The sequence below is a fragment of the Sorex araneus genome, chromosome 6 (assembly GCF_027595985.1).
Source record: "Sorex araneus isolate mSorAra2 chromosome 6, mSorAra2.pri, whole genome shotgun sequence".
NCBI lineage: Eukaryota > Metazoa > Chordata > Mammalia > Eulipotyphla > Soricidae > Sorex > Sorex araneus.
The window spans coordinates 163,808,598-163,873,298 of NC_073307.1; the positions used below are offsets into that span (position 1 = coordinate 163,808,598).

The 64,701-nt window shown below is 56.1% G+C and overlaps 2 protein-coding genes across 3 annotated transcripts; both read left to right on the forward strand.

The window, feature by feature from the left end:
- The first annotated feature begins 5,535 nt into the window (after positions 1–5,535).
- On the forward strand, positions 5,536–27,956 carry CAPN1 (calpain 1). Of its 2 annotated transcripts, none has more exons than XM_055143230.1 (22): positions 5,536–5,960; positions 6,589–6,856; positions 6,994–7,063; positions 7,332–7,450; positions 8,648–8,781; positions 8,863–9,031; positions 9,549–9,632; positions 9,845–9,930; positions 10,226–10,300; positions 10,398–10,558; positions 22,478–22,656; positions 23,175–23,186; positions 23,831–24,039; positions 24,119–24,158; positions 24,465–24,530; positions 24,611–24,668; positions 25,386–25,450; positions 25,881–25,949; positions 26,027–26,105; positions 26,370–26,486; positions 27,119–27,177; positions 27,342–27,956. In XM_055143230.1, the coding sequence occupies exons 2-22, from the start codon at positions 6,590–6,592 to the stop codon at positions 27,366–27,368; spliced, it is 2,145 nt and encodes a 714-aa protein (XP_054999205.1). In that variant the 5' UTR covers positions 5,536–5,960; position 6,589; the 3' UTR covers positions 27,369–27,956. The 2 variants fall into 2 exon arrangements, with proteins under 2 accessions (XP_054999205.1, XP_054999206.1); XM_055143231.1 differs by lacking the exon at positions 5,536–5,960 and adding an exon at positions 5,989–6,233.
- Positions 27,957–30,196: 2,240 nt separating this feature from the next.
- Positions 30,197–49,909, forward strand: LOC101558105 (solute carrier family 22 member 20). The gene is made up of 10 exons (XM_004618411.2): positions 30,197–30,568; positions 30,639–30,742; positions 31,742–31,896; positions 35,743–35,911; positions 36,076–36,199; positions 37,672–37,787; positions 42,404–42,618; positions 44,445–44,553; positions 44,707–44,910; positions 49,533–49,909. The coding sequence occupies exons 1-10, from the start codon at positions 30,197–30,199 to the stop codon at positions 49,627–49,629; spliced, it is 1,665 nt and encodes a 554-aa protein (XP_004618468.1). The 3' UTR covers positions 49,630–49,909.
- Positions 49,910–64,701: the final 14,792 nt, after the last annotated feature.

Below are 64,701 nucleotides of genomic sequence, written 5' to 3' on the forward strand. Positions count from 1 at the left end.
TAGAAGGTCCAGACCCGTGCCAGGCTGTCTTCACAGGGGAACTCAGAGTGGGGAGGGTGAATCTTCCTCCCTGCCCCAACAGAGCCCCTGCAGCTGAAAACCTCCAGCACTCAATTGCTGCCATGCTCACGGCCGCTCTCCACAGGCTTCACTACGCCTCACCTATGAGTGAATCTGCAGAGAAACCCAGGTATGCAGGATCCATGACTAAAATCTCCAAATTCGCTCAGAGTGGGACTGGGTCTCCTCCCCCAAGTTCCCAAATTTACCAAAGCTTGGCAGTCACATCCACAGACTGCCCGGGCGCCGTATAATCTCATCAATGGCCATGACCCAAAGACTCAGAAATAAAACTCCAGGAAGAGAGCAACGTAGGCCTCACCCATAATTGAATCTGCTCTATAATCATATTCTAAATTTTAGAATTCCTGGAGCATGCAACCCCTCATACTCTACATCACTGATGTACCAAGAGTAGCACACAACATTTAATTGGTTTAACAAACATGTTTGTAATCTCTTATACAAGGCTTAGTGGCTCTAGGATGAAATCCAACAATCTGGGCTGGAGCAATAGTATAGCGGGGAGGGTGTTTGCCTTGCTCGCGGCCGACCCGGGTTCAATTCCTGGCATCCCATAGAGTCCCCCAAGCACCGCCAGGAGTAATTCCTCAGTGCAGAGCCAGGAGTAACCTCAGGAGTAACCTCACCTCTCTGGATGTGACCCAAAAAGCAAAAACCAAAAAACAAAACCCCAAAACAAGCAAACAAATTCCACCAGTCTTCACACACTTTCCTCTAAGGAAACTTGATTCGACCATTTTTAGCGGATTATAACAAACAATACGAAATTGTTTCGGTTCTGCTTTGGGGGGCACGGTTTGGATTTGGGGTGGAGACATTTGAAATATGGTTGTGGGAAGGCGCAATGGTGGTTGGATTGGTGTTTGAAAGTTAAATGTAATGAGTTATTGAACGTTATAAAAATCAAATTTAAGGGGCTGGAGCGATAGCACAGCGGGTAGGGCGTTTGCCTTGCACCCGGCCGACCCGGGTTCTAATCCCAGCATCCCATATGGTCCCCTGAGCACCGCCAGGGGTAATTCCTGAGTGAAGAGCCAGGAGTAACCCCTGTGCATCGCCGGGTGTGACCCAAAAACAAAAACAAAAACAAAATCAAATTTAAGGGGCTGGAGTGATAGCATAGCGGGTAGAGCGTTTGCCTTGCACGCGGCCAACCCGGGTTCCCAAATCCCAGCATCCCACATGGTCCCCTGAGCACTGCCAGGAGTAATTCCTAAGTGCAGAGCCAGGAGTAACCCCTGTGCATCGCCAGGTGTGACCCCCCAAAAAAATCAAATTTAAAAAAAGAGAGAGAAAAACATCCTTCAGGCTGTGCAATGTCCCTTCTGTTTACAGGGCCAGGAGAGACAGTATGGTGCTTGAGGTACTTGCTTTGCACCCTGCAGATCCCAATTCTGTCCCCAACCTCGCAATGGTCCCCTAAAGCATCGTACGGGTGGCTCCCCGGCACACAGTCAGAAATAGCCTCAGAGCACCAGTGGGAGTGGCCAAAAACCAAAAAATAAATTCTGAGTTCATCTGGAATTTATTTTACACCAAATTCCCTCCCATTTTTCCTAGTGCATTTTATTGACCTTATTTTCCACAACAGCTTTGAAGCGCTACTTGTATTATATGCTAAATTTCTCTGTGCTTTTGGATCTCTTGTGAAGTTTTCCGAAGTTCCAAAGATCTGAGGGTCTGGGGACCCCTCTTTAGTGCTCCCACCGAGCTGTAGATGGATCATGTTTCTTATCTGGCTCTGAGCCAGCGCTTGTTACTCTGTTCCAGATGTCTCCTGGCTATTATTGTTTCCATTTTTCATGGAAACTGTGTTTCCTTTTTTTGCTACACCCTCCTGTGCTCAGGGCTTTCTCCTGGTTCTGAGTTCAGGGATCACATCTAGCTGAGCCTGGGGACAATAAGGGATGCCAGGGACTAAACTCGAGGTGGTTGCCTGAACTGTACTATCGCTCTGTTTCCAACTTTCTTTATTTCTCTCTCTTGTATTTTTGGGTCACATCGGGTGTTGCTCAGAGGTTACTCCTGGCTCTACACTCAGGGACCACTCCTCGAAGGCTCAGGGGACCATATGGGATACTGGGGATCGAACCCCGGGTCGGTTATGTGAAAGGGAAGCACTTTGCCCACTGTACTATTGCTCTGGCCACACAGCTCTTTTCTTTTCTTTTTTCTTTTCTTTCTTTCCTTCCCTTTCTTTCTTTCTTTCTTTCTTTCTTTCTTTCTTTCCTTTCTTTCTTTCTTTCTTTCTTTCTTTCTTTCTTTCTTTCTTTCTTTCTTTCTTTCTCTCTCTTTCTTTCTTTCATTCTCTCTTTTTTTTTTTAAAATTTATTTATTTATTTATTTATTTATTTTTTTACCACAATTATTTTATTTTATTTTATTTTTTTAATAGTTTATTTTTAATTAGTGAGTCAACGTGAGGGTACAGTTACAGATTTATACATTTTTGTGCTCATGTTTCTCCCTTACAAAGTTTGATAACCCATCCCTTCACCAGTGCCCATTCTCCACCACCAGTAAACCCAACATCCCACCCCCCCTTCCCAGTCCCGTCTCCCCCCACCCCACACTGCCACTATGGCAGGGTATTCCCTTTTGTTCTCTCTCTCTGGTTAGGTGTTGTGGTTTGCAATAAAGGTGTTGAGTGGCCATTGCGTTCAGTCTCTAGTCTATATTTGGCCGGCATCATCTTTCCACCACATCTTTCATTCTCTCTTTCTTTCTCTTTCTTTCTTTCTTTCTTTCTTTCTTTCTTTCTTTCTTTCTTTCTTTCTTTCTTTCTTTCTTTTTTTCTTTCTTTCTTTCTTTCCTTCCTTTCTTTCTCCCTTTCTTTTTTCTTTCTTCCTCCCTCCCTATCTTCCTTCTTTTTTCTCTTTTTTCTTATTGCTACAGCTAAAAAATTTTTTTTTGATGAAAGCTTTAATCAGCTCTTCTCCCTCTCTCTTCTCCCAGAGAAGAACCTAACCCTTTCTTCCTTTTACTGAGAAATCGCCGCAGCTCTGCATTTGTTGTGCTGCAGAATGGCTCAGCATGAAGACACTGACGATGTGACCGGCACAGGAAACTGGCTGTAGGGACAGTCAGAGCGAGGTTATGTTTAGGCTCTGCTGCAGTCTAGTGTGCAATGGAATCTGTCCAATAAAACTCTTTACATCCCTAATTAAAATATACTTTTATTGCTTACAGATTGCTGGCCATCATTTGACGCTTGGTCGAGTCATAATCTTTTGAGTGCTGAAGGGTTCTGTAAAATGAGAATGTCAGGTTGGCATGTGCCTCAAATGGTGGAACATGTACCTTGCATGGGCAAGGCCTTGGGTTTGATCCCTGGCATTCCTGGTGGCCCCCAAGCACCACTGGGCACGGCCCCAGATCCAGTGCGTTATAGGGTGTACTTCCCCAACCCAGAAAACACCCTCATATCTTGGAGGTACAATAAAAGGCCATAAAATCAGGTTAAGGTGAGGTCCAAAAAGCAAAATTATAAATGAAAACTTTGAATGTGGGATTGGGCCCTACGGAGGGGGTCCTCAGGGGCTATTCCTGGCTCTGTGCTCAGAAGTGACTCCTGGTAGTGCTCAGGGAACCTTGAGAGGTGCTGGCATTGGAATCAGGATTGACATTAGGGAGACAAGTATCCGACCTACCGTCCTATCTCTCAGGGCCCTTTGACCCATATATACATATATATATATATTTAATTGAATCAGTGATATATACATGATTGGGTTTCAGTCATACACTCTTCCAATACCTCCCCCTGCAAGGCAAGCACTTGGCACCCAACTGCATTCCCAGCCACTCTCCCTGCATTTTTGTTTTGGTTTTGTTTGGGGTCATACCTGAAGGTGCCCAGTGCAGTGCTCAGGGGACCGGATGTGGTGCCGGGGATTGAGCCTAGGTCAGCTGCTGTCCCATCTCTCTGGCCCTTTCTCGGTCCCTGTGGCCTGCCTCCACCTTCACACTTTCACATCCGCCTTCTGCTTTCTTCCTGCCGTGGGCACCCAGCTCCTCCTCCTTCCCTTCTCCTTGCCCCGAGAACTCACTGCATCCTCTAGTCCCTCCCTGTGCTCAGGCTGTTCCCCGAGCTGTCCCCAGACCCCACTTTGTCTAATTCATGCCCACTCTAAGCTGTGACTAAAGAAGGTTCCAGTAGGTGCCTCCTTCCCAATTAGGGGCTGATCGCTGCTGCCAGCCCACTTCAGCCACCTCTGCCTCTACTGTCCTGCCTGGGTGAGCACTGCACTGGGCACACACAGAATGTGGTCAGTGTGGAACAATCAGGTGTAGACGGCAGGAGTGGCCGGTGTGTGAACAGGATTCTGGGGACTCTGCACACGGGGGAAGAGGTAAGTGCTGGGGTACAAGTGGCCTTGCTCTGCCTGCCCGCTCCCCACCTCCTGCCATCCAGGAACAGACACCCCTGAAGTTCCTCCAGGAAAGGGCGAGCCCCTGTCACAGGACCTTTGCACCTGCCATCTTTCTGCCAGCACGCTCCCCTTGGCACCGCCTGGGTAAATTAACTCTTACTCATCCATCTGGATTCAGCTTCTTAATCGACAACATGGAGCCGGGAGCTGCTCCCACAGGGGCTGCTCTGCCTCCGTCATGGGTGTTGGCGGTGCCAGCCCTGCCAGGGCTGTTGTGGGCACTGGACCCACAGAGGCTGACCCATGACCAGCCATAGTCAGCAGGGCCGGCCCTGACTCACCAGGTGAGGGATCCCCGCCCCACCCTGCCCTGGGGCCTGCGCCCCCCCTTGTGGGGTGGGAGTGGGGTCAGATCACACCAGCGTCTGTGAGCTAGTTTTGGGGGGCCGTGAACTGGAGCCCAGGAAAGCTATGCAGTGTCACCCCACAAAATGCTCCCCTGGATTTCTTCCAGATGCAACCAGTGCTGGGTAGGAAACCCCGAGATCGGTGCCAAGGCCAGATCTGAGGTTCCACTTGGGTCCCCTCCCACTTCTCGCCCCTCAGGAGACAGGACCCCGCCCCGTCTCCCATCTGAGTTGGTCCCGCACAGTCTCTGCCACGCTGAGGGCGGGTGGGGTGCGGGGAGACGAGGCTGAGACCTCAGGTCCAAGAAAGCCCCCAGGTCGGGGGAGGAATCCGGGCCCCCGCGCCGACTCCAACATCCCACACGCTGCGCGGGAGGGGAAACCGAGGCAGGGAGGGGAGGAGACTCTTCCAAGGTCACGCGGCCAGCAGAAATGGGGTATGGGGGGGCCTCTGCCCCACGCCAGCCAGGACGCCTCGAGCCTGCGGCGCCCGGCGCGGGGTTTGCGGGGGCCCGCGGGGTGCTGGGCTGGGTGGGGCCCCGGGGACCGCGTCCGGCCGGGTCCGCTGCCCGCCGCCAGGCCCGGTTCGGGGCAGCTGCCGCAGCCCGAGTAATCTCGGCCGGGCTCTGGGGGCGCTGCGGGGGCAGGGCCGGGCACAGCTGCGCGCGGGGGAGGATCGGAGTGGGGGGGCCCGGGAGCGCCCTCGGGGGCGCCGCCCTGCAACTCGAGCCGAGGCCGCGGGTTAAAAATACCCCCGGCCCGGCGGGCGCGGCCTCCCCGCGGTGCCCTCGCGTCCCCGTCGCGCGCCGCCCCTCCCCGGGGACAGCGCTGCCTCCGGCTAATTTGTCCCCGCTGGAGCTGGCGGCCGGCCCGCCGAGGGAGGGCCGGGGACACTCGGGGAGTCGGAGCAGAGGGTGCCCGAGATAAGGGAGCGCCGAGGAAGCGGCGGCGACGGCAGCGGCGGCGGAGGAGGAGGAGGAGGAGGAGCGCGGGGAGGAGGGCGGGGAGCTGCGCGCTTCCTGGTTGGGCCCTTCCCGGAGCTGCCACCGGGGACGCCAGCGCAGGACGCAGCGGCCCCCCAACACTCCTCCCCCAGGTAAGGATTTGGGTGGCGGCACCCAGGTTCCGGGCCACCTCTCGGGGGCTGCCGGGCTCCGGAGCCCTGTGTGCTGGGATGGGGCTGCCCCCACACCCCGGCCGCCGCCCCGCGCAGGGTCCGCCCCGGCTGGCGCGCCCCTTGGGGCTGGGCTGGCGGAAGGCGGCACGCGAAGGGACCGGGATCCCCGGGGTCCCCAGCAGCTAGCGTGCTGCAGGGACCTGGGGAGAGGGGGACCCCTGTCTGCCGGGAGTTCTGCGTCTCCCAGGAGGGGTGAGGAGCCGGCGCGGAGGCGAGATCCTGGCTAGACCTGGGAGCCCGGAGCAGGCAGGCAAAGAATCCAAGTTCTGCCCCGGGGGTCTGTGACCTCCCCCGGGTCCCTGGGTCACTCTGGCGGTTCCGCCGAGCCCCGCCTAGCTGCTGGCCTGCCGCAGGACAAAGGAGAAGGCTGGAGAAGGCTGGAGCCTGGGGCAGGGGGTGGGGCCCGGGACCCTCCACTCCCTTCTGGGTCCTAGGAGGGGAGCAGAGGGGACAGGGGCGCCCGGGGCCTTAGGACTGCTGTAGCAAGGGGACACCCCAGTTCCAGGTCTGGGCAGCGGGGGTTCCAAGCTGGCCCTTCCGTGTGCAGGATGGCAGAGGAGATCATCCAGCCCGTGTACTGCACGGGGGTGTCGGCGCAAGTGCAGAAGCAGCGGGCCAAGGACCTGGGCCTGGGCCGCCATGAAAACGCCATCAAGTACCTGGGCCAGGATTTCGAGCAGCTGCGGGCCCAGTGCCTGCAGAGCGGGGCCCTCTTCCGAGACGATGCCTTCCCCCCCATAGCCCAGAGCCTGGGCTTCAAGGAGCTGGGCCCCAACTCCTCCAAAACCTATGGCATCCGGTGGAAGCGCCCCACGGTGAGAGTGATGACCTTAGGCAGGGGGGTGGGGGGCCGAGGCAAGCCCATTGCCGGAGCAGGAAGGATCCTCCAGGCTCTGGTCGCGAATGGGGTGTGGGGGGCTGGGTCAAGGACAGATCTCCGGGTGTCTTGCAGGAGATGCTGTCGAACCCACAGTTCATCGTGGATGGAGCCACCCGCACGGACATCTGCCAGGGGGCGCTGGGTAGGCTGGGGGTTCCCAGTCTTCCTTCCCACACTTGTTACCCCGGGGCTCCTTCCTCGGGCTCTGGCCCAGCCCCTCCCTCCTGCAAGCCCAGACAGGCTCTGGCCAGCAGCACTGCGGCTGGTTTGCCCGGATTCCTGGGTCTTTTCTGTAAAGTGAGGGGTACCCCACCCAGGGAACCCCGGCTTTCCCCAGTGGAGGCCCTCCTGAGTGGTGCAGAGCAGATGGGCGAGGTCTTTTGACACTTGTGTCCCCTACCTCCACCCAGGGGACTGCTGGCTCCTGGCTGCCATCGCCTCCCTGACCCTCAATGACACTCTCCTGCACCGGGTGGTCCCGCATGGCCAGAGTTTCCAGGATGGCTATGCTGGAATCTTCCACTTTCAGGTGAGGGGCCTGAGGGCCAGCAGCAGGCCGCCAGGAGCTGGGGCCCCCAGTACCCTGGTCTGAAGTGAGCGGGGTGGGGGAGCGCTCCCTGTGGGAGACCTCTGATCTCCCGATGGCCCCCCAGATTTGTCCTGTGTGAATCAGTCATGCTTCCTGGGTGGCTGCTGGTGCGTGTTGTGGGGGAAAGGGCTGGGGAAAGCAGAAAGATCTGTCATGCCGCTGGGGAGATCCTGGCAGGTCTGCTCCTTCCCTGGGGCTCCATCCCACCCCTGGCGTGATTTCCCACGCCCCCCCCCCAACCCCGCCTGCACTTGGGCCGCGGCCAGAGAGAAGCCTCGGGTGACGTCTCTCGTACTAGCTTGTCCTGCCTGCTTTGCCCACGGCGCCCATTTGTTAGATCACCCTGATGGATTCCCAGCGAGCTGGGGTTGGGAGGGCCGCACCTGGACAGCTCTGGATGAGACCCCCACCCCCGTCCCGGCCCTGGGGACTCCGGGAGCCGCTACCTTCTGCCTCCTTCCGCACCCCCTGGCAAGGAAATGGCCTGCAGGACCAAGGGACCCAGGGGCGACCTACTTTGGCCAAGTGCCGCACCTGCCGCGCCCGCTGGTCCGCAGGGGTGTGGCTTTGCTCTTATCCCCGCCCCCTTGCCGCACTCCTCCAATCCGCTCCTTCCGGGCCTCTGATTGGCCAGTTTAACATGCCCCTTCGACCCCTGGCCCCAGGGCCCACCCCTCCTTCCCTCTTTGTTCTGTGCACCCCCTGCCCCGCCCCACCCCGCTGCCCAATCCCATCCCCCACCTCCACTGGCTCCCTTCTCAGTCTCAACCCTCGTGATTGGGGAGCCCTACCCATCCTGCCGTGGAAGCGCCCATATTTCCCTTCCACTAGCCACTTGCACGTGTGTCCCCGACCCCCAGGCTCAGGATGGAAGAGAAAGTGGGGTGCAGAGCAGGTTTTGGAAACACAGGCCCTGGGCAAGGCCGACTCCTCTGAAGGTCCCAAATGGCCCAGAGTTGCCTTCCAGCTTCACCCCGAGATCCGGTTCCCTCTTCCTGTTTATGGATGGGGAAAACTGAAGCTCCCCGTGGGAGGCAGATCACGTGCTGTGGGATCAGCTTTGTGTCCAGTAAGATGGCCGGGATGCAGTGGCCCTCACTGCTCGCAGGCTGACCAACCCCCCGCTGTCCCCTGCAGCTGTGGCAGTTCGGGGAGTGGGTGGATGTGGTGGTGGATGACCTGCTGCCCACCAAGGACGGGAAGCTCGTGTTCGTGCACTCGGCGCAGGGCAACGAGTTCTGGAGCGCCCTGCTGGAGAAGGCCTATGCCAAGTGAGTGGGCGCCGCGCATGCGCTGGGCTGCGGGGCTGGGCTGCCCGCTCCCCTGGCACTGACCAGCACGCCCTCTCCCAGAGTGAACGGCAGCTACGAGGCCCTGTCGGGGGGCAGCACCTCGGAGGGCTTCGAGGACTTCACCGGGGGCGTGACCGAGTGGTATGAGCTGCGCAAGGCGCCCAGCGACCTCTACCAGATCATCCTCAAGGCCCTGGAGAGAGGCTCCCTGCTGGGCTGCTCCATCGACGTGAGAGCCCCCTGCACCCCAGCCCGGCCTGGCCTACCCAGTGGTGTGGGGGTCACCACCCCAACATGACCTCAGCTCTTCTTCCCTACTGCCAGCACCCCTGGGCCTCCACCCCAGACCCCCCCACCCAGGATCTTGGGCTTCGTGCCCACTAGTTTTGCCCCTCATGACAGCCTTACTGACATTTCGCCTCTTCTCCTGGCCTCTCTGTCCCTCTCTTGAGGCCCTCCTGGCTGGCGGACACGGGGGGGGGGGGCGGGGGGGGGAGGGGGAGTATGAATGGTACCTGTGGCCATGTGTGTGTTCCCAGAGGCCTGGCCAGCTCTGGTCAAAGGCAGTGAGAGTAAAGGGCCTGAGAGGGACATTGGGGTACCTCGGGGCCCCCTTCTCAGGGCTCATGTCTGCATGTGGGGGCGATAGGCTCCATAGGGCCAGGGGCACGGCCTGCCACTCCCAAGCCACAAAGGGGGGTGGGCGGACCCTCTGGGAGGGTCCCCACACTTCCGTCTTTCTGCAGATCTCCAGCGTCCTGGACATGGAGGCCGTCACCTTCAAGAAGCTGGTGAAAGGCCATGCCTACTCAGTGACTGGGGCCAAGCAGGTACCCGCCAGCTCCCGGGACCCCCGCCCCCGTGTCTGCCCCCTGCACTCTCCCAGTGCTAGGGCCTGTCTGGTCCTTCCTGGTTCAGGAACCGCAAGATCAATGCTGCCTCCCGATCAGGCCTCGCCCGGCTTCCCCTTGGCAGCGTGCTGGGCACCCAGAAGGGCGGGGGAAGGGGTGTCACAGGTGTTGATGGGCACCCTTGCCCGCAGGTGAACTACCAGGGCCAGATGGTGAGCCTGATCCGGATGCGGAACCCCTGGGGTGAGGTGGAGTGGACCGGAGCCTGGAGTGACGGGTGAGGGGGGCCTGGCCAGGGAGCCTGGGGTTGGGGGGCTCCTGACCTTGCTGCTAGGGGCTCTGCCAGTAGGGTGGGCTTGGGAGTGAGCTGGGTGGGTGGGAGTTCCCCTGGCCAAGCTCAGGCTGGCAGCCCTTGTGCCCAGCCTGTGCCCATCCTCAGGGCATCTGACTCCATTCTCACAAGACACTCCAAAGCCGAGATTCGCTTTGGCCTTGTAGAGGGCTTCGGGCGGGGGGGTGTGGGTGCGGGGCAGTCCGTATCCCCCGCCCCCCTCAGCGCCCTTTCCCCGCAGCTCCATGGAGTGGAACAATGTGGACCCTTACGAGCGGGACCAGCTCCGGATCAAGATGGAAGATGGGGAGTTCTGGTGAGCGCCCCCTCATCCTGGGGACCCTGCCTTGGCGCCTGGCACCCCGCCTGCGCCCGTGGCCCGCGCTCAGCCCTGCCCCTCGCCCGCCCCCCAGGATGTCCTTCCGGGACTTCATGCGGGAGTTCACGCGCCTGGAAATCTGCAACCTGACGCCCGACGCGCTCAAGAGCCGCAGCATCCGCAAGTGGAACACGACCCTGTACGAGGGCACGTGGCGGCGGGGCAGCACCGCGGGCGGCTGCCGCAACTACCCGGGTACGCGGGGGTGCGGCGCCCCCCTGGAGCTGTGGGTTTGTGCTGCCGTGCGGGGACCCTGGGGTGTCACACCGGCCAGGCTGGGCTGAGCCCTGCCTGGATTTTTCCATTTATGGGTCAGTCCACAGCCCGGCCTCTAAGTCGCCACCCTGGTGACCTGCAGCCCCCTGAAGGCAGGACCGAGCTCGCTCTGCTCCCCAAACTTCTGCTTCTTGGGGTGATTGGGTCTGTTGAGGTCGCTGCTCCCCCACAGCCCTTCACCCCGCCACTCCCCCTCACCCTAAGAGGTTAGACGCCTTTTCTTTTGCTCTGCCCGCCACCAGCCCCAGCACCTTGCCTGTGGCCCCCGGGCAGCCGCCAGCTGGGCGAGTCCGCCAGGTTCCTGCCGGGCCATAACTAAACAGCTGCAGGCTCAGTGCCCGGGCATGTGCCCACGCTCCCCGCCGCTGGCCGCTGACTCACCTGGTCGGCATGCACCTGCCGCCTGCCCCCTCCCCGCTCCCATGCCTGGGAGCCCCCTCTTCTTTTTTTTTTTTTTCTTTTTTTGCATCTCCAAATGGGACTTACTGCTTTTTTTTTTTTTTTTTTTTTTTTTTTGCTTTTTGGGTCACACGCGGCGATGCACAGGGGTCATTCCTGGCTCTACACTCAGGAATTACCCCCGGCGGTGCTCAGGGGACCATATGGGATGCTGGGAATCGAACCCAGGTCGGCCGCGTGCAAGGCAAGCGCCCTACCCACTGTGCTATCGCTCCAGCCCCGGAGCCCCCTCTTCTGCTCAGATCCCGACCCCCACTCCTTCAGGGCACCTGCTCCCCACTGGACAGAGAACAGACGGGCAAGGCCCTCCCGGCCCGGCTCGGCTCCCTTCTACACCAGGTTTCTCGGCAGTCGCCACACCCTGCCCCTTTGCCGCCACCCCGTCTTCTCCCCGTTGTCCCCCTGCCTCCATCTTTCCCCCAAGGCTGCTGCAGCTCTTGAGAAGGTCCCCCCGCTGGGTCAGCCACCCCACCCGGCTGTCCAACGTCCAGCAGCGCCTGCTGGCCGTCCTCTGTTTGAGGATTCTCCTCACCCCGCCAGGTGCGGGGTCCACTTTCACTTTTCCCCAGGTAGATAACCCCCTTCCCTGCCCCCTTGGCTGAGAAACCCCCCTTTCCTCGCGGGCACAGATGCTGGCGCTGTGTATCAGTAGGCTGAGTCGGGAAACCCCGAGGGGACCGCAGCACCAGCTCACCCAGGACTAAGCAATTGCAGCTTTTTATTTGGAACTGCTGGGCTTGGGGCGGAGAGCTGGGCCAGACAATTTTGTTTTGTTTTGTTTTTTCCTTTTTGGGTCACACCTGGCAATGCATGGGCTTACTCCTGCCTCTGCACTCAGAAATTACCCCCTGGCAGTGCTCCGGGGACCATATGGGATGCTGGGAATAGAACCCGGGTCGGCCACGTGCAAGGCAAACGCTCTACCTGCTGTGCTATTGCTCCAGCCCCGGGGCTGGACAGTTTTGAGTCTTGTGGTTCTCCCCTTCCCTTCCGGTGTTGCTGTGGTGGCCGTGATGGTGATGTGTGGGTTCCAGGGGGCTGCCTGGCTGCCGTGCCCACAAAGTTGGCCTGTGGCATGGGACCGAGCGTTCTTGCTGCCTCTTGGCCGCCTGCCTGCCAGACGGAGCTCTGCCTTGCACCCTGCCTAATTTTGTTTTGATTTTGGGGCTATACCTAGCGGTGCTCAGGGCTCGGTCCTCGCTCTGTGCTTGGGGATGACTCGTGGACGTGCTCAGGGATGGAACCTAGGTTTACAAGGCAAGCACCCTACTCACTACCATCACTCCGACTCCCCCAGACCCCAGTGTTGAATCTTCTCCAGGACTGTGGCATCTCTCTTAATTCATGTAATGTCTTTCTTTAACGTCTTTCAACGTTTTCTATTTTTCGAGACTCAGCTCTGTCTTCTGAGATTTAATTCTAACAGGCTATGTAAATATAGCTTTATTTTTGTTTAGGGCGGTCCTAGCTGGTGGCTGAGGAGCTATTCGGGTGTTTTTTCCTCAGGGGTCATGTCTGGGGTACTTAGGGGACCATGTGATAACGGGAATGGAACCCCAACCTCCCGCCTGCAGTGTTGGGCTCCCTAGTTAGTCATATATGCTTTGTGTATTCCTTTTGAAATTGTGTTCAGTGGTAGAGCACTTGTTTCATATGTATGAGACACCGAGTTTGATACTGGCACTCACATGAATTGATAAAATGAACTCCATCTCCCAAGTAATATATTGTTCCTGGTACCTGCCATGTGAATTATTGATATGCAGTGAATTTGTTGAAATGTAATCATTTTCCCTGATTTATGGTTATTTGGGGACTGGAGCGATAACACAGCAGGTAGGGCGTTTGCCTTGCATGTGGCTGACCCGGGTTCGATTCCTCCGTCCCTCTCGGCGAGCCCAGCAAGCTACTGAGAGTATTCCACCTGCACAGCAGAGACTGGCAAGCTATCCATGGTGTATTTGATATGCCGAAAACAGTAACAACAAGTCTCACAATAGAGAAGTTACTGGTGCCTGCTTGAGCAAATCGATGAACAACGGGATGACAGTGCTACAGTGCTATGATTATTTGGGGGCCACACCTGGCAGTGCTCAGGGGTTACTCCTGGCTCTGCACTCAGGAATTACTTCTGGTGGTGCTCAGGGGACCATATGGGATGTCGAAGTATTGAACTTGGGTTGGCCGAATGTAAGTCCTACCTGCAGTACTATTGCTCCAGCCATTCTCTGGGGTTTGCTAATTGACCATATAGAATCTGCAGATAATGGCAATTATTGGGGGGGACCCCAGACCCATAGGTGTTCATGGCTTACTCCTGGCTCTGTGCTCAGGATCCCTCCAGGCATGCTTGGGGGACCATACTGGGTGCCAGGGATCAAACCCGGGACAGTTGCATGCCAGGCAAGCACCCTAACCCGCGGTACTGTTTCTCCGGCCCAGATAATGGCATGCTTCTTTTTTTGTCATATTTCTATGTTTCTTCTTTTCCAGTCTTCCACTTTCTAACCCATTTCTCATTCCTCCTGCTGGCTGGGCCTGTCGTGCTGGGGCAGGAGTAACCGCCGCCTTAGGCCGGGCTCTCGGCCACAATATCCAGTGGGACTTTTGCCACTGAAACACTCCTCTGGAGATCTCAGAGATCCTTTATCTATGATAAAGTTTACTATTATCCTATTATCAGAAACTTTTTGTTGTATTTGTTTCTATGCTGCTATGCAAGGCATGTCCTTCGGCCCTTTGAACCATGTATCCCTTTGCTCCCTAAGGTCGAGCTTACTTCCTGAGAATGTAATATGGTCCTGATGTCACAATCTGGGTGCCCGTCCTCTCCCCTCACTGCCCAGGGCACACCTCTTGCTGGGGACCAAACCCAAGGCTCCCGCATGCAAAGAGTCTGCTCCAGCCCTGTTGCATCACCTGGGCGCCCGCCCTCACTTTTTTCTCTGTGTTTTCCTTCCGGGTTGTTTTGTTGTGCTGATTCTTTCTCAGGCTGGACAAGTGAATTGGGAAGTGTCGCTTCTTATGTTTTCTTTTTTTTTTCTTTTTGGGTCACACCCGGCGATGCTCAGGGGTTACTCCTGGCTCTGCACTCAGGAATTACCCCTGGCGGTGCTCAGGGGACCATAGGGGATGCTGGGAATAAAACCCAGGTCGGCCGAGTGCAAGGCAAACGCCCTACCCACTGTGCTATTGCTCCAGCCCTGCTCCTTGTGTTTTCTAGAAAAGTGTGTCTCGGGGATGGCAGGTGGCTTGGGAGTTTGGTAGAACTGGTGTGGAAAGCCTTTGGGCCTGCCCCGCTGTAGGGGAGCCGGTGGAGTTGATAGCAGCTGACAGGCCTGATCTGTTTCCTCAGGAGCCGGTTTTGATGAATCGAGTTTTCTAGGAGTCTGCCCTTTGCATCATCTCAGAATTATCCTGAACGTTTCTGCAGCCTCAGCGGGACCGATTCTCGCTCCGGTTGGCTCCCAGTCTTCCTTATCTGCCCACTTCTCTGTCTTTATTCAGCTCTGGGGGCTTTGTGAGTCTTGGCCTTTACCAAAGAATCGATCCTTGCTTTACAGGTATTTTCTCTCCTTATCATTAATCTTTGCTCTTTTGTTTCTGTGTTTAGGCCATTCCCCGTGGTGCTCAGGGCTCCCTCCTGGCTCTGCGCTCAGGGATCACTCCCAGTGGGCTCATGGGACTGTATGGGATGCTGTAGATTGAACCTGGGTTAGCTTTAGCTGCCTGCCAGGCGAGCGCCTTACCTGCCATCCTGTTGTTAATCCCGGGATTCTAGGTTCCCAAGTGGCAAGACGGACAGTGACACGAACACAATAATGCAAAAGCAGTAGGAGTTTTATTCCAGTATACTGGGGTCGCTATCAAAAGACCACTCTATGGGTGAGATAGTTGACCCCAGTGTACTGGAATAAAACTCCCACTGCTTTTGCATTACCGTGTTCGTGTCTCTGTCTGTCTTGCCACTTGGGAACCCAGAATCCCGGGATTAACACTGTCACTTTGTAATCTTTGTACCCGTGTTAATCATTTCATGCTGCTGCTTTCTTGAAACTTATTTGTAGAATTTATGATTCTTCTTGTTCTTTTGGGGCCAGTGCTCAGGGATCACTCCAGGCAGTGCTTTGGGGATCGTATTTGGTGCCGGGCATTGAACCCAGGCAGGCTGTGTGCAAGGCAAGTGCCTGACCCACTCTACTAGCTTCAGTCATTTTTTAAATGACTTTTTTAAAAATTATATGGTTATTTCATTTCTTTGGGCTACACCTTAATGGAAGCCCCTCAGTAAAAAAGTGGTCATTTTCCCTCCAGGTATATAATTTTTTTGTTTTGGCGCCGCACCCCACAGTGCTCAGGGGCTCCTCCGGGCTCTGTGCTTAGTGGCGGGACATGGCAATACTCACGGGACCGTTTGTAGTGGCAGCCACTGAACCCGAGACAGCTGCACGCTGTGAGTGCCTTAACCCCTGTACTACCTCAGACCCTTATTTTTTATTTATTTATTTATTTATTTATTTTGCTTTTTGGGTCACACCTGGCGATGCACAGGGGTTACTCCTGGTTCTGCACTCAGGAATTACCCCTGGCCGTGCTCAGGGGACCATATGGGATGCTGGGATTTGAACCCGGGTCGGCCGAGTGCAAGGCAAACGCCCTACCCGCTGTGCTATCTCTCCAGCCCCAGACCCTTATTTTATTTTTGTTTATTTTGGGGTTTGTTTTGGGGGCCACATGTGGCCGTGCTCAGGGCTTGTTCCTGGCTCTGTGCTCAGGAGTCACTCTGGGCAGTGCTTCGGGGACCAGATGTGACACTGGGGTTTGAACCAACCTGGGCCAACCGCATCCAATGCAAGCACCTGACCCCCTGGATAGTCTCTGCGGCCCCCTGCATTTCTTTTTCCCGTTCACAGCAGACTAAATCCGTGGCATGGACATGCTCTGTTTAGCTCACTTATCAGTCGAGTAAGCTTTTAGCTCTGCTGAGTGATGCTTTTGGGAACTGTCATTTGTGTGAGCTTAAACCCTGGGGTCTGTGAGCTGGAGTCCAGCTGTGGGGTTATGTTCATGCTGGACGTAACCAAAGGGACAGTTTGTGCACAAAATAACCATTTTGTGCCTGTAGCGGCAATGCAGCCTCCGAGCTGTTTCTCACCCTCATCAGTGATAGTACTGTCCGTCTTTCTGGGGGGAGGTGGGGAGACAATAACATTGGCTTATAAGCAAGTCAGTGCTTATATGTTTTAGGGGTACGTTGTTGCCATCCCATGTCCCCATTTATGGTGCCAATATCCATCCGCCACAGTCCAGGGGACCTTCAGAGCTCCCAGCCTGGGTAACCTCAGTGAGTGCTCAGCCCAAGCCTGTTTTTGTGGCTTATGGTTTTATTATAATCGACTGGGGCTAGTTAGCTTGCAGGCTGAGCACCTTTTACATACCAGAGGCCCCAGGTTTGATCCCTGGCACTGAATACAATTCAGCATGGAGCCTCAAATATGAATACTGCCAGGCATGTCCCTCATAAAAAATCTAAAAAATAGGGGCTAGAGCCATAGCACAGCAGGTAGTGTGTTTGCCTTGCACATGGCTGACCTGGATTCGATTCCCAGCATCCCATCTGGTTCCCTGAGCACCGCCAGGGGTAATTCCTGAGTGCAGAGCCAGGAGTGACCTCTGTGCATCGCCGGGTATGACCCAAAAAGAAGAAAAAAAAATTACTATGCTGGTGGGGCAAAATCTCACCAAAATTTTGATTCTTATTTTCCTAATGGCTAATAATATTCAGCACCTTTTGGGGGTTTGGTTTTGTTTGGGGGATCACACCCTGCAGTGTTGTGGTTTGGCACTCAGGAATTACTCCTGGAAGACTCAGGGGACCAGCAGGGATTGAACCCAGGTTGGCTGTGTGCCAGGCAGGCGCCCTCCTCACTACTGCCGCTCCCGGACCGTGTCTCATAGGCCAGTTTTGTATTTTGATGCCATGCAAATTTTTTACTTTTTCTTTGGTTGCTCAGGCTTTTACTGTGTTTTTGAAAAATTTGTTCCCACATCCAAAGCCGTGAAGCCATGTTGGAGTGTCTTCTGAGTGTTAGTTTATTTATTTATTTATTTATTTATTTGGGGGGGGCACACCCAGCAGTGCAAGGCAAGCGCTCTCCCTGCTGTGCTATCGCTCTGGCCCCTGAGTGTTTCCATTTTAGCTCTTATATTTATGTCATTGATCCATTTTGAGTTCATTTTCTCGGAGGGTATATGGCAGGCACCCCCTGGATTCTCTTGCATATGGAATTTTGGCTATTCTATGTAATCTGTTGAAAAGATTCTTCCCCAGTGAGGGGTCTTGGCCCCCAGATCTACAAATCAATTGACCATTATCTGGAATTATTGGAATTATTTTTAGCTATTTTTTTTTTGGCGGGGGGTGGGGTGTGTGTGTTCTCACCTGGAGATGCTCAGGGGTTGCTCCTGGCTCTGCACTCAGGAATCACTCCTGACAGCGCTCGGGGATCGAACCCGGGTCAGCCCTGTGCAAGACAAACACCCTACCTTCTGTACTATCGCTCTGGGCCTGGAATTATTTTTATTTTATTTTTTTTGCATTTTGGGTCACACCCAGCGATGCTCAGGGGTTATTCCTGGCTTTGCACTCAGGAATTACTCCTGGCGGTGCTTGGGGGACCATATGGGATGCCGGGGATCGAACCCGGGTCGGCCGCGTGCAAGGCAAACGCCCTACCCGCTGTGCTATCGCTCCGGCCCCCCTGGAATTATTTTTAATTCCATTTTGTTCTGTTTTCTTTTGGCAAGAGTTTGGGCTCACATCTGTCATTGCCATTCAGGGGCTTTTCCTGGCTCTGTGCTCAGGAGTGACTCTTGCGGGGCTCAGGGGACCAGGCGTCATGCAGGGGATTTGAATCAGGACGGCCGCTGCTGCCGTGGGCACACTCAAGCCCCGGGTTTCTTCCCTCCTGTATTCTCTCCAGCTCTGCGTTTTTTTTTTTTTTTCGGGGGATGATTTTTTGGGTCACACCCAACAGTGTTCAGGGCTAACTCCCGGCTCTGTGCTCAGGGATCGCGCCTGGCAGGGCTCAGGGGACCTTACGGGATGTCGGGAATCGAACTTGGGTCGGCCCCTGCAAGGCAAACACCCTCCGCACTCTGCTATCGCTCCGGCCTCTCTGCTTCTCTGCCCTTACGCCAGTGCCACTCTTTCGGTTACGGCAGCCTAACCGGCAGCCTCGTGGGGCATTTTGAAATCAGGAAGTGTCAGGGTTTCTGTACGGTTTCAAAATTGTTTGGGCTCTGAAGTCCTTACAACTTTGCATGAGTTTGCAGATCTTGTTTTACACTTGAATGAAAAAAGCTTTTGGGATTTTGGTGAGACGTGCATTAATGCTGTCAATCCACAGCTGTGCTCAGGAGCCCGAGGGCCTCTCCCAGAGGCAGGCCATCACGGTGTGGCCCTGATGGTTCAGATAATGGACCCAGTGATTGGCATTGCTTAAACCTGATGATGCCAGCGGCTTCCAGCACCTCGGAGCTGTACCTCGGTGGGGTCCCCAGAATAGTATTGATTTATTTTGTTTGGGGCCACACCCAGCTGTGCTCAGGGATTATATGGGATGCTCAGGATCGAACACAGGTGGGCTGCATGCAAGGCAAGCCCCCTACCTGATATACCATCACTCTGGCCCTCAGGAATAGTATTTTTATTCTCCACTCAATGTGAAGACAATCTTTATTTAAAAAAGAAAAAATTTTTTTTGGCTTTTTTGAGTCACATCTGGTGATGCTCAGGGGTTACTCCTAGGTTCTGCACTCAGGTATTATTACTCCTGGCAGTGCTCAGGGTACCTTATGGAGCGCCAGGGATTGAACCTGGGTCAGCTGCGTGCAAGGCAAATGCCCTGCACACTGTACCATAGCACTTGCTCAGGTCTTTAAATGTGTCACTTTAAATGTGTCACTTATACAACCTTCCTCTTTGTCCATCCTCTGACCTGGCTAGTGTTTTCCGTCAGCTTGCTTTCTGCCATGAAGGTCTCGTCAGTATTTTCTCGTATTTCTTTGGCTCACCCAGTAACACCATTCTCACGTCTTTCCTCTGAAATCATTTTCATTTTCCTAAAATGTATCTCCTGGTATTTTTTTCAGCGAGGGTCTTTGCTGATTCACCTTCTTGGTATTTTTCTCTTTAATGCTATTGATTCAGCCACTGATTAAGCTGGTTGAAGTGGGCATGAACTCCATGAAACACATTTTAATTTATTTATTTAGGCTCTTTGGGTCACACCTGGCGATGCTCAGAGGTTACTCCTGGCTCTGCACTCAGAGAATTACTCCTGGCGGTGCTCAGGAGACCATATGGGGTGCCGGGGATCGAACCTGGGTCGGCCGTGCTATCGCTGTGCTGTTGCTCCGGCCCTGAAACACCTTTTTAATAGCGTCTTCATTCTTCAGTAGTTTTTCTCGAACCCTCTGCCATCCTTTGCGGTTGATGGATGTGTTGAACTATAGGTTTCCTTTCTTTCTGCTGAGGGTTCTGGTGCTTTCTGCATGTGATGAGGGGGGTCTTCCATGGTTCTGAATGTCCCCTTTCCCCTAACTCCCTTGTCTTCTCCTTTTGGCCTCGGGCTGGACCCTGGCCCTCAGCCCCTGTTCTCTCTCAAGTGCTCCAGTTTCCCACCCGCTAATCTCCCTGCCTGGCCCTGGGGGAGCTGCGGCAGAGCGTTCTCAATTCCCTCATTTTCTCCGTCTTGCAGTGTCAGCTCTGTGGGTTTGCCTTCCAACAAGTGTTTCGTTTCAATGTAAGAAGCATTTCTGCAGGATTGAAGACACGGTAGAGGGCGTTTCCTCTGCATGCAGCTGACCCGTTTGATCCCCAGCACCACGTGTAGTTCCCCCGAGCACCAACAGGGGACGCTCCTGAGCACGGGGTGGATGTAACTCACAGCCCCTGCCCCTACCCCCCTGCCAGGTGTTTCTAGAAGTTTTAATGTTGCTTTTTCCAGTTATTTTAGGGGTGGGGTATACTGGGTAGTGGGTTACTCCCAGTAAGCAGTGTTGGGGGACCCCCGCAGTATCTGGCCTCCCCCCTGTGGAGCCGCACTGTCCCCAGCCTCACTCAGTCTGACTTTTTGCTTTGTTTGGTTTTTGGACCACACCCAGCAGTGCTCAGGGCTTACTCCTGGCTCTGTACTCAGGGATCACGCCTGGCGGCGCTCAGGGGACCCTATGGGATGCCGGGGATTGAACCCGGGTTGGCTGTATGCAAGGCAAATGCACTCCCCGCTGTACTATCGCTCCAGCCCCTCAGTCTGTTCTTTTTTTTTTTTTTTTTACTTTTTGGGTCACACCCGGCGATGCACAGGGGTTACTCCTGGCTCTGCACTCAGGAATTACTCCTGGCGGTGCTCAGGGGACCATATGGGATGCTGGGAATCGAACCCGGGTCGGCCGCGTGCAAGGCAAACGCCCTACCCGCTGTGCTATCGCTCCAGTCCCGCCTCAGTCTGTTCTTTCTTGCTCAGATTTTCAAGCTTCTCGTCTATGGACTCGCGCAGGACAAGCCTAGACCTTTCTGGTCGGTGTCTGTGTGTCTCTGTCAATTCCGTGTTTGCAGTCCTGCTGTTTTTTTTTCTTTTTTTAAATCCATGTGGCTGTTTCAGGCCTTTTGTGCTGAGAGCTGCACTCATTTGGCCCCGAAGGTGTGTGCTGAGCTCCAAGTTCTCAGAGGAAGTGAGTTTCTCCGGAGCGAGTCAGCCACTCACTTGTATTATTACTCAGACTCCTGAAAATGAGCCTCCTTTTATGAGTTCCTTGACTTTACAGGAGGCCTGGATGACAAGTGTCAGAGTCACCCAGATTGTGCTCTTGGTGACTGACAACTTTCACTTGCAGAAGGTTTTCCAGCCTCAGGGCCAGAGAGATAGTAGAGTGGGTAGCGTCCCTTCCAAAAACGTTTCCCTAAGTTCATTGATATGCAGCTTCTTGACCCACAGGCCATGTGTCGCCCTGTATAAGGGGCATATTCTTGAAAAATCTTGGCAACAGTGAACATACAGTGTTCTGAACACACAGTGGCCAAAAATTCATTCAAAATTTGGGGGAGCGTGAAGGGCCTTGGCACATTCTTCGCCTATTGGAGGCCTGGGTTCAGCCCCCAGTGCCTGCGGGTCCCCGGAGCTCCAAGCTGGGAGTGACCCTGAGCCCCCGCCAGCTGTGGCCCCACACCAAGAGAGTCTGATTCAGAGTCAACCATGTAATTTTGACTGAGGTGTTTCTGGCAGCGGCCGTCCATGTTGTTCATTCTCGCTAAACAGGGAGAGGGAGTGGAAACGGTTTCCCGGGTCCCGTCTAGCTGGTTCTCACTTCCCTTTTCCTCTGCCACGGGCCTTAGCACTGGGCCTCAGCGGGGGAGCGGATCCGTGTCCTTCCCGGCTTCACTGCCTGTCCCGGGCCCCTTACTGCCAGGGGCCGTCCTGGTCATTCCACCCGCCTCAGCTGGCCCGCCCGCTTGCCGCTGCCGTGTGGCTGTCCCGGTAGTGATGCACTGGGCGCTGTGTCCACAGCTCCTGGGGCGCATGCCCACATCCACTGCTCTTGGGTGGACGCCTGGCAGTGGGACTGCGGGGGCAGAGGGCAGCTGGACATACGGTCGCTGTTGGGGAGCTGCCAAGCTTTCCCCAAGGGGCCGCCGTTCTGTCCTCGCCAGTCCCTCCTGCTTTCTGCTCCTGACGAGTGTCAGTCTTGCCTGTGGGGATAGGGGAACGCTTGACTTAGCGCTGCCCGTTTTTATGGTTTTGGGGATCACAGGGGATGGCAATCAGGGGCCACTCCTGGCCCAGTGTTCTGCCGAGTGTCTTCAGCGGGAACTCTGCACATTCTACCCAGCACTTGGGTTAGCAAGAGGGTGAATCACCGTTCCGCCAGAAATGCAAGTCACCGGGCTGCGGCAGCTGTCGCCAGGGCCACTGGCCCGGCCTAATCCCTGCCCGAGACTTTTTCCCTTTCACACTCCTGACCCTGGCTCTGCCTCATGTCCGGGGCGTGGGGCTCCCCGGGCTCCCCTTCGTGTCTCAGCGGCAAGGACACCTCAGAAACAGCCCGACCTGGCCAGCGCCAGCCTGACCCGCTTCTTCCGGGTAATGGTCTGTTAATTCACCTGACTCGCTCAGGCTTCTGGAATGTGAACCCACGAGGGCTGGGGACGGGCGTGTCCCTGCCCAACTGTGTCCCTTGGCGCCTGGTTGGTACTGAGTCATATTTGCTGAGTGAATGGATGGATGGATGGACGGACGAACGGATGGACGGACAGAGATGGGGGGGGCCTTGCTGCCCTGCCCCTCCTCTGATCTCAGCCTGCCCCCGCTCCTGCAGCCACCTTCTGGGTGAACCCTCAGTTTAAGATCCGGCTGGAGGAGGTGGATGACCCCGATGATGACTGCGGGGGACGCGAGGACGGCTGCAGCTTCGTCCTGGCGCTCATGCAGAAGCACAAGCGCCGCGAGCGCCGCTACGGCCGCGACATGGAGACCATTGGCTTCGCCGTCTACGAGGTGAGCGGAAGCCGGGGAGCTCCACCAGGGGACGCCAGAGGGCGCCTTGGCCTGGCACCTGCTCAGGTTCCCTGCCAGGCTGGGGGCAGGCAGGCCCCTGAAGTGCATCCTGGGTACGCGGGAGTTGGTGAAGATTTGGCTAGGAGAGGGGAGATGCTGACATTTGCCCCGACCTGAGATCAGGGCAGCTGCCCTGGGGCTGAGGGAGCTGACACCCGGGGGTGGACAGTCTCATAAAGAAGTAGATGGAAGGCTGCCTGGGGGTGGTGGTTCCCTCCTGGGGGAGAGTGGAGCAGAGGGCCCGGTGCGGACTGGTGCCCTGGGCTGTGGGGTACGAGCACTGCCCCCCAGGGCTCTTCCGGGGCTATGTTTCAGCGCAGAGGAAGAGAACCCTGGAACTGACCTCCTGGCCTCCCATTCACGAATTCTGCTTGTGCCCGGGGCCCTGCCCCCAAGCTCCTGCACCCCACCCCACCCCACGCCCAGCCACGTCTCTAACCCTCCTCCTCTCCCTCCAGGTCCCTCCGGAGGTAGGTGTGCCCGTGACTCACCTGGATACTGCCCCGGAGCTGGCAGAGCCACGCCCAAGAGCTGCCGAGTCACCTGGCCCAGCCTCTTCCCAGGAGCCCCAAGCCACTACGGGGGCCTGCTGGGACCAGAGCCGCTGTGCTGGGCGGGGTTTGAACCCTGACCCCAGCCCTGCCCACACACCACTCTGGCCTCCCCCCAGAGCTTCCCCATTCTGGGGTGCCGTTCCGGCAGCTCTACCCGCTTCTGGGGTGACATCCAACAGCGCTGCCCCCTTCTGGGGTGCTGTCCTGGCAACTCTACCCCCTTCTGGGGTGCTGTCACCCTCTGGGGTGCTCCTGTCCCAGCAGTACTGCCCCTTGAGCAAGCTGTTCAGCTCCAGGCCTCCATGTCAACATCTGTAAAATGGGCCTGAGCCCGAGCTGTGCAAAGTGCTTGCAGGGGCGGACGACCCGAGGGTCCACGCCAGCAGGTGGACCACGCCAGCCCCTGCCCACAGCCCCCATCTAACCCAGAAGCACATTGGCTCGGAGGGGTCACGCAGCCGGGAGGTGACTGAGCTGTTTGCCAGTCCCTCGGGGGGGGGGGATGTGGGGGTGCTGGGGGGGCCGGTGGGCACCCCGCTGCAGCGGCCTGTCCTCGGCAGCTGGTGGGCCGGCCCGTGCACTTGAAGCGCGACTTCTTCCTGGCCAACTCGTCCCGGGCGCGCTCGGAGCAGTTCATCAACCTGCGGGAGGTGAGCACGCGCTTCCGCCTGCCACCCGGCGAGTACGTGGTGGTGCCATCCACGTTCGAGCCCAACAAGGAGGGCGACTTCGTGCTCCGCTTCTTCTCGGAGAAGAGCGCCGGCACCCAGTGAGTGGGGCCCCCCCAGCCCGCCCCCTCCCCCACCCACGACTCGCCCCCACTCACTGGCCCCTCATCTGCCCCGCAGGGAGCTGGACGACCAGATCCAGGCCAATCTCCCCGATGAGGTGCGTGCGGGGACAGGGTGCCTGTCCATGGGGTCCCCTCTCCTCACTCTGCGCCCGGAGCTCACGGGCACTCGGGGTGATAGTGCGGGGGGCCCTGAGCTCTGGGGGGGGTCTGTGCTGGCCGACAGCCGGGCCTCCTTGGCTAAGCAGAAACTCAGGTCTGGGAGATCATGGGGTCTGCACGATGTTTGGAGGCCCCAGAGCCCTGGCGGGGTGTGGGGGTCAGACCCCATTTCACAGTAGCTGGGCGAGGCTGAGGGGGGGCGCGTGGCCCTGGCCACCCTGACCGGCTCCCCGTCCTCACAGCGTGTCCTCTCGGAAGAGGAGATCGACGACAACTTCAAGACCCTCTTCCGACAGCTGGCCGGGGAGGTAGGTGGGGCGCGGGCAGGGCAGGGGGTGGGGGGTGGGGGCCCTGGGGCCCAGTGCCAACTCCGTCCTGTCTCCCCTAGGACCTGGAGATCAGCGTTAAGGAGCTTCGGACCATCCTCAACAGAATCATCAGCAAACGTGAGTTCCGGCTGTGGGCACTCCTGACCCCCCCTCCCATGGCCTGCGCTCGTGTGGAGATCTGGCCCTGGTTTGCGTGGTTGGGGGCCCCTTGCTCTTCCTTTTTTTTTTTCTTGCTTTTTTTTGGGTCACACCTGGCAATGCTCAGGGGTTACTCCTGGCTCTGCACTCAGGAATTACTCCTGGCGGTGCTTGGGGAAACCATATGGGATGCTGAGACTCGAACCCGGGTCGGCCGCGTGCAAGGCAAACGCCCTACCCGCTGTGCTATCGCTCCAGCCCCAGCCCCTTGCTTTTCCGAGCCCTGCTCACCCCGACTTCGCTCCCAGACTCTCAGGGCACCGACTGCCTCTGCTCCGCTGGGTTGGGGGCCAGGCCTGCCTGGTGCCAGTGTTGGTTCCAGCTCCCCTTCCTCCCTGGCTGGCTTCAGTGCTCCCAGCCTTCCCTGTGTGCCCAGACTCTGCACTCTCCTTGCACGCTGAGGTTTCCTGCCTCTGCCCTCTGCCCGCCCCCCACCCCCACCCCTTCATATCCCCTGCTTTGAGGCCTGACTTCATGTCTCTCAGGGCTGCCCTGGGCTGTCATGACTGAGTCCCAGAAATCCTATTTTCTAATGCTGAAAACGCAGATCCCTGACCCTGGGGGGCAATTTCGGAGACCACCCCCCACCTCGCCACCCCAGGAGCTGAAAAGGGCTTTTTCTGTTTTGTTTTGCAGACAAAGACCTGCGCACCAAGGGCTTCAGCCTGGAGTCCTGCCGCAGCATGGTGAACCTCATGGACGTATCCTTCCGCCCTGCAAAGCTGTGGCTGGCCTGGGCCCTCACTGCCTCTGCCTCCCGGCCTTCTTCCCTGTGATCGGGAAACTGAGGCACGGTCCTGCCTTGTATTGAGTGAGAGGGGGAGCCTCCCCCCGCACTGGGCCCTAGTTCTGATCTGCTTGTGGCCAGTTACATTTCTAGTCCTTTATCCCCCTCAATGCGTTTTTTTTTTTTTTTTTGCTTTTTGGGTCACACCCAGCGATGCACAGGGGTTACTCCTGGCTCATGCACTCAGGAATTACTCCTGGCGGTACCCAGGGAACCATATGGGATGCTGGGAATCAAACCCGGGTCGGCAGCGTGCAAGGCAAACGCCCTACCTGCTGTGCTATTGCTCCAGCGCCCCCCCTCAATGCGTTTTAAGGGGCGCACTTTCCTTCACGGTTGCGCAGCGTGATGGCAACGGGAAGCTGGGCCTGGTGGAATTCAACATCCTGTGGAACCGCATCCGGAATTACCTGGTAGGGCTCCCCCCTCCCCCCCCATGCCTCCCTCCTCTTCTGGGCCGACCCCTCACCCTCTGCTCTCCCCCCACCAGGCCATCTTCCGGCAGTTTGACCTGGACAAGTCGGGCAGCATGAGCGCCTACGAGATGCGTATGGCCATCGAGGCTGCAGGTGGGCGTCAGAGAGGGAGGGGGCGGGGGCCACACAGTCTGGGCAGACCCTGGCCCCCGGGAGCGTGGTGGGCTCCTCATTGAGCACCCCTGGTGCAGCCCCTGAGTGGGCCCCGTGCTCCCCTTGGTAGGGCATTTGCCCACCTGACCCTGCCCGGGTCTTTGCACCTTGGGGCACGCCCTGTCCACTCACTACCTGTCTCCGCCACTCCCCCACGGCTGGGCCACACTGCCCTCCCCTCCCTCACCTGCCACCCTGGGACAGGCTTCAAGCTCAACAAGAAGCTGTACGAGCTCATCATCACCCGCTACTCGGAGCCCGACCTGGCCGTGGACTTCGACAACTTCGTGTGCTGCCTGGTGCGGCTGGAGACCATGTTCCGTGAGTGCCACCGCCACTTGCCCGGGCTCCGGCCCCTCAGGCCCCGCCCCGCCCTCCCCACCCCAGCTCCAGGCCCCGCCCCTTCCCATCCTGGGCCCACCCATGCCCCCCCCCGCCCGAAGCAACTCCAGGCCCCGCCCCTCCCCATCCAGGACCCGCCCATGTACGGCCCCAAACCAACTCCATGCCCCATCCTCGCCCGCATGTCAGCTCCAGGCCCCGCCCCCTCCCCATCCCGGCTCTGGGCCCCGCCCCCACCCTGCCCTGGCTCCAGATCCCGTCCGGCCCCCTCTGCCTTCTGCCGGCCCCTCTCCTCACGGTCCCTTCTCACCGGCTAGACGCAGGGTGTAGTGGGCTTGTGCTGGGGGCAGAAAGCCACCTGGGCTCGGTGGGTCCGGGGGGGCTCTGCGCTGGGCCAGCCCAAAGCTGAGTGCCAGGCTGGGAGAGAATCCAGCGGGCAAGGCGCCTGTGGCTAGACCCCCGGCACCACATGGAGCCCCCCAAGGCACCCCCAGCCCCCAGTAAGCCCCGAGCACAGCGGGGCGACCCCAGACCCAACCGAACAGAGTGCTGGAGGTGGGGGGGCGCCGCCAGCTTGAGGCTGAGCGCTGAGGCCGCCTGTGCTCTCACAGGCTTCTTCAAAGCTCTGGACACAGATCTGGACGGCGTGGTGACCTTCGACCTGTTTAAGGTGGGAACAGACCCTCGGGGGCGGGAGGGGCCGGCAGGGTGGCGGAGGATGAAGGGTCCCCCCCCACTCCCGGCTCCCTGGCCCTCCTGCCCTGGCTGTGTGTGTGGGGGGGGTGGATTTAGCTGGCCCCAGGAACCCTGCTCATACCTCTCTCCGCCCCGCAGTGGTTACAGCTGACGATGTTTGCCTGAGGTGGGCCCGACCCGGCTGCGCCCTCATCCTCCCTCATCTGCCAAGTCCCTCGGCCCCGCCCGGCTCGGACCTCCGCAGCTGCAGTGCCTTCCCGGGGCAGGGGCAGCCCCCTCCGGGCCCCCTCCCGGGCACCCCCACCCACACTCCGGCTCACCCTCTCCGGGCTCGGCTGGGGGCTCCTTGCCAGCCTGGGAGGTCTCTTGCTTGTTGGTGCCTCCACCGGGGATGGGGAGCAGACAGCCCCCCACCCCGCTATGTCCTTGCCTCACTGCAGAGTTCGCACTGGTGTCCCCGCAGACTTTCAACCACTAGCTCTGCCGTCTGCGGTCGGACCTGTGGCCCGCCTCCCTGGGGGGGCCCCAGCCTTGTCCTTTCTCTTGCAGAAACCAATCACCGCTCAGCCCCTCAGCCTGTCCCCCTGTCCTGCCACTCCGAGCCCCGCCTGGACGGTGGGCAGGCTCCCCCCTTTTTTTATATTGGTAACTTTTAAGGGGACTCTTCAGGGACGAGTGTGCCCCGAGGCACTGGGGCATGGGGTGGGGGGTCTCCTGTTTCCATACAGAGAAACCCCAAGTAATAAAAGAGAAGACCCCACCCCTGTGTCTGTTGTTTGTGTGCCCCGCCCCTCCCCTGGGGGTGCACCCCCACTGTAGGAACCCTGGGGATGGGGAGGATTGGAGGATCTGACTGCCTGGCCCCTCCCTCCCCGAGTCATTGAGGGGGACCCCGCATTCCGGGCTGTGTGGCTCCAGGCCTCTCGCTCACCCTGTCTGAGCAGTGTCTGGGCTCCCTGCGGAGGCTGCACCTCGGCCTTCCCTGTGCTCTGCAGCTGGCAGCGTGGCTCTGGCGGGAACCCAAACCCCGACTTAGCACGACCGACCCCCCAGGGAGCTCTCCTAGTGGAGGCTCCTTCAAGGCCCCGGGGTGCAGTGGGGGTGCCCCTGGCCCAGACACCTGCGGCTTATGTAAGGGGAACCTGCCAGGATCCCGCCTTCCCAGAGGTTTGAGAGGGCAGACACGGCGGGGTGGGGGGCTTGAAGGGGGACCCTAACCAGGGCAGCATCTCCGGGGAATCTGGGGAGCCCCCAGGGTCAGGCTGCCAGGCTCGGGGCAGCCCAGGCCGTCCAGAGCTGCTTATCTCCCCTGGGCCCCCTGCTGGGTCTCGGGGGCCCTCATGGGGGGTAGGAGTGGGGCAGGGGTAGCCTTCCCCATTTCTCTGTTGTTTGTTGGACCTGAGGGTCCCACACAGTCAGGATGATCCGGGGGGGCCCCTGTCCACACAAGGCCCCACTGTGAAACAGTTGGAGAAACAGTGAGAGCCCAGTGTCCTTTTTTTTAGGGGGGGTATTTTGGGGCAACACACAGTGGGATTCAGGCCTTACTCCTGGCTCTGCTCAGGATCACTTGTGGTGGGTGGGCTCAGGGACCATATGGGGTGCCGGGGATGGAACCTGGGTGAGTTGTGAAAGGCAAATGCCCTGCCCCTGAGCTGTCACCAGTCTCTGACCTATTTGAGCTTCGGCTTTGGTGTTTGGGGCCCCCCCATTAGTGCTGGGGGTTCCCCAGTGTTGCTCAGACCATGCAGTGCTGGCTACTGAGGTGGGCCTTACGTGCCTCCCACCCTCTGAACCATCTCCAGCCCCAATTTGGACTTTTTGTTTGCTTTCGAGCCACATCCGGCAGTGCCCAGGGCTTACTCCTGGCTCTGTGCTCACGGATCTCGCCTGGGGGGCTCTGGGCATCATATGCAGTGCTGGGGATCAAACGGGGGTGACCATGTGCTAACCGAGTGCCTTACCCCTGCACTCTGTCCAGAGAATCGGGGTGTTTTAGATGGATTCCCCTTGGAGGCTGGCACGATGGTGTAGCAGGTAGGGCGCTTGCCTTTCATGTGGCCAACCTGGGTTCCATCGGTTCCATCCTTGGCACCCCATAGGGTCCCTGAGCCCTGCCAGGAGTGATCTCTGGGTAGAGCCAGGAAGAAGCCCTGAGCACATCAGGTGTGGCTCATAACAACAACAACAAAAAAAATGGCTTTCTGGGTCACACCTGTTGATGCTCAGGGGTTACTCCTGGCTCTGCACCCAGGAATTATTCTGAGCAATAGTCAGCTATTGCTGATGATGGGGTATTTGCCTTGCATGTGGTGGGCCCTGATTCAGTCCCCGGCATTCCATATGGTGCCCCCAAGCACCACCAGGAGTAGTTCCTGAGCACAGGAGTAAAACACCATCACCCCCAGTTTGATTCCAGCACCGATACCCTCCCTGGAGCCCTACCAGGAGTGATTCCTGAGCGTTGGCAGGTGTGGTCAAAACCCCACAAATTTTTTTTTTTTTTTTTTTTGCTTTTTGGGTCACACCTGGTGATGCTCAGGGGTTACTCCTGGCTCTACACTCAGGAACCACTCCTGGTGGTACTCAGGGGACCATATGGGATGCTGGGATTCGAACCCGGGTCAGCTGCATGCAAGGCAAATGCCCTACCCGCTGTGCTATCGCTCCAGCCCCCCCCAAAATTTTAATTAAAAAAAAAAGTTTTTTAAGGGTTCCCTCATTTTGTCTTCTGCAACTTCTGAGCTCTGGTGGAGGGGTGCCCCCTTCTCCGCACCCCCACCCTGTACTGGAAACTCCCTCAGTTCCCTCACTTGGAGTAGAGAGAAATGAGGGGGCGGGGCCTCAGGTGGGGGGGCCCTGGGGCCAGGTGAGGCCTCCTGGGAGGTGTAACCAGACCCCTCGGGCAGCCTCCCTGCGGTCTGCAGCCCTGACCCCTGGCCGCCCCCTCCAGGCCGGCACATAAGGGCGCGCGGGCCCGGGCGGGCCTGACCATGGCCTTCGCCGACCTGCTGGACGCGCTGGGCGGCGTGGGCCGTTTCCAGGTGCTGCACACGGCTCTGCTGCTGCTGCCCTGCGGCCTGCTCGCCTGCCACAACTTCCTGCAGAACTTCACGGCCGCTGTGCCCCCCCACCACTGTCGGGGCGCCCCCAACCGCACGGCGGCTGCCAACGACTCGGAGGCCTGGCTCCGGGCCACCGTCCCCCTGGACCGGCTGGGGGCCCCCGAGCCCTGCCGGCGCTTCATCGAGCCCCAGGGACCCCTCCTGCACCCCAATGCCTCCATCCCTGAGGGGGCGACCGAGGGCTGCGAGGACGGCTGGGTGTACGACCACAGCATCTTCCCGTCCACCATCGTGACCGAGGTGAGTGGGCCTGGGCAGCGTGGGGGCTGCCCCCAGGCCCGGGCTGAGCGCCCCTGTGCCCCGTCCACAGTGGGACCTGGTGTGTGACGCGCGCAGCCTCCGGGATCTGGCCCAGTCCATCTACATGGCGGGGGTGCTGGTGGGCGCCGCTGTGTTCGGCAGCCTGGCAGACAGGTGAGCCCAACCCACCCCTCCCCCCCCTTCCTTCCTGAATGTTCCTTCCTGGGATTGTCAATGTCGTTTTCCATTTTCCAACACATCATGCATTGAGGTGGCCCAGAGTTCTGGAAAGTCCCAAATGCTGGGGTGCTTCACCTCAACCCTGCTTGGTCCCTGCAGGTCAATAGGGCACCCCTCTGGCACCCCTGTCTGGTGCTGTACCTGCTTTCTCTCCACTTCAACCTGTGCCTTCAGAAGTGGCCCTAGACCATGGCCAGCCGTGAGGCCAGCTGCCTCCCAGGCGCCCCAGCGGCAGGCTCCGGCCTCTCCCCCTTCCTCTCTCCTTCCTCCCTTCCTCCCATCCTCCCTTCCTCTTTCCTTCCTTCCTTCCTTCCTTCCTTCCTTCCTTCCTTCCTTCCTTCCTTCCTTCCTTCCTTCCTTCCTCCCTTCCTTTCTTCCTCCCTTCCTCCCTTCTTTCCTTCCTTCCTTCCTTCCTTCCTTCCGTCTTTCTTTCACTCCCTCCTTCCTCCTCTCCCTCCCTCTTTCTTTCCCTCTTCCCTTTCCTCCTTTCTCCTATCTTCCTTCCTTCTTCCTTCCTTCCTTCCTTCCTTCCTTCCTTCCTTCCTTCCTTCCTTCCTTCCTTCCTTCCTTCCTTCCTTCCTTCCTTCCTTCCTTCCTCTTCTTTCTCTCTTTGGCTCACACCCAGCTGGCTCCATGTTTGGGGGTCACTCTGGCAGTGGGGCCATGCACTGCAGGGATCAAACCCAGTCCTGTGCTCAGCCCGTTTGGCCACCCCCACCCTCTCTTCCCCTTGCCCCCCACCCTCTGCACCCCTCTTGACCGTAGCTCCTCTCGGTGTTGTTTGTTTAAGTTCTGGGGGGCCCTGTTTGTCAGGAGTGGCCTCAGTGGTCCCTGCCCCCACGAGGGTGGGGCTCGGGCTGCCATTTTGCTCCCTGTGGGGGTGCTGCCACCTGCAGACCCCTGACCCCAGGCCCCTCCCCGCCCCCCACGCAGGCTGGGCCGCAAGGGCCCCCTGATCTGGTCGTACCTGCAGCTGGCCGTCTCGGGGGCCGCCACGGCATACGTCAGCTCCTTCGGGGCCTACTGCGCCTTCCGCTTCCTCATGGGCATGACTTTCTCCGGCATCATCCTCAACTCTCTCTCCCTCGGTGAGTCCCGCCCGGGGAGCCGGCGGGGGTCCCCACCCAGTGCCAGCAGCTCAGAGTCTCTGCTGGTGGCAGTGGTGGAGGATGGTGAGCCAGCGAGCGAGTCAGGCTGGTGGCGAGGGGCGGGTTGACTCCACCAGGAGCCTCCTGGGGCTTCGGGGGTCATAGAGTGCTGGGGTCAACCCAGGGAGCTTGAACCCACTGTCATCTCCCCGACCCTTGCTTTTGGCGGGGACACAGCTGTGCGTGTCTGTGCCACCCTCTGACGGGCGGGGATGCAACTCCGTCAGCGCAGCGAGGGCTTTGCATGGTCCCCAGAAGGCCCCCAGAAGTGACCCCTGAGCACAGAGCCAGGAGTCGCCCCTAAGTACCACCTGGTGTGGCCCCCAAACAAAAAGGGACTGGAGAGATAGTACAGCGGGCTGGACGCTGGCCTTGCACGCGGTGGATCGGAGTTCGATCCCCGGTGCCCCATGTGGTCCCCCAAGCCCTGCCAGGAGTTAATTCTTGAACCCAGAGCCAGGAATAACCCCTGAGCATCACTGGTTGTGCCCACCCAACTAAAGACAAAACTTGTAACCTCCTACCAGCACCTGCTGTGTGCCAGGCCCAGGAGAGGCACCAGACACCCCAAAGTCACCCATGGAGACAGACCCCTCTGCCCCCCCCCGCCTCATGCAGCCCCCCATGCATATACACAAACCCCTACAACAGTGCACTCAGTAACCACAGCCCTACACACAGCACTCCCCAGTGCACAGAACCCCACTCTCCTACAGCCCTCCGCACACATATGTGCTGGCGCATGCACCCTAGTACTCACCACACAACCCGGTATACACCGTATACCCCTGTACCCCAACCCCTATTTACACCCGATATACACCGTACACCCCTATACACGCACCCTTATATACACCTGCTGAACACCACACACCCCTACAACACCCTTGTGTACACCCTGATACACACATGCCCCTATACAAAGCCTTATATACGCCACGCCCCAAATACAGCACACACCCTGTATACAGCCCAATATCCACCACACCCCTGTGTTAGTTCTTGGGTGATGGTCAGGGGCGCAGAGATAAGCAAGGCATGTGGAATGTTTGAAAGCGGAGGGATAAAGCTCACCCGGGCCATTTAGCACTGACTGGCTTTTTTTTTTTTCTTTTTTGGGTCACACCTGGCAATGCACAGGGGTTACTCCTGGCTCTGCACTCAGGAATTACTCCTGGCGGTGCTTAGGGGACCCTATGGGATGCTGGGAATCGAACCCGGGTTGGCCGCGTGCAAGCAAATGCCCTACCCGCTGTGCTATTGCTCCAGCCCCAACACTGGCTGGCTTTTATAGCCCCTTTTTATTGGGTTAACGATCAAAACATCCTGCATACAGCAGAGTACCTAAGATCAAAATACATAAGATCAAAACTCCTTAAAGTACTTATTATTTTGTAGTTCTTTTTTTGTGTGTGGTTTTTTTTTTTTTTCTTTTTGGGTCACACCTGGAGATGCACAGGGGTTACTCCTGGCTCTGCACTCAGGAATTACCCTTGGCCGTGCTCAGGGGACCATATGGGATGCTGGGATTTGAACCCGGGTCGGCCGCGTGCAAGGCAAACGCCCTACCCGCTGTGCTATCGCTCCAGCCCCTATTTTGTAGTTCTCGATGAAGTAAATCAGACCACCTTGTAGGTCTTTACATCCCACTTCTCATTTATTTCACGTCAAAATCTAAACTTACACAGTAGCCCCGTAAGGTATTTGTTTAACTTTCATCCAATCATAGCACAGTTCATCTGTAACAGAAACGGCTGCGTTGGGACATACTGACCCCAGCCCAGTCCACTCAGATTCCTAGCTGCTTGCTGCTGTGACACGGCCTTGCCTGCAAGGCAGCGTTCCCGGCACTTCATGACTCTGGTCAGCCTCCAACACCCCGTATACCCCAGACACCCGAGAGCCCCGTATACCCCTGGACACACACCCAAATACACACACCTAAGAAATTGCTGGGCCTCTGAACTCGGGGAGGCCGCCCTTCCCTCACTCTGCAGGGGGGCCTCGCTTCGGTGGGTCCCCTCGGGACCTCCAGCTCTACCAGGCATGGGGACCCACGGTGGCTGCTTCCCGCTTTCTCCTCTGCCCTCCCATCTCACAGACCCTCCTTCGTCTTTTGGGGCACCCCCTCCCTCCTCTGCCTCCTCTGCCAAGTGTTTGCAAAGACATAGCCGGCGCCCCCACCCCACGCCCTTCCCATCACACACCCCACCCCTACATCCCTCCCTGCCAGGCACCCTCACCCCTGCCCCACTCTGCAACCCCCAAACATCACACCTCCCCTGCACCCCACTCCGGGCCCCTCCCCGCCTAGGACCCCCTTACCCCTCCTCCCCTGCATCCCACCCGCCAGCGTCCCCCACCCCCTCCCTGCCCTGCTTCTACACCCCTACCCTCCCCCAAAACACCCCACCCTTGCGTCTCCTGTTGCACCTCCTGGTGGCCAGCAGCAGCAGCAAGCAGGTGAGGAAGGGTCAGAGCGAAGCCAGGGGGAGGGGCATGCCCGGCCCAGGCCCCAGGGGGGAGGGAGTTTGTGCTAGGGCCCAGTGGAGGACAGGGGCAGACACTGAACGCCCGGGACCGCTCAGCGCCCGGCTCTGACCGAGGGTCACAGGGGCCAGTCCGCTGGCTCTGGGGGGCTCCTGGCAAGGCGAGGTGGGGGCAGCGGGCAAATAAGGCCGCACAGGGGCGAGCAGCACGGGCTGGACACACTTTCCCAGGCGCTCCCTGCCGGGTGCTCACAGCCCGCGGGTCCGTCTCCTTCACCCTCCCGCCACCTCCTTCCCCATGCGGGGGTCTCGGGCAGAGAAAGCCTCCCGTGCCAGGCCCTGTTTCTTTTCATCTTTCCCTTGGGAAGGAGGGTTTGGGGGCCACATGGAGGGGTGCTGGGGACCTGGGGTTCCTCAGCAAGGACAGTGCCTTCCCCTCTCCTGTCCAGGAGTGAATAATTCTTTCCTTTTTGCACTATTCCAACCAACAGATATTTAAATCACTATAAATAAATATTTGACGTTCAGACAGCAGAACGAAAGATCCCAGCACTTAGACTGTGTCAACGTTTTATTCTACACTTTACTCCTTGAGCTACAAAAAAAATAAATAAAAGGAAGTTAGGAAATTATTTAACATATATTATTGAAGTTTGGCTTTTTTTTTTTTTCTTTTTGGGTCACACCCCGCATTGCTCAGGGTTTATTCCTGGCTCTGCACTCAGGAATTACCCCTGGCGGTGCTCAGGGGTATCGAACCTGGGTCAGCCACATGCAAGGCAAACGCCCTACCCGTTGTACTATCACTCCGGCCTCAAATACTGATGCTTCTTATGTCCATAAAGCCACCACACTCCTGCTCCGTCTGAGACTGGGGGCAGAGCGGGGAGGCCTTTCCCAGCCTCCAGAGTGCCTGGGATATTTCGTGACTTTTTTTTTTTCTTTGCTTTTTTGGGTCACACCCAGTGATGCTCAGGGGTTACTCCTGGCTTTGCACTCAGGAATTACTCCTGGCAGTGCTCGGGGGACCCTATGGGATGCTGGGGATCGAACCCAGGTCGGCTGCATGCAAGGCAAACGCCCTACCCGCTGTGCTATCGTTCCGGCCCCGATATTTCGTGATCTTACTGGTTCCACAGAGAGCCTCCTTGGTCCGCCTGGCCCTGCACTGGGTGTGAGTGGGGGGGCTGCCTTTGCTGCCTTTGAGTTGTCGGGGGCAAGTCCTCCCCTGGTTTCTGGTTTCGGGAGTCGCTGTGGTGGGCAGGGCGGGGCGCGGGCTGACTGTGCCTTCCTGCAGTGGTGGAGTGGATGCCCACCCGCGGCCGCACCGTGGCTGGCATCCTGCTGGGCTACTCCTTCACACTGGGCCAGCTCGTCCTGGCCGGAGTGGCCTATGTCATCCGGCCCTGGCGGTGGCTGCAGTTTGCCGTGTCGCTCCCTTACCTCGTCTGTTTCCTCTATTCTTGGTACGTCCGGAGCTCTCCCCCTCGTCCGGGTGCCGTGGGACTCGGGAGGGTGGGTGTTCATGGCACCTTGGGCGCCCCCCAACCCCACACCCTGTCTCCCAGTGGGGGAGTGGAACGAGGTCTCCTGGGCCCCAGGTCATTCCTCCTCCCTCTCCCCCACCCAGGTGGCTGCCCGAGTCCTCCCGCTGGCTCCTCCTTCAGGGCAAGTCGCAGCTGGCCGTGCGGAACCTGCGCAAGGTGGCAGCGATGAACGGGAAGAAGGAGGAAGGGGAGCGGCTGACCCAGGAGGTAGCGGCCACTGGGCTGTCCGCTGGGCCGCGCGGGCTCACGGGGGCTCACCGGGCGAGCCGTGGTGCAGCCTGTGCTAGCTGGGCACATAATTCAGCCACTAGGAGGGCACTAAACTCAACGAGATCATGTGACTTGCACACATGAACACTTGAGTTGGATCCCAAGATTATACGTCATCACCCCCGATTCCCAGTACCACCAGGTATTGGCCCCTACACAACTTTCTTTTCTTCGTCTCTTGTTGGGGGCTTATGCACCAGGTGGTGCTCAGGAATTACTCTTGGCATATTTGGGGGACCCTATGGGGTGCTGGGGATCAAACCCGGGTTGGCAGCATGCAAGGCAAACGCTCTGTCCTCTGGACTATTGATCTGGCCCCCAGTCCCTATAAAATCTTCATCCAAAAGGGCCAGAGCGGGGCTGGAGCGATAGCACAGCGGGTAGGGCGTTTGCCTTGCACTCGGCCAACCCAGGTTCGATTCCCAGCATCCCATAGGGTCCCCTGAGCACCGCCAGGAGTGATTCCTGAGTGCAGAGCCAGGTATGACCCAAAAAGCAAAAAATAAATAATAATAATAATTTTATAAATAAATAAAGGGTCAGAGGGAGCACTCAATGGGCTAAGTCATGCTTCATTTGTGGGAGTCTCAGGCTCTGTCCCCTGTGCTATGTGGTCCCCTGAGCACTGCCGGGAGCAACCCTTGGGTGCATCTGGGTGCATCTCTGGAAACCCCAGCCCTGTTGGGGTGGCCCTGGTGGTCCCCAACATTGCTGGACCTGGGCCCCATCAACTCCTCAGTTGGCTGATGTCACCAGGAGTGACCTAAGCGTTCCTAAGCTCTCTTTGGGAGGTTCCCCGACCAGTTAATTAGAGGTTCAAGTGCTTTGTGGTTTGTATTTTTGAGGTGACGGGGGTCACACTCGGTGATGCTCAGGGGCTACCCCTGGCTCTGTTCTCAGGATTTAGTCCTGCCATTGCTCAGGAGACCCTATGGGGTGCCGGCAATCAAACCTGGGTTGGCCGCGTACAGCGCAATCGCCCTACCCACTGTACTATCTCTCCGGCCCCTTAAATGCTTTGTTCATCTGGCCAGCGTTCGTGCAGTGGAGAAAAACATCTATTTACACTGACAGCTGGGGGGAACACTAAAATAAGGAAATTAAAAAAAAAAAAAAGCTTCAATGAATCCTTGACAAGCATGACAGGCAGGGCCCACCTCTGTGGCAGATACTCCGCAGAGCCCCAGGACTGGGGGGCTGTGTCCCCCAGCATCACATCTCAGTTGGTCACACATGCTGGAGCTTCAGTGGCACCTCAAGCCCCAGACACAGGAGCCCGGATGCTCAGCGTAGATGGGAGAGGGGCAGGGTGGGGGCCAGTGACCTCCAGGGTCCTCATGCTGGGCCCTCCACCCCTCGGGGCCCGGGTCTGGGGCAGGAAGGGGCCCGAATCACACCCTCCTTGCCAGGTGGTGAACACCTACATCCAGAGTGAGTTTGCCAGCGTCCGCACTTCCACCTCGCTCCTGGCCCTCTTCCAAACGCCCGCCATCCGCAAGCTGTCCTGCTGCCTCACCGTAGTCTGGTAGGTGGGGCTCGGGCCTGCCAGCACAGACCCTTCCTGCCCCTTCACCCCCCCAGCTCTGTGGTCCTTTCTCCCCAGCCTGGAGGGATTGGGCTGTACCGGAGTATTTAAACAAGTGTCTTAGGGTCCAAGGCTGCTGGCCACCCCCTGCCATGTGAGTACCAATATCCCCCCACCACCATCCTGAGCCCCTTCGCAGGCACCCCGCCCCACCCTGCCCCACCCCGCCCCGCAGTCTCCTGTCTGCCGTTCTGCAGGTTGGTCTCCGTGGCCGCGCCCTAGCGCTGTTTCTTGACTCTCCACGTGTGAGTGAGCTGGGCTGTTTGTCTTTCTCCCGCTGACTCATCCCCTTAGCATCCCTCCAGTTCCTTTCAGCCTGTAGTCAGATGCACGCTTTCCTCTGTTTTCTGAGCTGAGTAGTTTTCCATTGTTGAGATGCTGGTGTGTGTGTGTGTGTGTGTGTGTGTGTGTGTGTGTGTGCGTGCGTGCGTGCATGTTTGGAGTACGGTGGGGTATTCCTGGCTCTGAGCTCAGGAATTACTCCTGGAGGTGCTCAGGGGACCATATGCAGGTCTAGGGATGGAAGCCGGCCTGACCGTGTGCAAAGCGAGAGCCTTCCTTATATCCTCTGGGCTGTCTCCGCAGCCCCCATCCTCCTGATGCCGTGAACAGTGAATATTATGACTTTAATTCTGTCCTTTCTCTTTTCCCCAGGGCCCCCTGAGCATCCCGGGGGCCTCTGTGGGGTGCCATGGACCAGACATCCCTTGTTGCATCGTGCTGTGTCCTGAAGCTCTCCAGGGGGTGCCAGGAAGATCCCACCCTGAGAAAAGAAGAGAGTGGGGCCCGGAGGGGCCAGGCAGGAAGGGAACCGGCCCCCTGGGGAATGGCCAGTGTCCTTAAAGCAGGTGTCCTGGCTGGGCTGCTGTGGCTTCACGCAGGGATGCTGTTAGGATTTCCCCACAGGTGAAAGCGTGAGGGTGTGGCCCGGATTAAACCAGCCAAGGCCCTCCCAGACTGGCAGCTGGCGGGTAACCCGCCCTTAAGAGCACAGGGCGTTTGCCTGGCAGGATCTCCTGAGTCTTAAAAAGCAGATGATGTTGGCAAAGAAGGTTCTGGGCAGATCCTAATCTCCTGGGGTCCCCCGCTGGCCTCAGGGACATGGGACTGGCCCTGTGCCTGAGCCTCCCGGGCCTCAGTTTCCCACTTCTCCAATGTCCTCATGTGAGGATGAGGAGGATGTGGTGGCCATGGAGGTGGCCAAGGAAAGCCTTAGGCAGAGTCTGTTCTCTGATGTGTGCGCACTTGCCTATGTACAGGGAGTGGATACGTGTGTAGATGTGTGTCGGTGTGCAAACACGTGCACATGTGCCTATGTGTGCATTTGCATGTGTGCATGTGTATACATGCGTACACATGTCCATGTTTGTGCATGCATGTGTGCCCATATGTGCATGCATGTGTGTGCATGCATATGCATGTGTGCACATGTGTGCATGTGTACATGTGTGCCCATTGCCTTGTGTGCATGTATGTGTGCTCATGTGTGTATGTGTGTACATGTGTGTGTGAGTGCATGCACATGTGTGTGTGCATGTGCATGTGTGTGTGCATGTGTGGGGGGAGTGGCTGGCCTCCCCATCTGGGATCTTCTTCCTAACAGTGTCACCAGAGCCCTTCTGCCCCCAGCAAAGGGGAATGTTCAGGAAAGAGGGGTTCCCACAGTGAGTGTCCGTCCCTTTCCCCCTCTCCACGCGCTGCCTCTGTTGACCAAAAGTGTCCCTGAGGGATGCTGAGGGCCTCCCCCACCTAGCCGTCTAGTGGTTGCTCTGAGCACTGTGCTGTGCGTCCCAGCCCAGGGCTTCCCCTGACAAGGAAGCTGCCGGGAGAGCTCCGCCCCGATGTGCGTCCCGAGGGCTGCAGCCGGGGATTTCTGGAATGGACCACGTGTACTAACTATAAACACATCCAATTACGAAAGTTTCCATGAGCTTGGAGTTTTAAAAAGCTTGACTGGCCCTTCCCCTGGATGACAGAGCAGTGCTCGCTCACGGAAAGCAAACAGCGGCGGGAGAGATGCTTCAGCGGGGAGGGCGCTTGCCTTGCACGCGGTGGACCCGGGCCCGATCCCTGGCTCCTCCAGTGGTCCCCTGGGCTCCACCAGGAGTGATCCCTAGGTGCAGAGCCAGGAGCCAGCCCTGAGCACCGCCGGGTGTGTCCCCCAAGCAAAAACTAACACAAACTAACAGCCAAACCTCCCTCCTCTGTCGCTCCCAGCAGGATGCACGGGTGATGGGACTGTTTTGTGATTTTTCAGACAGCTCACGCTGTGAGAATCTTCAGTATTTTGGGGGGGCCACATTGACTCTGCTCAGGGCAACCCTATATGGAATCGGGGGTCAAGCCAGGTTCCACAGCACGCAAGGCAAGCCCCTGGACTCTCTCCAGCACCCAGTGCTCTCTTGAGCCATCTAGGGCCGATAGGAATTACAGGATCACCTTTTCCAGAAGTTTCTTCTCATTCTCGCCGAGCTGGGGCAGCTGGGAGGGGCAGTGGGAGTGTCCCAGGGGGTGGCTGGGAGGCAGATGCGCGGAGCCTCCTGCCAAATGCAGCTTTCACCTCCCCGCCCGAATTTCCCAGGGCTGGGCAGCTGGTGGTCTGCAGAGCCAGCCCAGCCGCTGGGGACCTTTGGTTGCTTTGTTTTTTATGAATGTGGGAAATGACACAGAACATAATGTTTACCATATTGTGCAAAACTCAAATTACCAAGTGGAGGGGGTGCAGGCGAGGGAGTGATGATGAGACCAAAGGTGACCCCGGGGCCCCAGTCGGGGTGGTGATGCTGCTGGTGAAGTGCAGTAACTTCGTGCACGCAAACCGTCAATGCTGGAAACCGGGGGAACCGTGTGGGCTAAAGTATCCCTTTCTTCAGGGGCCACACCTGGTCATGCTCAGGACTTACTCCTGGCTCTGTGCTCAGGGATCATTCCTGGTAGGCTCAGGCAGTTATATGGGGTGTGGGGATGGAACCCGGGTCTGCCACATGCAAGAAAAACACTCTACCCACTCTACTATTTCTCCAGCCCAATTAAAGTACAAATTTAAGGAGGGGGACCACACCCAGTGGTGTTCAGGGGTTACTCTTGGCTCTGTGCTTAGGGATCACTCTAGGCGGGCTCGGGGACCGTATGGGATGCAGGGGATCAAGCCCAGATTGGCTGCATGCAAGAAAAACATTCTAAGGTCAGAACAATAGTACAGTGATAAGGCACTTGCCTTGCATGCAGCCAACTCAGGTTAGATCCCCAAGTACTGCCAGGAGTAATTCCTAGTGCAGAGCCAGGAGTAGCTCCTGAGCTGGGTGTGGTTCAAAAATAAACAACAACAAAAATATCCCCTGTACTTTTTCTCTAGCCCAACTAATTCTCTCTCTCTATATATATAATATATATACACACAAATATATATATACACACATATATATGTAACTCTCTATATAGATATATATGTATATGTAGTTATATATATACACATATATAAAGTTATATATGTATATACATATATACATACATATACATATATACATATACATATATAAATATATATCTATATGGTTACATATATATATATTTTTTGGGTTTGGGGTCCATACCCAGAAGTGCTCAGGGGTTACTCCTGGCTCTGTGCTCAGGGATTACCTTGGCAGGCTCGGGGACCATATAGGGTGTCAGGGCTGGAACCCAGGTCACTTCTATGCAAGGCAAGTGCCCTACCTGCTGTACTACCTCCTCAGCCCTGGGATAATTTTTTTAAAGTATAAATTAAGGGAAAGACTGACCATCTCCCGGTGGACAGCAGCAAGGCTCCAGCAGAGCTGAGAACATCCAAATTGTTGCGCAATCATCTCCAGAACTTTCCATCTTCCTGAAAGGAGCTCTGTCAGCGTTTAACTCCGCCTCCCGGACCCTTCCCCAATGCCTGGCACCCGCCTTCTGCTTTCTGTCTCCCGTGACCGAAGTGGACCTCCACATTGCTGGACCCACTCGCTTCCTTCTCAGGCGAGTCCACTCTGTGTCCAGCCTGCTCCCGCCCCTCCCCCCCCGCTCCTGTCCAGCCTTGGAGGCGGCTGGTTTGGGCTCTAGTGAAAAATGCCGCTGTGGTCACTGCCGCACAAACGTCTCTTTGAGAAGCTGCCCCGGGGAGCTGTGCCCTTTCAGGGGGGCACCCAGCATGCGAATTCCAGGCCCCTGACGCCGGCACGGCCCCCTCAGCAGCAGTGACTGTGGTGGGTGGACATTTCTCGGTGACCTCAGGACACGTGGCGAGGTTCCCTGCAGCTCCTTCTCGCTTCCTTCCCCAGCATTTCCAGGAGATGCTCAGATAGGGACGTGGCCGATGGGGGTGGGGGGGCGACACCCCAGGGCTTGGCTGGACATGGGGTGAGGAGAGGATATGGAGGGCGGGGCTTGGCCTCTGAGGTCAACTGACGAGTTGATGGAGACCAGAAGAACGTGGGTGCCAATCTGGGGGTGTCCTTCCTTGGAAGGGGGTGTCTGTGTCGTTCCTCCTCATGCCCAGACCCCACCCTGGGGTGACCTGCGCCCCCCTCCCCCAGGTTCTCCACCTCCATGGCGTACTATGGGCTGGCCATGGACCTGCAGAAGTTCGGGCTGAGCGTGTACCTGGTGCAGGTCCTCTTCGGGGTCATCGACATCCCGGCCATGCTGGTGGCCACCACCACCATGATCTACGTGGGCCGCCGCGCCACCGTGGCCTCCTTCCTCATCCTGGCTGGCCTCATGGTGATCTCCAATTTGTTTGTTCCTGAGGGTGAGTCAGCGTTGGGGTGCCCCCTTCCAAGCCTGGTGGGATGGGGGGTACAGGGACCAGGCAGAGGAAGAACCTTCCAGCACCATGATCTCCACCGGCAGGCACGAGCCCTGACATGACCCACAGGTGTGTCAGCCCAGTCCAGGCCCAGGAGTCACTGCTCACACAAAGGAAGGGCAGGGAGGGAGGGAGGGAGGGAGGGGTGCAGGGGTTCCATCACAGCCTGGGGGGTCCAGCCCAAAGTCCCGTGATGCTCACGCCCCCCTGAGGCCTTGGAAATCTCCCTGTGCCCTGGTGCTCTGAGCCTGCGCCATGAGCCTCAAGCATAAGCTCCGGGTGGAAAAACTGTCCACTGAGATGCTTTGCATGTGGAAACGCAGGGTTTGACGCCCAGCATCACATGGTCCCTTGCCTGCTGGGAATGACTCCTGAGCACCCCTAGACGTGGCCCTGAAGCAGACGAAACTGGCTGGTGGTTCGAGCAAGCAGCCCCCGGCACAGCCTCTCTGGCCTGTGTTTTATTATGTTTCATCTTGGCGGATGGTCTTCAGCCCTGGGTGCATATTAGACTCTCCTGGGACTTTTGAAAATATGCCCATGGCTGGATAGTATAGCAGACGAGGCCTTTGCCTCGCACATGGCCAGCCGGGGTTCGATTTGTGGCACCACAAAGAGTCCCCTAGGCCCCTCGAGGAGTGATCTCTAAGCACAGAGCCAGAAGTCAGCCCTGAGCATCAACAGGTATGATTCAAAGTTAAAAAGTAAATACCCGTGGGTAGATCAAAAGGCTGGGATACATGTGTTCCCTGAGCACCCCCAAGAGTAATCCTGAGAACAGAGCAGGGAGTAGCCCCTGAGCACCCCTAAATGTGACCCCAAACCCTACACGTACCTCCATGGAGCCTGCTGTGCTCTGAGTGATACCCTGAGTTTGCTCCCTACTAATGCACGGGGTCCCGTAGCCCAACTAGGTGTGACCCCAGCACTGTGGGACACCAGTGGTGACATGTGGGGCTGAGAACTGCCAGGAGTGGCCCTCAGGCCCGTTGAGGGTGCCCTCTAAAGAAAAACAGGATAAAAATGTCAAATGCCCCACAGGGCCCCTCCTGGGGAGCTGATTTCTAGTGGGGTGTAGGGCCCAGATGTGGGGCTTTCTGCATCTCCCTTCCTGATTCAGGGTACTGCCAGGGCTGCCCCTACATCCAGAAATGGCACTGTCATCTTGTGACCATTGCCCACATGTGGGACATCAGCTGGGCTTCACTGCTGCTGACGACCAGCTTGATGGGCATCAAGCATCTTTGTTTGTTTGCTTAGCTTTCAGTGGTTTTTTTTTTAAATTGCTTTTTGGGTCACACCCGGCGATGCTCAGGGCTTATTCCTGGCTCTGCACTCAGGAATTTCTCCTGGTGGTGCTTGGGGGACCCTATGGGATGCCGGGAATCGAACCCGGTTTGGCCCCGTGCAAGACAAACGCCCTCTCCACTGCACTATCACTCCGGTCCCGAGCATTGAGCATCTTAAATGTGTTGGCCACAGGCATGAAGGACCGGGGACACCACGTGCTCCGACCTGGCATCCACCCACTGGCAGCCCCGCAGCGAGGCTCAGTTTCCCTCATCTGATGCTTGAGACCAGGAAGCGGGGTGGCCGTGGACGGGTCAGCCAGCGGGGTCAGAGCCGGGCCTTCCTTGAGGAGAGGGGGGACAGGCAATAGCAGGAGGAGGACAGAGGAGGAACTCCGACCCCTGTGAGAACCAGAGCTGCTAGGAAGACCCTGCTGCTCCCTCCAGCTTGTGCACCCCAATAGCTCTGCTCCCCCACAGATATGCAGACCCTGCGCACCGCCCAGGCGGCTCTGGGGAAGGGCTGCCTGGCCAGCTCCTTCATCTGCGTGTACCTGTTCACGGGGGAGCTGTACCCCACGGAGATCAGGTGGGTGCGGGGGCGGGGGGCCCAGTGCCCATGTTGGCAACTGCCGGCGGCAAAGGTGGCCCCTTTTCCTTTCTGCCCTGCACCTGCACTCCCTGCCCTCTGGAGCCGTCCAGGCAGGCCACGGCCTCTGACCCGTCCCCCCACCCCCAACAGGCAGATGGGGATGGGCTTCGTCTCGGTGAATGCCCGCCTTGGGGGGCTGGCGGCGCCTCTGGTCACCACCCTCGGGGAGTTCAGCTCCGTGCTGCCCTCGGTGGGCTTCGGGGCCACCTCCATCCTGGCCGGGCTGGCCGTGTGCTTCCTGGACGAGACCCGCAACAAGCCGCTGCTGGAGACCATCGAGGCGATGGAGAGAAGGTGAGGCCCTGGGCTGCGGGGAGCCCCCGAACCAGGCCGCCAGTCCCCTCCCACATCGGGGCTGGGGAGTGAGAGCCTCATGTCGCTGTCGTGAAAGTGTCCTGGCACCTGGTCACGCCTTGGTCAAAGTGGCACTAGCTGAGGCTGATGCCCTGAGGAACCGCTTTGGAACTGTGTAACTGTTTCATTCCTGACCAGACTTTCCGTTATGATTTATTTGTATCTGTGGGTTTGGAAACTCTCTGATCTTCCATGGATTTCACTTTACTTAGTTTTTTTTTTTTTTGGGGGGGGGAGGAGACACCCCTGGGTGGTGCTCAGGGCTTACTCCTGGCTCTGTGCTCAGGACTCACTCCTGATGGACTCAGAGGACCACATGAGGTGTCAGAGATCAAACCTGGGTTGGCCACATGCAGGACCCTGCGTGCTCTACTATCACTCTGTCAGCACTGATTCTTTCAAAATGCCAGCTGTGGGCCACAGAGCGGGCAAAGCATTTGTCTTGCACGTAGCCGTCCCTGGCTTCAATCCCTGGCACCCCCATGAGTCCCCGAGCCCTGCCAGGAGTGACCCCTGAGTGCAGAGCCAACAGTGTGCTCCGAGCACAGCTGGATGCGCCAGGGTCCAGAGCGATAGTACTGCAGGTAAGGCACTCGCATGTGGCTGACCTGGATTTAGTTCCCAGCACCCCCCAAGCCATCTAGGAGTGAGCACAGAACCACCAGATGTGGCCCCAAAACAAAACAAAATTTTCTAGGGCCCCCGAGAACTTTCGGATCCAAACACATATCCACTAGGCCTGCAAATGATTTCTGTAGGCTCTGGCCCACTTTTTTTTTTTTTTTTTTGCTTTTTGGGTCACACCCGGCCATGCACAGGGGTTACTCCTGGCTCATGCACTCAGGAATTACTCCTGGCGGTGCTCAGGGGACCATATGGGATGCTGGGATTCGAACCCGGGTCGGCTGCGTGCAAGGCAAACGCCCTACCCGCTATGCTATCGCTCCAGCCCCTCTGGCCCACTTTTGTGTTTGTTTTGAGGGTCACAGCCCTCCGTGCTCGGTGGCTCTTCAAGGTGTGGTGCTCCCAGCACTCGGGGAGCTTCTGGGCTCACCCAGAGATTCCCTCACCGGCCTGGAAGTCCTGGTCCATGCAGAGCAGGCAGCTTGCCGGGCCGGGGGGAGGTGGAGGGCCGGGAAGGAGAGACACGTGCGTCTCTCCAGGAACGGCCCGCGGAGTTCAGGTATTTGGACGACAGGAAGTCCAGAACGCTGCGGCCTTTCTCTCCATTCCTAATCTCACCTAATACTGGGGGGTGCTGGTCTGGGGTGTTGAAACAAGATGAAAACGAGAAGAAAGGGAGCCTTGGCAAGATTCCTGTCCCCCTGACAGGCCAAGTCAGGTCAGCGCTAATCCATTCGCCATGGCGCTGCATCCAGAGGGACAGAGATTTAGTGGGTGTTGCGCCCCCCCCGCCCCCCCCTTTGTCTCACAGGCCCGAGAACCCCATTTGTAAATACTGTCCTGCTTTTTATTTAGTTATTATTTTCAACAGTGCTCAGGAATGAATCCTGGCAGGCTTTGGGGGACCTTATGGGGTGAGGGCATTGAACCCGGGAACCCGGGTTGGCTGCGTACAAGGCAAGTGCCCGCAGGGGGCTGGAGTGGTAGCACAGCGGGTAGGGCGTTTGCCTTGCAAGCGGCCGACCGGGGTTCGATTCCCAGCATCCCATATGGTCCCCTGAGCACTGCCAGGGGTGATCCCTGAGTGCAGAGCAAGGAGTGACCCCTGAGCATTGCCGGGTGTGACCCAAAAAGCAAAAAAACAACAACAACAACAAAAAAAAAAAACAAGGCAAGTGCCCGCCCTGCTGTGCTGTTTCTCCAGGCCCAGGTAAATACTTTCCTTCTGGGCAAGTATCCAGGTCTCCCCTACTCAGGAAACTTTTCAATTCTGGCCTGTGTGGGCCTTGGATTGGCCCCTCTCACACACTTGGGTTTGTTCCCATTTACTGGAGCAACATAAACAAGGAACCAAGGACCAATCCTGCTCAAGAAAATCTTTTACATAAGACGAGAACATTCACAAAGAAGGAAATGGCAACAGGTGGTCAAGAGGAAAGGCAGCCTGTGTATAGCACTCTTGGAAACTTTAAAACAGGAGAGGTCATTTGTAGCTACCCCTGAGAAATAATTTTGAAATAAAGTTAACAGTCAGTGCCAGAGATGGGTGGGCCAAGGGGAGGAGACACCTAAATATTTCTGGAATATTTTTTTGCCATCACCAGTCTTGAGTTGGGAATTGTTTTTTAAATATCCTGCTAAAGAGCGATACCACTTCCAGGACTCCACCTTCAGCAAACAGCTCAAAAGTGCACAAAGTTAATTCACAAAGACATTCATCCCATGCTTCATGTGTTAGGGGGAAAATAATATTGTCCCCAACGTTCAACCATTAAGTAAATGACGATGTACTGTGTGCCAGTTGAAAGTTATATTGAGGAGCAGGAGCGATAGTACAGCGGGTAGGGCCTCGCATGCGACCGACAGGGGTTCGATTCCCAGCATCCCACATGGTTCCCTGAGTACTGCCAGGAGTAATTCCTCAGTGCAGAGCCAGGAGTAGCCCCTGTGCATCACCAGGTATGACCTGAAAAGCAAAAAATAATAATAAAAATAAAAGTTATATTGAGGGGCTGGAGCAATAGCACGGCGGGTAGGGCATTTGCCTTGCATGCGACCGACCTGGGTTTGAATTCCCAGCATTTCATATGATCCCCTGAGCACCACCAGGGGTAATTCCTGAGTGCAGAGCCAGGAGTAAGCCCTGAGCATAGCCGGATGTGACCCAAAAAGAAAAATACTTTATATTGAGATGGACTGGAACGATAGTACAGCAGGGAGGGCATTTGCCTTGCATGTGGCTGACCTGAGTTTAATCCCCGGCATCCCATACGGTCCCTGAGCATTGCCAGGAGTAATTCCTGAGTGCAGACCAGGAGTAGCCCTCGAGCATCACCAGGTGTGACCCAAAAAGGAAAAAAAAAGTTATATTGAAAATGGCCATAGAACAACAGGTAGGGCACTTGGCTTGCACGCAACTGACCTGGGTTCGATCCCCGGCATTCCATTTGGTCTCCTGTGCACCGCTAGGAGTAATTCCTGAGTGCAGATGTGACCCAAAAGAAAAAAAAAAGTAAAAAAGTTATATTGAAGAGTTTGATTGGCACAGAGACTGATAAACAGTATGTCAAGGACCAGAGAGATAATTCAGAGGTGAAGGCTATTGTCTCCCATGCCACCAGCTAAGATTCCTGGCACCACACCTGGCTGGTAGGCAGAGCTCCGCCAGGCGTGTCTGAGCACATAACCAGGCACAGCCCCTGAGCCCCTCTGGGCATCGCCCCCAAACTAAAATATATTAGATTATTTACGGTATCTTCCAAATTAGGTTCAGAAAATCAAGATGCTGAAGATAAAAAGAAAAAAAGCTGCGGTTGTGACAGACAGAGTCCTCCTCCTCTGTGGGTTCCCTGTTCTCCCTGCTTCCCTTGGTCCATGCTGTTGCCACAGCCCAGTGTCACACTTTGGGGCTCCTGCATGGGGTCCTGGCGCCCCGCAGGCCTCTCGCTGCTCGGGACCACACTGGCCGTCCAGCTCGCTGCAGCGCTTGTTCACACTGACGCTGGCCGGGGCTCGTGCCCACCTGGTCATGCCCCCCGGGGTCACACACTCTGCTGTGATTCTGGGAGACCCAGAGGGCAGAACCACCAGAATCACACTGGGGTGCATGTGGGCGGCACCTGGCGCCCAACCCGCAACCTCGCGCTTACAGGGCAGGGACTGTGCCCCTGAGCTTCCGGCCCCTCTTCATGTTCTTTCCAGGATCCCTGCTGGGAAGTTTCCTTTGTAACCGAGGGGGCAGGCGTAGAGTGGGGAAATGATGAGAATTCAATCTTTTCCCAAGAAAGGATGACGGGCCTCTGGGTGCCCCTCGGACGGTCTGAGAGGCCACTCAGACAGCTGCCCTGGCCGTCCTCGACTCCGGCCCTCGGCCCCTGTCTCCCTGCGCCTGGGGGCTGGCTGCTGGTGTGCCGGGGACAGGGACAGGGGGAGCCTCTGCAGAGCCCCGGGTGCGGGCAGAAGACGCGTTTTTTTTTTGTTTTTTTTTTTTTGCTTTTTGGGCGATGCACAGGAATTACTCCTGGCTCTGCACTCAGGAACCACCCCCGGCGGTGCTCAGGGGACCATATGGGATGCTGGGAATCGAACCCGGGTCAGCCGAGTGCAAGGCAAACGCCCTCCCCACTGTGCTATTGCTCCAGCCCCCAGAAGACGCATTTGAGCCTGGAGGCTGTTCCCAGCCTGGAGTCAGGCCTCGCTGGAGGACGATGATCTTGCACATCGTGTCCAAGCTCTGCTGGCTGCGGGCCTGGGGAAGGAGGGAGCAGAAGGGCTAGTGGACGGTGCCCGCTGAGCTGCCCACGGGAGCCAGGGAGGGCGCCTCCACGTGGACGCTCCTTGGGGGGTCTGGGGAGGCTGATGGGGGTCTGCAGCCCAGTCAACCACGGGCCCTCCCCTTGCCCCCTCCTCACGTTACTCTTCTTTGTCCGTTTCTACAGAGCCAAGGACGGCGTTTGCAGGAAGGAGGAGGAGGAGAAGAGTGAGGAGATCTCCCTCCAGCAGCTGGGCGCTTCTCCCCTCAAAGAGACCATCTGAGCTACTGGCCTTCCCAGGCTCCAGACAGCCCCTCCCCAGGGCTTCTCCCGGCCCAGAGGGTGGGGGGCAGTCGGGCCAGACCCTGGGGCTCTGCGGGCGGTAAGCAAGAGCTGCCCACAGCACAGGCGGAGCTGCTGGGGGGACTTGCATGGACACAGCCCGGGCCGCCCTGGGCTTTCCTCCTGTTCATTCTTGTCCCCTGAAACCGCTGTCTCGGCAGAGTTTGGGTGACAGCCCCGCCTGCACCCCCAGCTCATGGCACTTTGTGCCTTTGTGCCAGTGGCTGTTTCTCCCCGCCTCCCCCTCCTGCCACTCCACTTGGCCCCGCCCCTCCTGCCCCTGCCCCACCCCCTCCCGCCACCCCACAGGGTCTGGCAGATGGTTCCTGTTCAATAAACCACAATGAACAAACGCTCCCAGGTTGGGCACTGAGCGGCTCTCATCTTGCTGGCCTTGCCGGGTCCACTTGGCCGCCTGGAGTCAGGGAGAGGCCCCTGAGGTCCGACAGAGGCATGAGCCCCGTGGGACAGTGTCCCTGTGACCTCAGTCACCTCCTCTGACGCCATGCTGGATATGGGCCAACACCTCTAACCTTGACCTCGCTCAGGATGCAGATGGGGGCCAGTTGGGGGCGGGGGGGACCGGAATCCTGTCCGTGGGGTGGCCTCAGAGAGTGCCCGAAAGCCAGCCGTGAGGGGCCCATGCCTGTGGCCCGAGGCCAAGAGAAGACGGGACAGAAACGGGACAGGCAGTGTGTGGGCAGGAGTGCGGGAGCAGCTGTTCATGGTAGGATATCATTGGTTTGTCCTTTCTCCCTTGCCCCAAAGAGTTTAGGTTTATCTGGTAATAATCTCTAAACACTGTAAGACAACATTGGTTATGTCCTGTTTCCCTTGCCACAGGAAGCTTAGGTTTATCACAGTGCTCCCGAGTCACTCCCATTCCTTTGTTTATCTGTAATCACTTCTCTGTGCTCTCTTCCCCAACCAGTTAATCAGCTTTCCCCCCTCATCAGGTCAGGTCTTTCTAGGACACTGAACTTGTAAGTTAATGTTGCCTTTCTCCCCTCCTTGTGTCTTTTAAATAGTTTACTTTAAAGCAATGTCCTTTTTGTATGGACAAAGAAAGACAGTTGTTAGTATGCTTTTGTAACTTGGGATTTAATCGGCTTTGAATGCTATTCACTCCCAGGCATCTGCTTCCTCAGTTTAAGCCTCAGTTGCCCTTAGTTCCTAGCACCCCAAAAGCAGGGTCCCGATGAGGGACTGAAGGGACCCAGGGCAAGCTGTGAGCTACCCTGGCATCGATATGGGCCAGGCCAAAGCGCCACAATTCTTTTTTTTTTTTTTCTTTTTGGGTCACACCCGGCGATGCACAGGGGTTACTCCTGGCTCTGCACTCAGGAATTACCCCTGGCCGTGCTCAGGGGACCATATGGGATGCTGGGAATCAAACCCGGGTCGGCCGCATGCAAGGCAAACGCCCTACCCGCTGTGCTATTGCTCCAGCCCCAAAGCGCCACAATTCTTAACTATAAGTTAAGAGTTTGATCATGGACAAATGCTGTCATGATCCAAAAGCAATGACGAGACTAGGACCCTGCTACGGATAGGAAAGACTAATCTGGCCTGAGCACGGTAGTCTGAGATCAGATAGCCCGAGGAGAGCACTTTTATAAGCTAATGTATCTCTTACTGTGTCCATACAAAATGATTTAATATTATGAATGCTTGGGGCTGGAGCAATAGCACAGTGGGTAGGGTGTTTGCCTTGCACGTGGCCGACCTGGGTTCGATTCCCAGCATCCCATCTGGTCCCCTGAGCACCGCCAGGAGTGGTTCCTGAGTGCAGAGCCAGGAGTAACCCCTGTGCATCGCCAGGTGTGACCCAAAAAGCAAAAAAAATATTCTGAATGCTTATATGTTAGTTGGATGAGGAGAGGAGAAACACACCCATGGGAGTCTGCTCTTGGGTGGGTGTCCTGCTGAAAGAGAATCTGTCCTGGGTGAAGCATCCCCTGAGGGAAAGAACTATTGATTGTGACCACACCTATGTGTTAAGCCCCAACCCCTCATGCTGGGGGGTTTAACTAGGCTGTAAGAGTGGGCTGGGGGTGCCAGCTCCCGGGGGTCCGGATCCAGATCCAGATCCAGAGGAGAAAGAGATTGAAGTAGCAGGGGGAGGAAGAAGCAGGAGGAGAATCAGAGGAGAATGGAGACGGGAATGGAATAAACTGCAGCTGAGACCAACCAGCCTGGCCCTCATTCCTTCCTTCGCCTGCCTATCTTCATCGGCCTCCCTGGGGTGGGGGAAGCGGCGTGAGATGACCGAACTTGGGAAGCGGGGGGAGATAGAGCCCGCTGCCCTCCCCCCCATTTTTTTGTGATGACACAGTTCATCAAGGCTTAGCTGCCAAACGTTGGAGCCCAGCCTGAGTAGGGGCTGGACCCGCACCTGCGAGTTGATGCACCAGCCCGTAGCCCCACTCGGCCCTCAGCCCCAACCCAGCCCTCAGACCCCCACCAGGCATCAGCACCCATAATGGGAGTGTCCCCACCCTGCCCCTTTGGTCTGGCCTCCCTGTCATCGTCTGCTATATGATCTTTCCCTCTTGGGGTGGTTTCCGGCCCTCACCCTCACCTATCTGAATCCATGGGGCTGCTGGGTCTGATCTTGCCTGACGATACAGCTTGGGAGTTACCTCCTCCAGGCAGCCCTCCTGGGCTTCCCCTACCTGCCTTCTGCCACCCTCTCCACAGTCTCCCCTCTATGTCATGACAGGCCCCTCAGTGTGCTGGTCTCGCCCAGGGGCTCCTGGAACCTCAAAGGCATCTTTGGCTGCTTCCATGGTTCACGCCTAGGGGGCTCTCTGCTCCCATTGCCTGAGAGAATGAAGCAACGACAATGAAGGAAAGAAGTTGGGGGCCAGGGAGCGAGCCAGAGGCGAGAGCTCACGTGCCTTACCTGTGCAGGCCCCGAGCGCCACCCCTGGCCCCCAGAGCACTGCCGGGCCTGAGCATCACCACATCATAGCGATGGGGCATAGTCGGGTTTCGCTGAGCACTGCTGGGGTGCACCCGGAAAGATAGTCACAGTGCGTGGTGTCCCCGATGCAGTGGGGGAGGGGCGGCGAGACAGGGCGGAAGGACACCTTTGTGTGTTTTGAACATGACACTGCGTCCTTTCGCTTTCTCAGTTCAGAACAGGGTCGGGGCGGAAAACACCGGCCCAGAGACAGTTTCCCTCGCGGGAAAGGGATGCCCCTCCCCCAGGCCGACAAGGCTGGGTCCTGGCTGAGCTACGGGCCGTGAGTCAGCTCAGGTCTGCCCTGACTGCGAAACTCCATACAAGCAGCAAAACCTGGTTACTCACCACGGTCCAGGGGCTGAAACAAGGGAGAGTGTGTGTGTGTGTGTGTGTGTGTGTGTTTTGTTGGGAGAGGGTGTGTGTGTGTGTGTGTGTGTGTGTGTGTGTGTGTGTTTTGTTGGGAGAGGGTGTGTGTGTGTGTGTGTGTGTGTGTGTGTGTGTTTTGTTGGTAGGCCAAAGTTGGAGTGGAATACATATGGCTGTGGTGCTCTAGCTAAAGTGCTCACACTGGCTGCAGCCCTCCAGAGACCACACTGAATGCTGGGCTTCCCGGACGGTTGATCTGAAGGGACCGTTCTGCACATGTGCGTGGTTCCAGGGGTCGAGCTCACCGCCTCACGCTTGCAAGGAAGGTGCCTTTTGCCACTCACCCTTACACAACTCGTCCCACCGTAATTTTTAAATAAGTTTTTTTTTCTTTTTGGGTCACACCCGGCAATGCTCAGGGTTTACTCCTGGCTCTGTACCCAGGAACTACTCCTGGCGGTGCTCGGGGGGACCATATGGGATGCTGGGAATCAAACCCAGCAAGGCAAACACCCTACCCACTGTGCTATCGCTTCAGCCCCTAAACAAATATTTTTAAAACAAAACAAGAAACTGAAGAAAAACTATTGAACATCTTTTTTTTCCCGTTTTCTTTTTCATTTTTTGGGGCCACACCTGGTTGTGCTCAGGAATCGCTCCTGGTTCTGTGCTCAAAGGACCATATGTGTGATGCTAGAACTTGGGTCAGCTGCGTGCAAGGCAAGCTCCGTCCCAGCTGTACTACTTGTTTGTTTTGGGGGGGCCATGCCCAGGCCGCTCCCGGTGACTTCTGGCTCTGCACTCAGGAATTACCCCTCGTGGTGCAGGGCGGGGGAGGGAGCCATATGGGATGCTGGGTCGGCAGTGTGCAGACGAACGCCTTCCGCGCCGCACTGTCATCTGGTTCCTCGGTCATAGTATTGTTGCAGCAGTAGCTCAATTAATCAAACACACCGAAACGACCTGTGGCTGGAGAACAAGGAGGCCTTTATTGACACCCGCTGAGATAAGCCCCGGAAACCTTAGGCAAAAACTTGGGTCTTCAGAGCCGGCTTTTATCAGGCATTACTGCAAACTCATCACGTAGTGCAGGGGTGGGGGAGGGGGAAGGGACCGACACCATGGCGTCTTATCAGCCTCCCTACAGAAGTTTTCCAATCCAGAATTTTCTTAGAACAGGGAGTTCATCCCAAGAACTTTTTTTTTTTTTTTTTTGCTTTTTTGGGTTACACCCAGCAATGCTCAGGGGTTACTCCTGGCTCTGTGCTCAGGAATTACTTCTGGCCATGCTGGGGGACCATATGGGATGCCGGGGATCAAGCCCCGGTCGGTTGTGTGCAAGGCAAATGCCCTACCAGCTGTACTACCGCTCTGGCCCAAATGGGCATTTTTTTCTTTTTCTTTTTTTTGCTTTTTTGTTTGTTTGTTTTTTGCTTTTTCGGTCACACCCGGTGATGCTCAGGGGTTACTCATGGCTCTGCACTCAGGAATTACTCCTGGCAGTGTTGGGGGACCATATGGGATGCTGGGAATCAAACCCGGGTCAGCTGTGTGCAAGGCAAATGCCCTACCCGCTGTGCTATGGTTCCAGGCCCTTTTCTTTGCTTTTTGCATCACACCCGATGATGCTCAGGGCTTACTCCTGGCTATACACTCAGGAATTATTTCTGGTGGTGTGCTCAGGGGACCATATGGGATGCTGGGAATCAAACCCGGGTCAGCCGCGTGCAAGGCAAACGCCCTACCTGCTGTGGAGGTTGGGCATCTTTAAAACTTCCCACACAAGCAACACAGCTCAAAGCACACGAGTTCATGGTATACAATTAAAATCAAAGCTCCAGATACACAAAAATTCCTGTAACACTCTGTCTCTTGTGCCTTGGCAGCTTTTCTTCGTTTGGGTCGGCTTGTTTGTTTGGGGGGTTCCCGAATGTTATACAGGGGGCCCAACTATACCCGGTCAATCAAGCTAGAGTTCAAGACAGTGTCTAAAGCGGTGCTGGGCACAGTCTCCCCTGTCTGCGAGGGACAGATATTTCCCCCACGAGTCCTGCTCGCCTCTACCAAATAAGGCAGTGTGTGAAGAATAGAAACCGAGTACTTTTCTGCCTCTTCTAAGTGTTCCAAGTTTCCAGAATAATCCTGTACATGAGAGCATGACTAGACAAAATACAAGAGAGAAAAAAAATACCCAAACCCCCCAAGTCCCCCACCCCGGCTGAAATAAAGCTGGCCTTGTTATCTCTCTGGACAGCCTTCCCGGGGCTGCCAGCCCAAGGGCCTCACAGGGCAAGTCAAGATTAACTGTCGGATAATCCAGGCCAGAGAGAGGCCGGCCAGGGTGCGCCCATCACAGCTGCCCTCCCACGCCTGCCACAGGCCCCCCAAGGTCTCGCTAGAGAGCCCCAGACAGGAACGGAACCACCGAGTCAAGGACAAGGGCAGCCTGACTGCCGGCTTTTGAGCAAAGGGACCCTGAGGCACGGTGAACACGGGGGACTCCAAGGCGTCACACGGAGCCCTGCAGGGGGACTCCAAGGTGTCACACGGAGCCCCGCATCGGAAGGCCCCGCGTCAGCGTTAGGGCTGTGTGGGTCCCGTCTTGAATGCCTTAGTCGTTTGTCAACCTGGGCCCCGTGAACCTAGACTGTGGTCTGGCCTGCTCGCCTGTACCATGGAAGGCAAAGATGGAGAGAGGCGGGGCCAGAGATACGGAGATGAAGGGGGAGGTGAGTCAGGACAACCGCAGGCCGTGTGTGACCAGGGGGTCTCGCTGTTGCCTCGGCAGCCAGAGGCTTGACCGTCGAGGGCCAAGTGCTTGGCGGCTGCAGAAACAGGACTGATGCAGCCAGGACAGACTCCCAGGACACACAACAGATGCTGCGGGCCAGAGAGCCGGGGCGGAGGTGGAGGTGTCTGCCTGGCAGGCAGGTGACCGTTGCTGGCCCCCGGCAGCACATCTGGCCCCCGGAGCACGAGCAGGAGCGCACCTGAGCACCCTAGGCCCGGAGAGCTGCCGGGTGGGGCTCAAAGCTCGCCCCTGCCCTTTTCCTGTGCCCTCTTGTGAGAGGCAGATTCCTCAGTATGGCCATAGAGAAGCGGGGACGTGAGAAGCGACTGAACTCGCCTCTTCTCACTCTGGCCATAAAGTCTGTAGAAGACAGCTGAGGCCAGGAAGGATTTTTATTTCTCTTTGGGTCACACCTGGCGATGCACAGGGGTTACTCCTGGCTCTGCACTCAGGAATCACCCCTGGCCGTGCTCAGGGGACCATATGGGATATATGGGATGCTGGGAATCGAACCTGGGTCGGCCGCGTGCAAGGCAAACGCCCTACCCGTTGTGCTATCACTTCAGCCCCCAGGAAGGATATTTGACTCAACTGAGCTGATTGTCTAACAGTACCATTAGGTGGGAAGCAGCCTTAGCCATGAAGGATTTATGACCGAATTAATAGATTGAAGGAACTAACTGGTATTTACACAGACACGGAGCTGGACGGTCAGGAGTCATCCACGCACCTGTGTCTTGTATCCTGCGTCTCACTGATAAGTGTCTAAGTGATAAGATGCTTTCTTTTTTTTTTGGCTTTTTGGGTCACACCTGGTGATGCTCAGAGGCTCCTCCTGGCTCTGCACTCAGGAATTACTCCTGGTGGTGCTTGGGGGACCATATGGGATGCTGGGAATCGAACCCGGGTCGGCCACATGCAAGGCAAACGCCCTCCCCGCTGTGCTATCGCTCCAGCCCCAATAAGATGCTTTCTTGGAAGTATGGAAATGCCTTGCTTTCTTGATGTATGGAATTGGGAATGTCATATTGACATATTGTTCCTGTATGCTTTTGTTCACTATTTTAGGTTACTTCTGTTTTTTCATATATGGTTTGTTCATTATAAAATGTTTGAAGTTATTTCTGCCTTTGGAATTGTTTATCTTTGTGCCAACTCCTGAGGCCTGTGTGCCCAGGATGGCTGTATAAACCCTCAGCTGTAAGCCCTCGGGGTCAGCTCTGGCCTCCTGCTTCAGCAGGACAGCTCGGCCCCAGCTAGCTGGAGTAATAAAGTCTCGGTGTGTGTCTTGCAGGCCCGCTGGACTCTTTGTCTCTCTGAATACTGAGGGGTGGTCTCGGTCCTAACACTTCATTTCACCCTCTTAAGGTCAGTTTGCCTCACTTTACGTAATGGGGTAAAACAAAGAACGGACAGATCCCATCAGGTTCCCATTGTAATGAGGTGACCCAAAATTAGTGGAGGCTGGGAGGCAGGAGGAGGCGCTGGAGGCCACGGTGCCCCGACCACAGCCTGCACGGCTGCCCTCCACTGCCCTCTGCAAAGGAAAAGGTGTGCCCCATGAACCGTGCAGCGCTAACTGCTTCGCACCGGGCCCTGTCCTGAGATGGGGCTTGCTTGCTTTAGCCATACGAAAGCTGACTGATGCAACTGACTGATGTGATAAAGAATGCTTAAACACTCTGCCTGGGGTCTGGAGCAGTAGTACAGAGGGCAGGGCGTTTGCCTTGCACTCGGCCAACCTGGGTTCGATTTCCAGCATCCCATATGGTCCCCCAGCACTACCAAGAGTAATTCCTGAGTGCAGAGCCAGGAGTAACCCCTGTGCATCGCCGGGTATGACCCAAAAAGTAAAAATAAATAAATAAATAAATAAATAAATAAATAAACTCTGCCTGTCTCAGACTTAGGGCTGTTCACTACACAGAGCCTGTTACTCTCAGGCTGGGAAGTCCCTGCAGGGTAATTAAGACTCTTCAATTTGGCAATTGTGCATATTTGAGAATTCTGGGGACTTCTTGGAAAATTCTCACTTTGACACACTGTGAAGCAAATCTTTCTTTCTTTCTTTATTGACTTTTTGGGTCATACCCAGCGATGCTTAGGGGTTACTCCTGGCTCATGCACTCAGGAATTACTCCTGGCGGTGCTCAGGGGAGCATATGGGATGTTGGGAATCAAACCTGCATCGGCTGCGTGCAAGGCAAATGCCCTACCCGCTGTGCTGTCGCTCCAGCCCCTGTGAAGCAAATCTTTAAATGTTTGAACAGAAAATTCCATCCACAGACTTGTCATTTTAATTTCATTAATGTGCCAAACCATTATTTTAATAAATTATATAAATTACACGAATAATTATTATCATTATTTATAATTACTGTTATTAATAATGTGCTATATTTATTTATCAGCAAGTCCTACTGATCCTCTAGGCAATGCATTTCTGGTGTTTATAAAAGCAAATAGCATGGGAAATGCTAATGTCCTCTTTTATTTGAAAAAAGCATCACAATCACGAATCACGAAATCCCATTAGTCATTGATTTCTCGAGCGGTCTCGGTAACCTCTCCATTCATCCTTTCCCTGAGATCTTAGAAGTCTCTCTCAACTCGGCCCTCCCAACAGTGTCACACTGGAGGCTCTTTCAGGGTCAGGAGAATGAGATCCAGCTTGTTACTGGCTTTAGCATATGAATACACCATGGGAAGCTTGCAAGGCTGTCCCATGTGGGCAGGAAACTCTCAGAAGCCCGCCAGTTTCTCCCAGAGAGAGAAGTAGGCTACAAGATATCTTGCAGCCACTTTGCGGCCGTGTGGTTCTGGGAGCTTATTTTTAAGTCTCTAGATGTTGGCCGTTGATGGGATTACACACACCTGGGTTCCTCTGCCGATACCTTCATGCGTGAGGCCTGTCCGAATGTGTGGAGAGGGGCCTCAAGCATGGCTGTGGCTAGGTTCCGGTGGTCTTCAGCTGCCGGGAGTTCTGCTTGGGAAGGGAAGCTGGAGCCCATCCCCTCTGAGGGGCCCTGGGGAAGACAGCCAGGCATGCGGGCAAGAGACTCTCTGCTGTTCTAAATTGTTCTCATTGGAAAAGGTCATACAATAAATAAATAATTTTTTTCTTTTTCTTTTTGGGCCACCAGGTGATTCTCAGGGACTACTCCTAGCTTTGTACTTGGGAATCACTCCTGGCAGTGCTCAGGGGACTGTAGGGGTTGTCACAGATCAAACCTGAGTTGGCCACACTCTTGCCCAAGAATAAACTACTTAAACATATATTTTTTTTAATTGAATCACCGCAGGGCTGGAGTGATAGCACAGCAGGTAGGGCATTTGCCTTGCATACGGCTGACCCGGGTTCGATTCCCAGCATTCCATATGGTCCCCTGAGCATTGTCAGGATTGATCCCTGAGGCAAAGCCAGGAGAAACCCCTGAGCATCGCCGGGTGTGACCCAAAGAGAAAAAAAAAAAAATTGAATCACCGTGAGATACACAGTCACAAAGCTGTTCACAGCTGGTTTCGGTCATACACCCATCCCTCCACCAGTGTCCCAGTTTCCCTCCCTCCACACACCACCCCTCTACCCTCCCCACCAGCTACCTCCATGGCAGCACTTTTCTTTTTTCTCTTTCTCTCCTTTTGGACATTATGGTTTATAATACAGGTACTAAGAGGTTATCATGCTTGTTCCTAAACCTAATTTCAGCACGCAGTTCTTATCCAGAGTGATCTTTTTTTTTTTTTTTTTTTTTTATCACTTAAACACATTAGCCAAGGGGCTGGGGCTGTGGTTCAGCAGTAGATCACATGCCTTGCATGTGTGAGGCCCTGAGACTGATCACCAGCACCACAGACACACACACATGCACACACAGGTAAGTAAAATCATTATGTGGGGCTGGAGCAATAGCACAGCAGGTAGGGCGTTTGCCTTGCACGTAGCCGACCTGGGTTCGATTCCCAGCATCCCATATGGTCTCCTGAGCACCTCCAGGAGTAATTCCTGAGTGCAGAGCCAGGAGTAACCCCTGTACATTGCCAGGTGTGACCCAAAAAGCAAAAAAAAAAAAAAAAAAATCGTTATGAGAAAACTTCTACAATGTTTGAGTCGGTCTGATATCAAAGTAATCACTTAAGTCCTGACACAGATGGAGTCTCTGCTGGCTGTTCGCTGAAGAGGCTCTTTTCTACTGTGGCTTTAACTCTATGAACCTGACTTGAGACTGTGGCCCCTGGTACCTTCCTGCCCTCATGCAGTCAGACCTTTACTCTGTTTTGAGGGTGAGGCTGATCCGGCCACTCCTGCCTAGCAAACAAACTTCCATGGTCACAATGGGGACAGCAAAATGTGTGTGGGATGCATGGTGCCGGGGAGCCGCCTGGGGAGGTAGCAATGTAGCAATGACCCCAGCTGTCGAGGTCACGGTCCTGGGCCTGCATCCCCCCTACCTCTACCTCATAACAACTCCATCAAAACAACTCAATCAACAGTGGTCAATTGGTTCAAGGCTCACAGATTGTTTTACTTTTTCAATTTTTAAATTTTTATTTATTTATTTATTTTTTACTTTTCGGGTCACACCCAGCTATGCACAGGGGTTAACTTCTGGCTCTGCACTCAGGAATAACTCCTGGTGGTGCTCGGGGGACCATGTAGGATGCTGGGAATTGAACCCGGGTCAGCCGCATGCAAGGCAAATGCCCTACCCCTTGTACTATCGCTCCAGCCCCCCCTTTTTTTTATTATTATTATTTATTTTTATTTATTTATTTTAGTTTTTTCAATTTTTTAAAATATTATATGTTTTTTGTTCCTTTGGGGGGGCCACACCCAGCAGTGCTCAGGGGTTACTCCTAGCCCTGCACACAGAAATTATTCCTGGCAGTGCCGGGGATCGAACCCAGGTCGGCCACGTGCAAGGCAAATGTCCTACCTGCTGCCCTATCGCCCTGCTCTAGCCCGGCTTTGTTTTTCAATCTTGACACCCTGTTCCTCCCCCAGCCCCCTCAACCCAGAATTCCTGAGTTCCCTTGTAGGCAGAACATAGGAAAGGATGGAATGAGAGGCCTGGCCTGTTGGAGCCCCGAGACCATGCCAATCTGCCGCCACCTGGTGGTAGCATGTGGACAGTGCAGAGCGGGTCTCCGGCCACGCAGAGTCAAAATAAATCCAAGATAATGTGGGGCTCAGAGTGTAATGGGCTGAATGCACGACGCCCAGGCTTGATCCCCATGCGTGGCCCCAAAGTCACTGTCACTGTCATCCCGTTGTTCATAGATTTGCTCGAGCGGGCACCAGTAACATCTCCATTGTAAGACTTGTTATTACTATTTTTGGCATATCGAATACACCACGGGTAGCTTGCTGGGCTCTGCCGTGTGGGCGGGATACTCTCCATAGCTTGCTGGGCTCTCTGAGAGGGACAGAGGAATCAAACCCAGGTCGGCCGTGTGCAAGGCAAACATCCTTCCCACTGTGCTATCGCTCCAGCCCCAAAGTAAAAAATAAATGAAAGATAAAAAAAAATAAAATAAAAGATAACACTCATGGGGTCAGAGAGCTAGTACAGCAGGTTTGCTGTATTGCTTGTCTTGCACACTCCTGTTCAATCCCTGGCACAGAACAAGGTCCCCCGAGCCCCTTCAGGAGTGACCCATGAGCACAGAGCCAGGAGTAAGCCCTGAGCACCGCTGGGTGCGGCCCCAAAACAAACAAAATAAAGATATCACTCTTAAACAACTGTACATTAAAAAATTGCTGAGGGGCTAGAGAAACAGTACAGCAGGTAGGGTGCTTGCCTTGCACATGGCACTTCATAAATCCCTAGAGGACCACCAGGAGTGACCACCGGAGCACCCCAGTATGTGCCTAAAAAAACATAATAATAAGGGGCTGGAGCAATAGCACAGCGGGTTGGGCGTTTGCCTTGCATGCGGCCAACCCAGGTTCGATTCCCAGCATCCCATATGGTCCCCTGAGCACCGCCAGAAGTCATTCCTGAGCACAGAGCCAGGAGTAACCCCTGTGCCTTGGCGGGTGTGACCCAAAAAAGAAAAAAAAATAATAATAATTATTGAGTCTACATTTTGTGTTAGCGGAAGATTTTTTGGCGTGGGAAATTGAATCCAAGGTCTCGTACATTGCTCTCTCACTGAGCAACAATTCTAGTCCTGTTTCTCTAAACTAATGATATTCATAGTAAGAGTGCTTGCCCTGGATTCGGCCCTCCCCCCAAAAAATATAAATAAATAACAGGGCCAGAGCAATAGTAGAGCAGGTAGGGCGTTTGCCTTGCATGCGGCTGTCAGGATTGGATCTCCAGCATCCCATATGGTCCCCAAGCCTGCCAGGTATGGTCACTGAGTGCAAAGCCAGGAGTAAGTCCTGAGCACTGCCGAGTGTGGTCCCAAAACGAAACCAAAAAGTAAAATCATAAGTGTAAAATACGGCATAAAATAAGTGCTTTCTCACCTGATTTTAGGATCAAAGGGTGCTTATCTTGGGATTACGTTGTTGCACCCACATATTTGAATATTCAGAGAATTTCTCTCCTGTGTATATACTTCGGGGGTGGGGGCCTCCCAAACAGTACTGGGGGGCCTAGGGACCACATCTGGTGATTCCTACTGACCCCAATTATCGGGATCAAATATGGGGCCCCTGCAAGTGAGAACTCTGAACATCTCCCCAGTTCCCATAAAATAATAACAAAACCCTTTTCCCCCAGGGGGTGGGGGGGCTGTAAAGAGTTAACTCATCCCAAATTTGTCTTGTTCCTTCATTTATTTTCTTTTTGGGTCACACCCGGCGATGCACAGGGGTTACTCCTGGCTCTGCTCTCAGGAATTACTCCTGGCAGTGCTCAGGGGACCATATAGGATGCTGGGAATCGAACCCGGGTCAGCCACGTGCAAGGCAAACGCCCTACCCGCTATGCTATTGCTCCAGCCCCTGTGTTGTTCCTTCTGATTTAGTTTGTTCCACATAATTCCCTTGAGGCCTTGCATTTTGCTGTGAATGGAAGATTTTTTTTGCGGGGGGTGGGGTGTGGGGCCATCACCGACAGTGCTCAGGGGTTACTCCTGATTCTGCACTCAGGAATCACTTCTGGTGGGCTTGGGGGACCCTATGGGCTACAGGGAATCGAACCCGGGTCAGCCAGGTGCAAGGCAAGCGCCTTACACACCGTGCTATCTCCAGGGCCCCAGATTCTCATCTTTTTAGTAGCTTGGCTACTGTATTAATGTCACTCTCTTTCATAATTACCATGAAATTAGACAATATTCAAGATATGAATCTATTAAAGAATACAATACCACCATAGTTTCAATAGCCTCCTTGTTCGCTTAAAAATAGTTTCTTTTCTTCTTCCTTCCCTACGTAGGGTTACTCGGACTAGAGTGACCCACACTTCATTGGGGTGCTGGGGATCGTGCCTGGATGACAGAAGATGGGTCGGGGCCAGACACTTGGCCATCTCAGTCTCCTACCTACATGCCAGGTGCTCTGCCACCAAAGCCCACCCTGGTGCCCCTCTTCGGCTTTTTCTGAGTTGTTCTCCACTGAATCCGCTGGGCCCGCGCCCTTGGCTCATGGATCCAAGCGCGCGGCAGAGGGATTTTGCAGATGTAATTCCAGCCCCAAATCACTTGACCTTAAGAAGGGAAGATTACTGTGCCGGAACTGGCCTAATAACATAAACCCTTTCAGGAGTTTCTGGGGCTGGTGGACGAAACCCAAGTAAGGAATGCAGTTTGCCCAACGCCTCCATCTCGGCCTTGCTCAGCAGAGCGGAAACAGCCTGCTGCCCGCCCTCGGCCACACAGAACTCTGCGCTCAAAAGAGGGTGTTGTTCTAAGTCATTGTTTGCACAAATTACCCCGAAGCAGAACACTAAGACACCCTCCCTGCTTTATGTCCCCACTGTCCTCCCTTCTTACTGCCCGTCAGAAGCCTGAGTGGAGAGAGTTTTCCCATCCTACCCGGCTCTTGGGAGGGCTCTAAGCAGATTACACCCTGCCCCATAACTGTTTCTTGAAACTGTAGTTTAGGTAACATGGTTACAATAGTGTTAACTTTTGTGGGTTTTTTTGGTTTTTTTTTTTGGCTACACCTGATGGTGTTCAGGGCTTATTCCTGGCAGTGCTCAGGGGGCCATATGTGATGTACAGGATTAAACCGGGGTCAGTAGTCCACAAGGAAGCACTCCTGTACCCTCTGCTCATTCCAAATAAAACATCCATGGATTTATGTTTTATTTTTATCATCATTATTTTTACTATTTGGCTTACTCGATCACACCCAGTGATGCTCAGGGCTTACTACTGGCTCAGCGCTCAGGAACCACTCCTGGCAGTGCTCAGGGGATCATATGGGATACTGGGGATCGAACCCAGGTTGGCTGCATATAAGGCAAACACCTTCCCTGCTGTCCTATCGCTCCGGTCCCACATTCATGGTTTTAATGTACAAAGGTATTGCACCTTTTTTTTTTTTTTTTTTTGCTTTTGGGTCACACCCGGCGATGCTCAGGGCTGACTCCTGGCTCTGCACTCAGGAATCATTCCTGGAGGTGCTTGGGGGACCATACGGGATGCTGGGAATCGAACCTGGGTTGGCCACATGCAAGGCAAATGCCCTACCCGCTGTGCTATCGCTCCAGCCCTAAAGTATTGCACCTTTACCATCACCAATGTACCCTAGACCCTCCACCTCCTTTCTCTGCCACTTCTGCCTCTTCCTTCTCCCTCTTCCCCCAAATGCTTGGCAATTTGTTTTGCTATTAAAGGCAAAGGGTTTATCCTCTCTATATTGTCTATTCCCTTGGCTTCTCTACGCATTGCAAATGAGATCACCCAGTCTTTGTTCTCTAACTTTTCACTTA

Bases quoted from the DNA above. Each gene is read 5' to 3' on its own strand.
- CAPN1 (XM_055143230.1), top strand. From the start codon at position 6,590: ATGGCAGAGGAGATCATCCAGCCCGTGTACTGCACGGGGGTGTCGGCG. The intron at 10,301-10,397 runs GTGAGCGCCCCC...CCCGCCCCCCAG, and splicing joins ATGGAAGATGGGGAGTTCTG to GATGTCCTTCCGGGACTTCA. The intron at 26,487-27,118 runs GTGAGTGCCACC...GTGCTCTCACAG, and splicing joins GCGGCTGGAGACCATGTTCC to GCTTCTTCAAAGCTCTGGAC.
- LOC101558105 (XM_004618411.2), top strand. From the start codon at position 30,197: ATGGCCTTCGCCGACCTGCTGGACGCGCTGGGCGGCGTGGGCCGTTTC. The intron at 30,743-31,741 runs GTGAGCCCAACC...CCCCCCACGCAG, and splicing joins TTCGGCAGCCTGGCAGACAG to GCTGGGCCGCAAGGGCCCCC. The intron at 42,619-44,444 runs GTGAGTCAGCGT...GCTCCCCCACAG, and splicing joins CAATTTGTTTGTTCCTGAGG to ATATGCAGACCCTGCGCACC.